Below are 72,089 nucleotides of genomic sequence, written 5' to 3'. Positions count from 1 at the left end.
CCTTTTTGCATTCTGGGGAAAGGTTTCCAACTTATATTATTGTTGGAATACATGTTCATGTATTCTATGCAACAACTACAGCCAAACAGTAGATGGCAGTGTTGATAAATTTGCATCTGTAGCTGCTACAGGAAATAAGTGCAAGATACAGTAACAGAAAGAAGATTGCAACAGAATGAAACAAATGGCCAGTAACACAGCTGCAACAAAGATTTCATTTGCATATCTAACAAACCAGAACTACCAGTCTTGGAAATTCAAGATGAAAATGCTGCTAATAAGGGAAGGTATGTGGAAATGTATAAATGAAGTTTATATGCCAAGACTGTAGGCTGGGACATTAGCTCTCCAAGATCTTCAAGCAATTGACATAACCACACAGCATCTTGACTGGCATAGGAGCAGCAATGTATCCTGCCTCTGTAGAAAGCAAACTACTGTGGTTTGCTTCTTGCTGGACCAAGATATAGAACTGTTTCCTAATTTGAACAAGTAACCACTTGTAGATTTGCAAGTACATGGATCACCTGCCCAATCAGAGTCCACATATCCTACAAGATTCATATCTCCATCTGCAGAAATCTCTTTACAGACTCAAGCAATTGGCTCAAGGATGGAATTTAAAAATAAACAAAGTCTTTCTGGACAAAGAATTCATGCAAAGGAGAAATGGCCCATGTCTATACTTAAAATGTGTAGATTCTGAATATATGTATATTTTACTCTATGTGGATGACTTGATTGTTGCTCACAAAAGGGATGAGGAAATTGCAAAGTTGACTGCAGTGCTTAACCAGGATTTTGAGACTAAAGATCTTATAGATGTAACATATCGTGGTTTTGGGGTGGGGTATCACCAGTATGCTGATGATACCCAACTTTTTCTTTCCACCCCGAACCAACCCAGTGATGCCCTCTCCGTGATGTCCCGGTGCCTGGAGGCGGTTCAGGTCTGGATGGGGAGAAACAGGCTTCGTCTCAATCCCGCCAAGACTGAGTGGCTGTGCATATTGGCGTCTCGGGTTAACCATGTTATTAAACCTCTAATGATGGGGGGTGAGGTGTTACCCCCCGTTGATAGGGCTCGCAACTTGGGCGTCCTCCTGGATTCACGGCTCAATTTTGAAGATCACATAGGAGCCGTGACCAGGGGGGCTTTTGCACAGGTTCGCCTGGTGCGCCAGTTGCGTCCCTATCTGGACCGAGACGCCCTACGCACAGTCACTCATGCGCTTGTGACCTCCCGTTTGGACTACTGTAACACTCTCTACATGGGGCTGCCCTTGAAGACCACTCGGAGGCTTCAACTGGTGCAGAATGCGGCCGTGCGAGTTGTAATGGGGGTTTCCCGATACTCCCATGTAACACCTCTACTCCGCGAGCTGCATTGGCTTCCGGTTGCCCTCCGGGTGAAATTCAAGGTGCTGGTTATCACCTATAAAGCCCTACATGGCCTGGGTCCGGGATATTTGAGGGAACACCTGCTGCCGGCATCAAACGCCCTTCGCCCAGTGCGCTCCCACAGGGAGGGTCTGCTCAGGGTTCCGCCGGTGAGAGATTGCCGGCGGGTGACACCCAGGGATAGGGCCTTCTCAGTGGGAGCGCCTGCCCTCTGGAACCAGCTGCCGGTGGAGCTGAGGACTGCCCCCGACCTCCGATCATTCCGCCGGGGCCTGAAGACCTGGCTCTTCGAGCTCTCGGGCCCAGGCTGAGGAGAAAATTTTAACTGGGGTTTTTAAATGTACAGGGTGAATTTAATATTTTTTAACTGGTTTTTAACTTTTGTATGTTTTGATTTTTAATTCCCTGTAAACCGCCCTGAGTCCTCAGGGAAAGGGCGGTATATAAATATAATAAAATAAAAATAAATAAATAAATATTACCTAGGAATAACATACAGTGTAAAAAAGATGGCAGCTTTCTGCTAAATCAGAAATCTAAATTTGAGGCAATGCTTTAGTGGTTTTAGCATGACTGAAGCCAAAGAAGCCAGCACGCCAATGGACACAACATGTTTAAAAACGGAATGGGATAAGGATCTTCTTCCTACTAATGAACAGTACAGACAAGCAGTGAATGCATTGCTATATATTGCAACCACTACACATCCAAACATTGCAGCTGCCATGTTGTTTCTTTGTACATGTGTGGACTCTGATTGGGTGGGTGACCTAAGTACTCGCAAATCCACAAGTGGTACTTGTTCAAATTAGGAAGCAGTCCTATATTTTGGTCCAGCAAGAAGCAGACCTCAGTAGCTTTTCTTCTACAAAGGAAAAATACATTGCAGTTGCCTATGCCAGTCAAGAAGCTGTGTGGTTATATCAATTGCTTAAAGATCTTGGAGAGACAATGTCCCAGCCTACAGTCATATTTGAGGACAATCAAGGATGTATCAAGCTTGCCACCAATGAGAAGATCAATGCAAGAACAAAGCATTATTACATTCGTGATCTGGCTGAACAAAATCTAATTTTGCTTACATTTTGTGAAACTAATAACATGATGGCAGATTCTTTGACAAAACAGCTTACAAGAAACTGATTTATAGAACTGAGATCTGAAATGGGACTAATATAAGGAGTAGTTGTTGAGTGGGGGTGTTGCAATACAGTATATGTTTATGTATTTTATGCAACAATTACAGCAGCCAGTAGATGGCAGTGTTTATAAATTTACATCTATGATTATCTTCTATGCCCTTGTTCTGAGTAGAGTTTCCTGTTTCCTGCCACAGTTAAGCAGAAAGTCCCATGTGGACTATACACTTTGTTTTGTAGGGCTATATAAACAGAATTTCTAACAATTATGAATAAAGTTGAACAGAGTGCTAATTTTTTTAGTAAACATCCTGAGGTCATTGATGCAAATAAAAAATAATTAACTTAGCTAAGAACCTTAATAGATATCAATGAAACTCATTGGGATGGGAAATATGTAAGACCCTTGATGACATTTGCAAATAAATGAAGCATTCTATAAAATCCAATGGCCTAAAATTAAAATAATCTTCACAACATATATGCAACAATTATAAGAGTAGAAAAATGAGTAGGAATCCTTTGATAGAAACACTTCTCCTTTTTCCACATTTTAAAAAAGAACTCAATGCAAAAAGTTCCAGAATCATACTACTGATTTCATGGCTGTTATTTTGTGTGTTTTGAGGCAGATTGAAATAGGAGACTGCAATCCTCCAAGCAGTTCCCACTCCCAACCTAATTTTGACACAAAACAAAAAACAGTATCCAAATCTGGCCTTTCTGTCACTATGCAGCCACTGAAATCTTTTTTCAAAAGTTGCCACTGAATAATAGGTTAAGTGCAAATTGAATGGATGGGTAATTATTTAATTTATTTTAATTTATTTTATTTTATTTATTTTAAGGCCATTCAGTTTTTGTCCTGGCCCCAACATTTTAGGGAGCACATCAAAAGATCATTATCTTCAGAATTGTCAGTCCCCCAAAAGATAACATTCCTCTGCTCTACATTTTTACCTACTACCCAGTCTATTTTTTTTTACCTCCAAAATTTGGCACCTAGTCTTATTTTTAGGGGGTGTCTTTTCCACTCACCTCTGGCACTGACAGCCCTGCCCAGCTGGCCCACTTCTTCTGCGACGTCTCCAGGCCTGCATTTCTCTTCAGAGGGCTTCCAGAAAGTTCTCTGACTGCGAAATGCAGACCTGGGGATGCTGCAGAAGAAGTGGGCAGGCGAGAAGAGGCCTGGCTGCAATGGTAAGCAGGTGCTGGGTTGTGGGGAAGCTCCACCCTCACCCCCATCCTAGCTTGATTTTTAGGTAGGCACCTCATCCGAAAACTAGGGCTTATTTTGTGGGGTAGGGCTTATATTAGACCCACCCCCCAAAAAACCAAGTTAGGGCTTATTTTCAGGGTAGGCTTTGGGAAAACATGGTACCAAGCTGGCTTTGCTAACTCCTGACATGATATAGACATGGCCCATGGTGTCTTCTTTAGTGCTGAAAAGGACACTGCAGAGCAGATCCACATAACAGTTTCTTAAGGAGAGAGTTTGCTTGTTTACAATGGCCACTACTCCTAGAAGCTTCATATTTTACTATAGCATTTATGGCAGAGTTGGGAGACATCAGTTCTTTTGCTTTCTATTGTGTCAGTAGTACAAATTGCTCACCCCCATGGGCATCTCAAGAAAACGGAGCACAAGCGATTAACTGAAATTCTGTCTTTTTTGTACTAGTGTGTGAAGTAGCCTTGCAAAGGAAATACCCTTGTAATGTACCTTTTCTAACTTAAGAAGGAAGCAATCAATAAAGTCTCTCGGAGTCTCTGGATCCACGGTCTTCTTGTGAGCATCCACTTCATTCCTAATGAACTTACAGACCTTGTTACAGTCAGAGAAGACTTTATTATGAGGTCCAGGAAGGAATTTCATTATATTTGGCAAAGTATTGTACATCTGAAACATGATAATAGTAAAAGTTAACCATTGCCAGTTCATGTCTTATGGTCTGCTTTAAGAGCTACATAGGAAAACTCATTTGCTCTTTTATTTCTATTTGTTAAAAATAAACAATATACAAGACCAATTATGGACATTTCCACAGTTTTCTGTAGTGCCTCCTGACCAAATGAATATAAAATATGTATGCTCATTGTTTGGTTCGAATTGACGAGGACTCAGAGTGGTTAACACTGAACGAGTTTATTGAATACACAAAATCAACTGTCAACTGTCAAATGTTGCAACCCTTTTATAGAGGAAGTGTTTGAACTGTAACCAATACAAGCAGTCTATTTTCCCGCTCCTTGGTTGTGGCGTCCAATGATTGCACCTTATTTTCCCGCTTTAAACCTTGCAAAGCTGCACTGTGTTTGCAATCTCTTCCATGGCTTATTGCTAACTATTTACATACACAACACCCCTTACCCCCCAGTTGGTGTCATTTCTTTACAAAATCCATTAGGTATTTTGGTGGCCTATGTATTCTGGACGGGTATCTGTTACTTTGGCTATTAGGGACCCTTCTTCCTGGTTGACTGCTTGGCTGCTGGTTACTATGCTGGTTGCTACTAGACCTGGGCTCAGGGTTACTGGCTTCAGATGTACTGCCTTGTGTATTAGGTTGTGTTTGGGATTCAGTGGTCACTGGCCTACTTCGCAGGGGTATTTCCCAATCGATTGGACTGAATTGTTGTTGTTGGGCCTCAGGGAAAGTGTCATCTTGCCCAACCTCTACACCACTTTCTGGCCTAATGTTGTCTGTACTGTTTCCCCTTACTGAGCTTTGGTCCCCCTCAGCCGGCACACACCCCCTAGATCTTTTCCTCAGCTGGTCTATGTGTCTTTTACAGCTCCTATTCCCTTCCCCCTCAATGATGTATGATAGGGGACCTAAGATTTCAGTTACCACCCCTGGAATCCATTTGTCCCCTTGGGCGTAGTTCCTGGCCCAAATCAAGTCCCCCACTTCAAATGTTCTGTTAGGAATGTCCAATTCAATGTTTGGTTGGAGTCTGTCGGGGTGTAGTCTGTCCAACTTGGTCAAAATTTTCCTGCCCCACCTCATTTCAGCTGGACTTTTCCCTGTAGCCGAACAAGGGGTTGTGTGCTGGGCCAACAAGAACTCAGCTAGTCTCTGATGCCAGTCACCTCGAATGATTCTTTTAAGCGCGTCCTTCGTGGTCCTCACGTTCCTTTCAGCCAATCCGTTGGTGGAGGGATGGAAGGGTGCAGAAGTCTTATGCTTAATCGAGTTGGCCTTGAGGAAATCCTGAAATTCAATAGATGTGAATTGTGGCCCGTTATCAGACACTATTAAATCCGGCAACCCATGAGTGGCAAAGAGGCCCCTTAATGCCTGTATTGTTCTGCCTGCCGTTACTGAACTGACTGGTACTACTTCTAGCCATCTAGAGTAGCTGTCGACCACTACAAGGAACGTTAACCCCTGGAAAGGTCCAGCGAAGTCAATATGAATCCTGGACCAAGGATTCCTAGCTAGCTCCCATTTATGTGTGCGGATGTGTTGTTGTTCAGGCCTTGAACGTTGGCACAGATGGCAATTGGCAACGCATTCCTCAATGTCGTGGTCCAATCCAGGCCACCACAAGTGACTCCTAGCCAGGGCCTTCATCCTTACTATTCCGGGGTGTCCCTCATGTAATTCAAATAAAATAGCTGATTTGTGAATTTCTGGAATTACTACGCGAGTTCCCCAGAGTAAGCAACCCATATGAACTGATAATTCATCTTTCCTTCTGAAAAATGGACTGTATTTTACGTCCGGGTTGGCGTTGGGCCAACCGCTCATGACCCAGGCCATTATTCTCCTTAAGATGAGGTCCTTATTGGTTGCCTCAGCTATGTCTTTAGCAGTTAGGGGCAGATCAGGAATATCTTGTAGGGACATTACTTGTCCCACTGGGGCAGGGTCCTCCTCTGTTGTGCTAAGGGGCAATCTGCTTAGAGCGTCAGCATGACCCATGTCCTTACCTGGTCGGTATTGGAGGGAGAATGAATATGCTGAGAGGAAAATGGACCATCTCAGCATCCTGGGAGACATAATTTGGGGAGTCTGTTTATCTGTGGTAAACAGTCCAAGCAGGGGTTTGTGGTCTGTCAGTATTGTAAAGTTCCTGCCATACAGGTAGTCGTGGAACTTTTTGACTCCTGCCACTATGGCTAGAGCTTCCCGGTCTATTTGAGCATAGTTCCGCTCTGCCTTGGTTAGTGTGCGGGAGTAGTAAGCAATGGGTCTTTGCATTCCCTGGGCGTCTAAATGGCTGATTACTGCCCCAACGCCATAAGGCGAAGCATCGCACGCCAGGTAGATTGGTCTGTTTTCTATGAAGTGGGTTACAGTTGAGCTACTGGAAAGGATGTCTTTTAAGGTCTGGAAACTCGCTTTGTGCTTGTCTTGCCAATGCCAAGGGGTCTTCTTATCTAAAAGCCTGTGCAGTGGTTCTGCAATGGCAGCCTTATGTGGCACAAAAGTGTGATAAAAATTTACCAAGCCAAGGAAGGCCTGTAGCTCAGCCTTGTTCCTTGGTTCAGGAGCCCCTTTTATTGCTTTAATTTTTTCAGGGGTAGGGTGGACTCCGCTTTTGTCAATCCTGAACCCCAAAAAATCAGTGGACTTAACCCCTATGCTACATTTTTCCTTTTTTAGTTTTAATCCAGCCTTTCTAAATCTACCCAGTACCTGTTCCAGCCGCTCTACTAACATTCCTTCATCTTTTCCAGCTATTAGGACATCATCAAAGTAAGGGCATACTCCGGGTATGCCCTTTAAGGTCCTCTCCATCACTTCTTGGAAGATGCCTGGAGCAGCTGCAATTCCAAATTGCAGTCTGTGGACTCGGAACGCCCCCTTGTGGGTAACAATTGTCTGTGCCTCTGCAGCCTCTTTGGAAACAGTCAACTGTAAGTACGCATGCGCCAAGTCGAGCTTGGCGAAGATGGCGGCGTCCTGGATCGTGGCGAGGACCTGCTTCACCGTCGGGACCGGGTAAGCATGCTTTTTCATTCCAATGTTGAGGGTCGCTTTATAGTCGGCGCAGATCCTCACATCCCCATTGGGTTTGAGGGGTGTGACGATCGGCGTCTCCCACAAACCGCCCTCAACGGGTTCTAAAACTCCGAGGCCTACAAGCCGGTCGAGCTCGGCCTCGATTTTTTCTTTTAAGGCAAAAGGTACCCTCCGGGCCTTTAGCCTGATTGGGTTTACTGAGGGGTCTAGGTTAAAATTAATGGGGGGCCCTTTGTACTTGCCTAGAGATCCATCGAATACGTCTGCAAATTCTTTGCAGACGGATTCGAGGGTCTTATTTCTGATCACTGAATTTATTCCCCCTATCCAAATTCCCAGGGCAGGAAACCAATTAAGCCCTATTAAGCTGGTCCTATTCCCCTCCGTAACTATCAAATCTAAGACCCCCTTAAACCCCTTAAAGTTTACTCTAAGGCTGGTCTTTCCTTTTACGATTATTGGACTTTTTTGGAAGTCCATTAATTGAATATTTGTTGGACTAAGTGGAATTCTTTTTCCACTTAGTTGTTCGATTTTCTCAAGGGTTTCAGTGGAAATTATCGACACTGAAGCCCCTGAGTCGATTTCCATTCTGCAAGGGACCCCTTGCAGAAGGACTGTAATTTTTAATTTTCCGTCCGGAAAATTGTGTCCCCTTCCCCGCCTTCTCCGATTGACTCGGGCCACCTCCCTTAGGGTTGGAAATTTCACCCGGGATCTAGGGGTCTCCTTGCCACTAGCATTGGGGGTTACCTTACCCTCTGGCCACACATCGACTTCGTTCAGACGGGAGTCCCTGACGCGGTTTCTGCAGATGGCCTGGATGTGGCTGGTCTTGCCACAAGCCCTGCACTTGGCGGTGCGGAATCGGCAGGAAGCGCGGGGATGGTTGCCGCCACAGCTGCCACATCGGTTCTGGGTGTCGTTGTCGCGCGGTCTGGTTGCGGTGTCCCGCCACGGTCGTTGTGCCCCGGTCAGTGGTCTTTGCGGTGTTGCGGTTTGTTGCCGGCGGCCCGGTTCCGGCCCCTCGCTTCTGAGTTGTCTTGGTGCCATCTTCCCGAATCGCCTGGAGACTTCGGCGATCTCTTCCTCCCACTGCTGGTCCACCTCCCCGCAGTCCACATAGCCCTCTTGGTTAATCTCAGGTGCTGCCGCCATGCTACTGCGGGGGGGGTCGCGATACCCGGTTGACTCATACGTTAGGAGTTCGTCGAGCACTTCCTGTAAATCGCCGGTAGGTTTGGCGATTATTCTATTTTGTAATTGTTCATCACGTAAGCCCAGCACGACTCTGTCCCGAATTCTAATTTCTAAATTATCGTATTTGCAACGTACTGCGGCTTCCCTGACGGCAGCGACGAATTTTTGTATGGACTCCCCCGGTCTCTGATTTCTCTTCTCGAAGATGCGCCGCCAAAAGAGTTCGGACCTTCGGGGAGTAAAGTGAACCTTTAGTTTTGCGAGGAGGTCGGCGTAGGGCACGCTGGAGACTGGTTGTGGCTGGCACAGCCCGACAGCAACTCTGTAGACCGGTGTGCCGCAAATTGTCAAAAGTGCCGCCGCTTTTTTCCGGTCGTCAGTGATTCCGTTCACTAACAGGAATCCTTCAACTTGACCGATGTATTCTTCCCAATCTTCGGGGAAGTTAGGGTCAAATTCCTTCAGTGACCCGATTTGCGCCATTCGGAGAATTTTTTTCCTATTCTGCCGCGGCCGCTCGGTTGACTGTGACTCGCTCGGAATTTGCCGCCTTCACGACAATTCTTCCTAATCTCTGGTCTTCTGTCAATCCCACCTTCGTCGCCAGTTGTTTGGTTCGAATTGACGAGGACTCAGAGTGGTTAACACTGAACGAGTTTATTGAATACACAAAATCAACTGTCAACTGTCAAATGTTGCAACCCTTTTATAGAGGAAGTGTTTGAACTGTAACCAATACAAGCAGTCTATTTTCCCGCTCCTTGGTTGTGGCGTCCAATGATTGCACCTTATTTTCCCGCTTTAAACCTTGCAAAGCTGCACTGTGTTTGCAATCTCTTCCATGGCTTATTGCTAACTATTTACATACACAACACTCATGGACACTAAGCTTATTTAGTTATGTTTTTCCTGTTTGTTTATATCTCCTCAGTTGCTAGTATGAGAAATAGTGAAATGAAAGTAGAATAGTTATGGAAGATTTAAAAAGCAATTGTGTATGAATGCCACTCTGAAATGGTAGTAGTTAGAATAGTTAGCTCAGAAGAAGCAGGGCTGAAGCATTATATCTTCAATAACTGGAAAGAATCACTGGTAAGCAGAAAACCCTGCTTGCAAAAGCACATAAAATCAACATACCAGTCCAGGAACACTCAGAAACAATTCTGAAAATGCCTCCAAGGTTTCCAATAGTTCAGAGAAGGGTTTGCCTTCATAAGACAATTGATTCCCAAAGATAACAGAGCACAAAACATTAGAAACAGCAGCTTTGAGATGTGGGACTATATAAAACTGTTGACTTGTAACATCAAATAGAAAGAATAGATTGTGTGACCACATTTTGCATTTCCAAATCTTTTTCTTAATGAGTAACCTTTCAAAGTTACTAGCTATCTGGAAAAAGGGAATTATAACCTGATTCTGAAGTTCTGACAATCTGCCCCCCCCCCCATCATCACATGACTGTACTTAAGGTGTTTGGCAAGATGAATGTATTTACAGCCATTTGCAAGGTCATTTTTTGATGGTTGGTAAAACCATGCCATAGTGAACAATTATGCAGCAGCATTTTCTAGATTTATGAACCAATATTTTCTGGACATAATTGACAAATTTATGGTGATTTATTTGGCCAACTTCTTGATTTACTCTTAGAATGCAGAGCCAAGTTGTTGCAAACGCTAAGGGAGAATAAGTTGTTTGTCATGCTTGAAAAGTGTGCTTTTGACCTCCAGCAATTGGACTATTTGATCTATAGGATTTTAACCAATGGTCTCCAGATATTCCACATAATATGAAAGACATTCAGCATTTCCTGAGCTTTGCAAATTTTTACAGGAAGTTAATTCCTAACTTTGCACACAAAGTTAAGCCTCTCACTCAAGTGTTGGTAAAGAAAGCGAAGTTTGCTTGGATGGAGAGGGAGCAGTCTGCATTTCAAGAGTTAAAACAGCTGTTTGCTGCTCAGCCACTTATCCACCACCAAGATGCTTTGAAGCATCTTTGACCCATCAATGACCTTAGGAGCAGTTCTTAAAGTGGTCATGACTTTAGGAGCAGTATTCTTACAAAAGAAGGAGGGTGATTACATCCTTCTGCCTTTTACTCCAAAGCATTAACAGCTCCAAAAAGAAATTATGACAAGGAACTGCTACATGTAAAGGTGGCTTTTGAGCAACAATGGTACTGGCTGGGAGGTTCTTCTTTCCCAATGGAAGTTTGTAAATACCACAAGAATTTGCAGATGTTGCAGAAAACTCAATTGCTTTCCCCAAGGCATGTGAATTAGAGCTAGTTTTTCTCTTGCTTTGACTTTTATATTACCTATGGATTGCATAATTTGTTGCTAGATGCTGTGATGTCTTCCTTGGGTGGCTCCCCAGATTCCTCCTCAGATGTCAGCTCAGGGAAAGTTGAGCCCATTTCTGGCACATTAGCAACTGAGTTGACTGATGGCTCTGAACTGTCTGAAAGTTTGCAGTGGCAGAGGGCCAGCAAAGAGGAGGAGGAACTGCCTTCTGCACTTGATCCAAGAACATGCAGGGCAGAGAAAAGGCAGGACCAGTGGAGGTTAGCCAGATTACTCAAGAAGAGAAAACCCCGCCTGTCTTGTTGGGCTGCACCAGAAGGTTGGCTATTTATCCTTTTTTAATATTCATTTTTATTTTTCCATTTCTTCCACAAACAAATCAACAAATATACCGCAATACATAGATACATACACATAGGTTTGGGTGCTGCTCATCCATTTCCCCTTTCACTGTATCCACACTCCTCTCTCTTTCCTCTTCTCTACTTTCTTTCTCCCTTTCTCCTTTCTTTCCTACTTCCCTTTTCTTCCTCTCCTCTCCTCTTTCCCTCACCACTCCCCTCCCGTTTCTCCCCACTTCTCCCCCTCTTTTCCTCCAACCTTCCTACTTCCTTCCCCCTCCTCTACTCTCTTCCCTCTCTCCTCTCCTTTCTTCCCTCCCATTTCTCTTCTGATACAATTCAGGTATAATGTCCGAGCAGCTCCTCTCCTTAGATTTTCAATATCTATATTAGGTATGATAACATTAATTTTCTATTACTTCAATATTTCTATAAATCTGACCTTCTCGGTATATACCTCTATAAATTTTATACTACCTCCGATTATGCAATACTGTGTCGCCTGGGTCTCCCTCCTTATCTCCTCATTTTTCTTCCATCTAAATTAGTGTTAGCCGTCTTTTACACATATTCTCTTTTTCACCCACTCGTAATTTTTCCCCCAAATTTCATAATACTCTGACTCTGTCTTATCTTTAATTATCATTGTTAATCTATTCATTTCCACACATTCCATTATTTTCCCGACCACCTCTTCTTCTGGAGGAGCTTTCAGTGCCTACCAGTTTTGTGCAAACACAATCCTAGCTGCAGTGGTTATATGTATAATCAAATATGTGTTCTCTTTACTATATTCAGAGCGAGCCTTGGTGGAGCAGTGGGCTAATGCCTCGTTAAGTAACACCAGCTGCCTGCAATTAGTGCAGGTTCGCATCCCACCAGGCTCAAGGTTGACTCAGCCTTCCATCCTTCCGAGGTAGGTAAAATGAGGACCCAGATTGTTGGGGGCAATTAAGCTGACTTTGTAATAATGCCGCTGGGGGGGGGGGCGAAAGCCCTAATAAGCAGGCATATACATAGAATGAAGGCTATTGCTAAGCACACTGATTTGTGCTTAAAATTGTAAGCCACCCTGAGTCTTCGGAGAAGGGCGGGATATAAATGGGATTAAAATAAAAAAAATAAAAAAATAAAATAAAATATTTCTCTGGTAAAATACCCAACAGGAATATTTCTGGTCTTAGTTCTATACGTTGTTGTATCATCTTTTCTATCCATGATCTGATTATATTCCAATAGCTTTTAGCTTCTGCACACGTCCACATATGACAGAAAGAGCCTGGTATTTGATGACATTTCCAACATTTCATAGATCTGTCCTTAAACATTTTAGCTAGTCTTTCTGGAGACATATGCCATCTGTAGAACATTTTGTACATATTTTCTTTATACGCTGTCGCCATTGTCAGTTTATAGTTTCTTTCCCATAATTGCTGCCATCTATCTAATTCAATCATATATCCAAAATTTCTTGACCATTTTATCATTGACTCCTTAACTTGATCCTCCTCTAATTCCCTATATAGTAAGTAGCTATACAATTTTTAATCCATTTTTCTTCAGTTTCCGTAAGTATTTCATCTAACTCTTTTCTCCCCAAATGAAAACCATCTATTTTAGCATCTTTTTCATATCTAGATTGTATTTGCGTTTTCATGTACCAATCCATCTTTATTCCTTGTTCCTCTAAGTTGCTTATCAATCTCCTCTAGTCTCTTATCTGTTAATTCAATTCTTTCTTCAGCTTGTTGCAGTCTTTGTTCATTTTTCTCCATCAGTTCTTTGACCTCTTTTAGGTCCTTTTCTAGTTTGCCAATCCCTTCTTTGAAATCTGTGTGTAGAGCCAGTATCATATTTTTCAATTCCATGTTAGATCTCTCTTGCTGCGTTGTATTGTCCAGTGATTTCTGTGCCACCGGACTCTGTGATATTAGGACAGCTGTTGCTGGGTGTGTTGTAGTCTTCTTCATTTTCTCCAGTAGTTTGTAATCCAACTGTCGATGGGGTATTATAATCTGAATGTGCTCCAAAAAAAAAAGTACGAAAAATTTCAGTGACAAGAAAAGGTGAGAACACAGGGAAAAGAAAAGAAAAAGGGAAGGAAAAAGCCAAATATCCTTATATCTACAAAAAAAGAGAAGAAAAAAAGAAAAGAAAAAAGAAATTAATCCATACAGGTTACGCTCTTTGTTCGTTTCAGAATCTCCGTGCCTTAGTCCAAAAGAAGAGAAAATCAAAAATATGGTCTCCAAAGTGAAAAATAATCCACCATTCCGCAAACTAATAAACAGACTCTGTAAACTTCTTATCAGTGAGTCCAGCAGATGTCATTCAAGATCACTTACTCTCCCTTATTTTTTTCATAAACTTCAAGAGAATTCTCAGCTGAAATACTTGATTCATTGCCTTCTTTTGCCTTCCATTGTTGTCCGCCACTGCAGTTCCGGAAGAGGAGCAGTTTAAAAGTCCGCTCCCCCCCCCACTTCTACACGGCTTCAAATTCTTCTTATTTCCACACGCACACAATTTCCAGCATTCCACCCAGGCAGTCCTCCAAACTTACTTTCCAAATCTTCCAAGTGGCCGCCCCAGCTTGTGACGGCTCGCAATGGCCGTCTGACAGCTGCTGGTCTGGGAAGCTTCCGTCAGCTCTCCAGGAGGTTGCGATCCCTCCTGTGCTGCCAAACTATGCTTCCTTTCTTCACCGTCCCTACAGGATGGCTCTGATCTGTCTGAAACTCAGACAGACCCCCCCCCCAAACAGCTGAAAAGCGACAATCCTTCGGGAGCTCGCAAAGGATGTTTCGTCCCACCGCGGTGCTGGCCCCGCCCCCCTAAGTTGGCTATTTATCACATCAGACAGATGGAGGTATTGCTGGGAACAATGTGTTGGTTTTCTAGCTATTTATTTGATCGTTGTGATTCCTGCTTCACTCTGGATTGCCACCATGTTTGGAATTGTGCCTTGGAGACTCTGAACTTTTCTTGCCATGTGAGCTCTCTTGTGTATGGATTTAAGTTTTGCTTGGTGGAGTTATTTTGTTTGAGCAACTTTCAGTTGCTTTGTGGACTTTGAGGTTCCAGGCAGCGCTGGGGTCCCCACCTGCCTCCTTTCCTCACAGCTCGGCTGATGCCTTAGTGGAAGCCTGGGAAAGGACAGCCACGGAGGCACTTGACCGAGTTGTACCCTTGCGGCCCCTGACCCGGTGCAGATCCCAGCGGGCTCCATGGTTTTCCGTGGAGCTCCGGGAGACGGGGCCTAGAGAGCTGTTGGAGATCCAGCCGGTCTGAATCCGACCGATTGCGACTAAGAACCTATATTAGGTCTTATCTCGCGGCGATAAGGGTGGCGAGGTCTAATCACTTCGCTACCCTCATCGCGTCTGCCGATAACCACCCGGCCGCCCTGTTTAGGGTGACCCGCTCCTTCCTTAATCAGGAGGTGAGGGACGAACCCTTGCAGGGTAGTGCCGAGGAATTTAGCCAACATCTGTCGGACAAAATCGCTCAGATTCGGACCTGTTTGGACTCCGACTGGGCAGAGTCTGACAATCAGGACATGGGTGGTCTTGTCAATGTTATCTAGGAGGAGTTCGATCCTGTGACTCCGGAGGAAGTGGACAGGATTATGGGGAGGCTGAGCTCCACCACGTGTTATTGGACCCGTGCCCTTCCAGGCTGGTTTATGCAGCTCAGGAGGGGACACGAGGCTGGTTCCAGGCGGTTATATCTGCATCTTTGAGTGAGGGTAGTTTCCCCGCCGTCTTGAAGGAGGCGGTGGTGAGACCTCTCCTCAAGAAGCCTGCCTTGGACCCAGCTGTGTTAAACAAATTTTGTCCTGTCTCCAACCTTCGCTTTCTTGCGAAGGTTGTTGAGAGCATGGTGGTGCATCAGCTCCCTCTGGTTCTGGATGAAGCGGATTATCTAGACCCGTACCAATCGGGTTTCAGGCCCGGGTACAGCACGGAGACGGCATTGGTTGCTCTGGTGAATGATCTCTGGAGTGCTCGGGACAGGGGATATTCCTCTGTCCTAGTCCTATTAGACCTCTCAGCAACTTTCGATACCATCGACCATGGTATCCTGCTGCGGCGTCTCAGGGGACTGGGAGTTGGAGGCATGGTTCTTCAGTGGTTCTCCTCCTATCTCCTGGGACACTCACAGTCAGTGTTGGCAGGGGGGCAGAGGTCGATCTCGAGGCCTCTCATTTGTGGAGTTCCTCAGGGGTCAGTCCTCTCGCCTCTCCTGTTCAACATCTATATGAAGCCGCTGAGTGAGATCATTCGTGGTTTTGGAGTTGGGTATCATCAGTATGCTGATGATACCCAGCTTTTTATTTCAACCCCAAACCACCCCAGTGATGCCCTCGATGTGATGTCCCATTGCCTGGAGACGGTTTGGGTCTGGATGGGGAGGAACAGGCTTCGGCTCAACCCTGACAAGACTGAGTGGCTGTGCATACCGGCATCTCGGGAAATTCAGAATATTCCATCTCTTTCTATGGATGGTGAGTTATTACCCCCCCGTAGATAGGGCTCGCAACTTGGGAGTCCTCCTAGATTCACAGCTTTCTTTAGAAGATCATATATTAACTGTGACTAGGGGGGCCTTCGCCCAGGTTCGCCTGGTGCGCCAGTTGCAGCCCTATCTAGACCAGGATGCCTTGCGTACGGTCACTCATGCGCTCATCACCTCTCGATTAGACTACTGCAACGCTCTCTACATGGAGCTGCCCTTGAGGACCACCCGGAGGCTCCAACTGGTGCAGAATGCAGCCACGAGAGTCGTGCTGGGAGTTTCCCGATACTCCCATGTTACACCTTTGCTCCGTGAGCTGCATTGGCTTCCAGTTGTCTTCCAGGTGAGATTCAAGATGCTGGTAATGACCTTTAAAGCCCTACATGGCATGGGTCCAGAGTACCTTAGGGAGCACCTGCGGCCGGTATCAACTTCCCTCTGCCCAGTGCGCTCCCACAGAGAGGGCCTCCTCAGGGTGCCACCGGTCAGAGAATGCCATCTAGTGGCCCCCAGGGGGAGGTCCTTCTCTGTGGGTGCACCGGATTTGTGGAACCGTTTACCGGTTGAGCTCCGGACGGCGCCCGACCTTCGCTCCTTCCGACGGGATCTTAAGACCTACTTGTTTGAACAAGCCAGCCTGGCCTGATGGGTTTTGGGTTTTATTATTGCTTTTAATGTATTTTAACTTATTGTTTTAAGGGATTGGGCACTTGTTTAATCTTCTCTTAATTTTTGTATTCTTGTATTAGTATTTATTGCCCTGTTCACCGCCCTGAGTCCTTCGGGAGAAGGGCGGTACACAAATAAAATTATTATTATTATTATTATTATTATTATTATTATTATTATTATTATTATTATTATTATTATTATTATTATTATTATTATTATTATTATTTATTATTATTATTATTATTATTATTATTATTATTATTATTATTATTATTATTATTATTATTATTATTATTATGACATTGCTCTCTGAACTAAACTTGGCCTGCTTGTGGCTGGACTTAATTGGGATAGTTCTGAGTTTTGCTGAAGGGAAATGCTGGGGAATATTAATATACTCACTAAACCACAGTTACAGGTGTGTGTGAGTGAGTGGGGCAGTACAGATGCTCTATCTCACAAGTCTGAATATCTTCAGGCAAAAATAGGCACCAACCCCCATGAGAATTTGATAGCCTTATAACTTTGGTTGACAACACAGAAGTACTATCAAAGAAACTTTGGGAAAGGGCAACAGATCCAGGATTTGTTCACCAGAATCAAGACTCACAAGCAGAAAGATCCATATGTGTGGGCCCAAATGGGTAACCTCTGGATCTGCATTTTCAGTGGAAGAAGTGTGACATAAGGGCAGGATCTTTGTGCCTGTATCTTTAAGAGAAGAAATGCTATAGCTTTTCCATGAGATGGCTGGAAGAATCTTCAAGTCCCTGCACAGAGTGCTAAGAGACTTTTTGAAGTCTTGGTGGCAGCAGACATCAAAGGCAGCATGCCAAATATGCAGAAGGGCTAAGCCCATAACATCATTCCTCTGCCTTAGTCAGCCTTTCAGGTGACCACAAGAGGTCAGATACAGAGTGTATCTGATGAACCTGATAGCCCACAGGTGTCAAACTCAATCACATCATGTGACATATCGTGACATATCGCAATGTTTTTTGCCTTTTCAGAGCTGGGGTGGCCTGCATGTGATGCATCCGGCCCACCGACTGCCAGTTTGACATCCCTGTGATAGCCCATTGACATGAAAGCGGCTAGGGTGGCTGGTCCCCCCCCTGCTATTGATCCATATAATTGACTAAAGGAGATTGGTTGTTTTAGCCTCCTCACTGGGATGCTCAGTCCCTCCACCAGTGTTGGGCTGATGAGGCAGCGGATGCAGCCAGAGTCTATCAGAGCCTTTATTTTGATGGCTTTAGGTATAGAGGAAGCTAATATAGTCACTGTCTTAAGTATGGGTGGAAGGGGTCCACTTACCAATGGTTCTCCCTCTGAGCTGTCTTCCGAGGTGTCCACCGCCCCTGTGGTGTAAGCTGGAGTCCAATCCCAGTTCTTGGCCGGAGTTGTGGACTCTACAACCTTTGTCCCCTTCATGGAGGATTCTTTTTGGTTGCCTTGGGGCTTCCCCAGCTTTTTGGAAGATGATGCCTCTGTTTTGCATGGAGGGGCTTTCAAACAACATTCTGCAGCACTGTGGCCCTCTCTCCCGCAATTGAAACATCCCGTTGATTTTTTAGCTGTGGCCGGTGGTTTTTTCCCCTCGCGTGTTTGCTCGAGTGGCAGGCGGCCCCATGGTTTACCTCTGAGGTGTCTCTTTAATACGTCTATTTCCACTTCCTCCGCAAGGACATACCAGTCATCGAGATGTTGTGGGTCTCCTCGAGGCAGGCAAGCGTCATGCAGGTCGTAGTTTAATCCGTCTTTGAAATGGCTAAGGAGGATGTCTTCTGGCCAGTTCAGCTTGCTGGTGATGGCTCAGAATTCTTGAGTATATTCGGCCACCACCCACCTGCCCTGCCTCACTGTTTTGATTCTCTCCCGGGCCTTACGGTCAGCCAAAGGATCCTCGAACCACCGTCTCAGGGATGACATGAATCAGTTGAAATCGTTGAGTTCAGGGGCATTGGAGTCATGCAGGTTCACCACCCAGTCTGCAGCCAATCTGTCTAAGGCGGATTGCACAATTCGAATGCGGGTTTTGTGACTGGAGATATCCCATCCGTATTCTTCCATATAGCTGAGAACTTGGGTTAGGAAAAATCCCAGTCGTGATGGTTTCCCCTTGAACTTTGCTTCCAGGGGCGGAAATCTTTGACTGGAGTGTTGTCTGCGCCGCGGAGGGTATCGCTCCTCATCTTGATCCCTGTCTGTGGTTCTGGGGGTGGGTGGGTACCGCTGAGCCAGTGACTTCTGTTCCATTGGAAGGCCCCAGGGTTTCAGGTGCTGGATCCCCTCTATTACCCCTCCAGTTGCGGCCCCAGGCATTGCGTCGGTTGCAGTTTTCAGCTCTCTCCTCCCTTAGTAAGCTCAGGGTTGCTTTCATCAGGTCAATAGCTTTTTCCAGGATCTACTCCTCCTCGCTGGCATGCAGGGAGCTCTCCATCTCTTGTCTCCATTCTGGTTGGTGGTCGCTCCGTCTCAGGGTCACTTCTCCTGAAGCCTTTTCCCACTCACTTTTCCTTCCAACGCCCATCGACCACCGGGGTTTTCAGTCATGCTGCTCCACCTCTTCTTCCCAGGGGGAATATGATGCTTCAGCCTCCTACCATTTCTGGGATTTTGGTTGGGAGGAAGACTCCCTTTCCATTGACTTTCAGTGCAGGTCCCCTCTACTGTCAGGACCCACCCCAATCCACGTCTTAGGAAAACAAAAACTCTTGGAGTCAGTTCTAGTCCAAAAGGAATTTTTACTAGGACATGTTTAGTTGTGGAAATACAAGACGGGACCTGTTTTACAGATTGAGACTTTATAAGGAGTTCCCGGTTCAACCCCCCCTTCCCTCAACCCCATTTGGTCAGCCCCCCATCATTTACTTCGTGTCATCCCTTTCGTGGGATAAAGGGATCTTCAGATCTTTTATGGTTATTGCCTTCTTCCTTTACAGATTCAAATGGAGACACAGGCCAGATGCCTCCTTCCCTAACCCTCTCCTTTGTTCCCCCAGTTCAAAAGGTTTCCCTTGGTCTTTGAAATAACCTAAGGCAGGCTGAATCCACATTCGCTCCTCCTTCCTCGGGAGATGGCAGAATCCAGGAGGGGGGATAATGTTTTGAACATACATTTATGAATGTGATATAAATGGATTCTGACAGTTATGGACAAAGGGGCTTCCTGGAACATGGCAAGGTTTTAGGCGGTCCGGAAAGTTTATTGGATGATTAGGGAAGGGGCATTGATTGTAATAGGGGAAGGGGAATCTGCGTCGGGGATAGGATATAAAAATGTGTCAAACAGCTCTGTAAGGTGTGGCTGAACTCCTGTGTGTGTTTCAGTCCACCAAGCCTTTGCAAATGCTTCTTTCAAATAAAAACTTTGTTACTGGAATTCCAAGTGAGTTTGTTTGTTTTGGATCTTGAGCCATGTTCCAAACATATTGGATATGTAAAAGTAAGAAGGGACTTTTTATCTTGTTTGGTGGATATTCAAAAAGTTAGAAAATTCTAATTCAAATACAGGAATGCAGGTAGTCCTTGATGTATAACCATAATTGAGCCCAAAATTTCTGTTGTTAAGTGAGACATTTGTTAAATGAATTTTGCCCCATTTTACAACCATTGTTAAATCAATCACCACAGTTGATAAGTTAGTGACACAGTTGTTAAGTGCATCTGACTTCCCCAATGACTTTTCTTGTCAGAAGGTTACAAGGTGATCACATGACCTTGGGACAAGCAACGGTCATAAGTATGAGTCAGTTTCCAAACATCTGAATTTTGATCACTTGATCATGGGGCTATTACAAAGGTTGTAACTGTGAAAAATCATCATAAGTTATTTTTTCAGTGCTGTTGTAACTTTGTACAGTCCCTAAATGAACTGTTGTAAATCAAGAAAGTCTAGTTGCTTCCGAAAAAAAGCACCTTTGGGACAACCATACCTGGGTGACTGAGAATCTCCATAGACATTTAGCTCTGCCCTTTGGGATGAACACCTGTCGAATAGTGGGAGAGTATGAATGGATTTCCAGAAAATATTGCAGACTATAGAAATCATTTATGCTTCAATTTGAGATTCACACAACACAGACTCATCCCCAATAGCCTGTGCCTGTTTTCAACAGTGAAGGGACAAAGGGCAGAAAACATCCTGCAACCAAGAAGGCTCCACACACAAATCTTACCCGGTAAGATTCTGGAAAAGATAAGCAACTAATCAATGAACACTTAGATGCAAATAAAGTCAATACCAAAAGCCAACATGGGTTTGTCAAAAACAGATCATGCCAGACAAATCTTATTGCATTTTTGACCAGGTAACAAAATTAATAGACTAGAGGAATGCTGTAGATATAATTTACTTGGACTTAGTAAGGCATTTGATAAAGTAGACCACAACCTACTATTTGATAAGATAGAAAAATGTGGGTTAGACAGCGTCACCACCAGATGGATTCATAGCTGGCTGACTGGCTGTACTCAGTGTGTGGTCCTCAATGGAAATGCATCTACATGGAGGAAAGTGTGTAGTGGGGTGCCCCAGGGCTCTGTTCTGGGCCCAGTGCTCTTCAACATCTTCATCAATGATTTGGATGAGGGATTAGATGGGGAACTCATCAAATTTGCAGACGACACCAAGCTGGCAGGTATAGCCAACACTCCAGAAGATAGGCTTAAGATACAGAAGGATCTTGACAGACTTGAACATTGGGCGCTATCTAACAAAATGAAATTCAATGGTGAAAAGAAGTAAGGTTCTACATTTAGGCAAGAAAAACCAAATGCACAAATATAGTATAGATGGTACTTGCTCAGTAGTAGTAACTGTGAGAGGGATCTTGGAGCCCTAGTGGACAATCATTTAAATATGAGCTAGCAATGTGCTTCCACTGCCAAAAAAGCCAACACAGTGCTAGGCTGCATTAACAGAGGGACAGAACCAAGATCATGTGAAGTGTTAATACCACTTTACAATGCCTTGATAAAGCTAGAACTTGGAATACTGCATCTAGTTTTGATCACCATGATGTAAGAAAGATGTTGAGACTCTGGAAAGAGTACAGAGAAGAGCAACAAAGATGATTAGGGGACTGGAAGCTAAAACGTATAAGGAACAGTTGCTGGAATTGGGTATGTCTAGTTTAACGAGGAGAAGGATGAAGAATGACATGATAGCAGTATTCCAATATCTCAGAGGTTGCCACAAAGAGGCAGTCAAGCTATTCTCCAAAGCACCTGAAGGCAGGACAAGAAGCAATGGATGGAAACTAACCAAAGAGAGAAGCAACCTAGAACTAAGGAGAAATTTCCTGACAGAACAGTTAATCAGTGGAGCAACCTGCCTCCGTAAATTGTGAATGCTCCAACACTGGAAGTTTTTAAGAAGTGACTAGACAGCCATTTGTCTGAAATGGTATAGGGTTTCCTGCCTGAGCAGGGGGTTGAACTAGATGATCTCCAAGGTCCCTTCCAACTCTATTATTATTATTATTATTATTATTATTATTATTATTATTATTATTATTATTATTATTATTATTCATTGCACAGTCAGCCAGATGTTCCAACTGGATCTGGCATTTTTGTCTACCTATTGTCAAGGACCTGGGATAGGCAGATGTGGATGTTTGAACTGATTGTATTACAGATATTGTTGAAGGATGGAAGCTTTTGGTAGTAAGGCCGCATTTTGCAACTGACTGATGGCAAATTTGTTAATGCCAATGGTGTCCAAATGCTGCTCCAGTTGTTTTGGGATTGCACCCAAGGCACCTATTACTATTGGTACTACCCTTGCTTGCCTTTTCCACAGTCTTTCTATTTCTATTTGTAGGTCTTTGTATTTTGTTATCTTCTCCAGTTCTTTCACATCTACTCTGCTGTCTCCAGGCGCTGTCACATCCACTATCCAGATTTTTTTGTCTTTCTTATTGGCAATTGTTAAGTCCAGAGTGTTATGTTGCAGGTGCTTGTTTGTTTGTTTGAATTCTGAAGTCCCAGAGCAATTTAACTTTATCATTTTCTATGACTTTCTCTATTTTATGATCCCACCAGTTCTTGCTTATATGCAAATGATATTTCCTGCATATCTTCCAATGCACCATTGTTGCTACTTTGTCATGCTGCTGTGTTGTAATCAGTCTGTGCGATCTTCTTGCAGCAGTTTACCAGATGGTCCACTGTTTCTTCAGCTTCTTTGCACAGGCAGCACTTACTGTATGTTGCTGTCTTCTCAATTTTGACTTTGTATGCATTTGTCCTTAAGGCTTGCTCTTGTGCAGCCAGAACTGGTCTCTTTCTTCAACTTTCCTGCTCTTAGCCATTGCCTGGCCTTTTTTTTTTACAAAGTTTATTGATATTCTAATATTGCATTTACATATTTGAAAAGCAGTGTGGTGGCTGGGTAGTAGTAATTCAATTACATACAAATATCATTAGTACAGATTTCAGATTGCTACGATAAACATTTCCTCTCTTTTCCCCTTCATATGTAGTCTATTTGTGAATTTAAAGACAAGTTTTATCCTATCAATCACATAAAAAATAATTTTCTTACATATATCCATAGTTTTTAGTTTATACATATTCTAGTTGTTTTAACATATAAACTTTTAGACAATCAATAACCTAATAATTTTTTTCAATTTTAATTTCATTTAGATTTAACATTTGATATTTATGATTCCCAAAATTTTTAATATATTCCCAATTTATCTATCACCATTCCTCACAAAATCTAATATTCAAAATACACATCCCATTTACTTAATTTCTCACCCTCTATGTCAACAAATTAAGGATACAATATGATATCCTTCCTTTTTGCTAATTTTCAGTTTTGTGTTTTTAAGTAGTAATCAAAATTTCTTTTTTATTTCAGTATTTAATACTTCCTCTCTCCCTCTTTGTATCTGCTATCTCTTGCTTAAACTGATAATTTTCATTTTTAATGGTCCATATAGACCATATAGACCCAAGTAGAAAAATAGAGACCACTACGGTGGGAATGTAACAGCGTTCTGTGCGCCTTTGGCGTCTAGTCATGCCGGCCACATGACCACGGAGACGTCCTCGGACAAGCGCTGGCTCTTCGGCTTTGAAAAGGAGATGAGCACCGGCCCCTAGAGTCAGAACGACTAGCACGCATGTGCGGGGGAACCTTTACCTTTACCTATAGACCTATTTATTACTTTCAACAATAAGTTTTTAGCTTATCTACATTATTCAACTTTACATGACCTTATGCACAATTCAATATTCAAATTAGCTATTAGTATTTATACTGCTAAATTTTAATCACCATTTTTTTTTCTTTATCTCAGTTCATAACAATGTCTTGTGTTCAACATGCACATCTTATCTATTTAAGTACATTCTGTTTTAGATTTCAATAAGATGATCAAAATTCCATTCATCTTGAGTCTTATTCTGGTTTTTTTCCTTTGCCAAATCATCATGCGCTCATGACCTCTCGGTTAGACTACTGCAATGGGGCTGCCCTTGAGGACCACTCGGAGGCTTCAACTGGTGCAGAATGCAGCCGCACGAGTTGTGTTGGGGGTCTCCCAATACTCCCATGTTACACCTCTGCTCCGTGAGCTGCAGTGGCTTCCAGTTGCCCTCCGGGTGAGATTCAAGGTGCTGGTGATGACCTATAAAGCCCTACATGGCATGGGTCCGGAGTACCTAAGGGAGCACCTGCGGCCGGCGTCAACTTCCCTCCGCCCAGTGCACTCCCATAGAGAGGGCCTCCTCAGGGTGCCACCGGTCAGAGAATGCCAACTGATGGCCCCCAGGGGGAGGCCGTTCTCTGTAGGCACGCCAGACCTTTGGAACCGTTTACTGGTTGAGCTCCGGATGGCTCCCGACCTTCACTCCTTCCGACGTGATCTAAAAACTTATTTATTTGAACAAGCAGGCCTGGTCTGATGGGTTTGGGGTTTTAATTACTGTTTTTAATTAATTTATTGTATTCGGGCACAATTGTTTAATTTGTTTTTAATTTTTGTATTTTGTACTTTTGGTATTTATTGCCCTGTACACCGCCCTGAGTCCTTCGGGAGAAAGGCGGTATATAAATTAAATTAAATAAATAAAATAAATAAATTTTCCATGTCCTTGTTTTTGGGTCATCGAACCAATCTCCTTGTAATATCATGTATATTAATTGATGTTGGCAAAACCATCCGGTCACCATATTTTTGAGAGGACTTGTAGGCCTAATGGGTTGTCTCTTTATTCTTCCATATCGACATGGTTGTTGTGAATTGTTTGTCTTCTCATCCAACTGTTCTTTTTCTAGATCCTCTAGTTCCTTCGGTGTTGTATAAGAAACCTTTTTTCTTTTTCAAATTGTTGATATCTTTTCTGGATTTTCAAATATCAATATTTGTTGAATTGTATATTCTTCTGTCATAGTATTTGAAAGTTTAATTTTTTCTATTGTATTTTGTATAGATGGTTCTTTAGCTGTGGTCAAAGTTTGGGCTTTCATATCTGGGCTGTCTTCTTGTTCCTTCACATAGCCTCTTAGTATTTCATTGGTAGTGGTAAGAGTTTGAATTAGTGTTTGCAATAGAGCGAAAGTTTGTTGATCTTCATCTATAAAGAAATTTTGTTCCTGGCTTTCTTCCATATTGATATTTTAAACTAAAGGCTTTACACTTAGAAAATCCAAGAGAGAGATTTTTTTTCTAGTTAGGGAACACAGAGCCTTTCACAGCTGTTGTTTCAGAGCTCACAAGGTTATGTATCTTATCTATTTCCCTGGGCAGTCAGCCAAGTCCCTTTTAAAGTTTCCCTTTGAGTCCCAAAGTTATCTTAATCTTTTCAGTTTTTCTTTCTTTTTTTCATAAGAAGAAACCCAGATTACCAACAGAAGTAAATAATGAAAAATAAGAAATAATTTTTTTTCAGTCCACGTGCTTTAAGAAATAAAGTTCTAATTGGGATTTAGTTACTTTTTCAATGTTTAAAATGCCCCTGGGTATTTAGTCGCTGCTCTTTCTGGAGGGAGGACTAAAGTTCCCCTTCCCTCACCGCAGGGGGTAGAATGCTTAGCAGCTTAAGGAGGTACAGAAAGTAATTAGGTTGTAAAAGATCTAAATCTCACCCAGATTCTTCTGCGCTGCTTTAAGAGTTGCCTGCTGGAAAATGTGACTTCAGCTGTTCCCAGCCTAGGGACGAGCCATAATGGCCAGTCTTTTCGTCCGCCAGATTGGAGGGATCACCAGATCTAACGGGAGAGTTGCGGCTCTCCCGTGATCCAGCGAGCACCCCTCCTTGCTGGTCACTTCTTTGGGGTGACTTTCATCCCTTTTCAGGGCCCCCAGCAATGCAAAACTGGACAGGGGAGAGAGAGCAAGTCTCCCAGCCATCCATAGTGGCTGCAGGACAAACCAGAAGTCTGCCAGGTCTTGTTATTGTCTGCTTTCTTGCTATTTTTTTTAATGTACTGGTCATGTAGTGCTTTGTCTTCCCATGCCTCTATTCTGTTCTTCATTTGGTCTTTCTTGTAGGCCAGTTTGGTCTCTCCAGTAGTCAGTAAGCCTTCCTGAATTGTTAATCTCAGTGCATCTTCATCATTGTTCTTCCTCCTAAGCCATTTTTACTTCTTCAATCATCTGATGTACTTGCAACATTCCATGCCCACCTATTTGCCTTGGTAGATAGAGTCTGTCAATGTCACTGCATGGATGAAGGACATGATTCATTGTCATTATTTTTCTGGTCTTCCTATCCATTGCTTGTAGTTCTGCTTGAGTCCAGTCCACTATTCCAGCTGTGTATCTAATGACTGGAATTGCCCAGATGTGGATTGCCTTGATGGTATTTCCTCCATTGAGTTTGGACTTTAAGATCTTCTTCACTCTCTTGATGTATTCACCTCTAATCTTTTTCTTGACTTCAGTGAGCTTGGTGTTGTCAGCTTGCAGGATACCCAAGTATTGTAGTAATCTTCCTCATCCAGACTCTTAATGTTATTTTTGTGGGGCATCTTGATTCCTTTGGTTTTCACTATTTTTCCTTGTTTGATAGTAAATGTGGCACATTTGTCCAAGCCAAACTCCATTGCAATATCTTGGCTATATATACAGACAGTGTGGAGCTGTAATTCTATTTCTACTAATCCACTAATCCACTGTCGGTTCTTGATTGTTTACACAAGGTGCGTGTTTGTGGTTTCCTATCCCCCGTGGTGTTTCCTTTGGCTAAATGGTTTTTGGCTGTCTGTTCAGAATTACACAGGGCGGGGCTTGACTTATCTTTTCTTAGGCAAAGGGGAAGTGGCTGTTTCCTTGAGGCATTTTCCTTCCCCCAAACTGCCTGGATGAATCTGCATTTGTAAAAGCTAGTTTCTGGGTCTGGGTTTCTTTTGAGATTTTTTATTGCTCCTTCAGGGAAAATCTGATTATGTAATATTTCTAAAGAAAATGTTTTCTGTCTCTGGGGTTTAGGTGGGTTCTGATTTCTAATATATTTTTTGTTGGTTACTATTATTAATTGGTTAATAATCTATCAATCCATCTGTTCTAGCTTGCTTGCATCTGATCTTAACTTGCTGATCTTATTTTCCAGTCTAACCTTCCATTTTTGTGATGTACTGTTTGATTTTTTCTTCTTTATTGATTTTGCATCCCAGCTGTGCTGTACATTAGTTTGTTTTATTATTATTTGTATTTATTATTATTACTATCATCATCATAATCATCATTGTCAGTTTCTTTACTAGTGGAAATGTTATTCATGTTCCATGGTTCAAATAACAATCAAAATATGTACAAAATATGTCCACAGATGACTGTTAGATTTGCATTTGATTAAAGATTTCTACTATTGAGCATGTTTCATAGATGAATTCTAGTGGAAAAACTATAATCGCTTATATGTAAGAAATTTATTTTTGAACCATAGAAGAAACCTCTGTTGCACAATCATATATACACATGAGAAGCATGAAACACTTTCCTACAGTGCTACTAGTGATTAAGGCAAAGAAGGAAACTAGGGAATAATCTATTTATTATTTCATTATTTTGTCCTTGGCTATTCTGACTCTGACTGTTGTTTAATGATTTATCCCCTTGTTGAGACCCCTGTGCCTGGCCTGTATAAGTGGATACTATCACTGTTAACAGCCTTTGCCAGATAGCAGAACTCATGATATTACCTTTTAATCATCCAGAAGGACCTTTATTTGCATGCAGAGAAGATTACAGCAGACAAGGTGTGGTAGATGATGAAATGGATGGTATTTCAAGGTCAAAAGACAGTAATGATCCTGCCTGGTGTAGAGCGGCCGCATGAAATGGTGGGAAGTGATAGAACAGAGTTAAGAAGAAGGAGGAAGTACATCACAAATGGGAGGGGTTGGTTGAACAAATTAACATAAATGTTGTAGTTTCCAAAACAACCACATGGTGGCAGCACAATATGCACTGCATAATACTTTATGGCTGATGTAACAGCACACTCCCCATCTGGTATTGGAAAATACCACTATATAATCCGATACGGTAGTAATGCAAATGCAAATAAATGTTTGTGATTTGCTTGCTGTCTTTAAGACCTGAAAGACGTAAAAGAGGAATATGCATATATTGCAACAATAAAAACTGCAATTTCAGGCCTCAAATAGTCCAGATTAAAGTTTAAGTCACTTTTCTTCTTGAAGTCAGGATCCAACAAGGAAAGGCGATGGATTCAGTCTCCATGAGGCAAATGCAATACAAGTTATGTGATGGGTATGATGAAGGTCTTCATGGTGCCTTTCAATTCTTTGAGCTTGTTGGTCCTTGAGCAGAACAAGGTCTCCAACTTGGAGATTGGGGTTCTGATGTTGCCATTTTCTGCATCCTTGCAAAAGAGAAAGATACTTCATCTTCCATCGATTCCAGAAGCAGTTGGCGAGGTGTTGTACTCTCCTCCACTGATCATGGTATAGATTTCCTTCTTTAAAATCTCCAGGTGGAACAGGAACAGATCTGAGCTTCTGAGTGAGAAGAGTAGCTGGAGTGAGGATGGTTGGGGATTCTGGATCTGTAGACACTGGAACAAGAGGCCTTGAATTGATTATAGCAGACACTGTGCTGCCTACGTTATCATCACAGGTGATGGGAATAACATCAGATACCTGGATGATGTTAAGAGGCTTCTCCTTTTCTTCATGGTGGTGACGATATTGTCTGAAGTGAGATACACTCCCTTTCCTTAACACGTGAGTTTTGAAGGAGTTGATTTCTGATGGTGTGCGCGTTCTATTTACGCATATATCTCCCACTATTTCCCAGCCTAGGTCAAGTCTTTGTGCATATGGGGCATCATCAGGTCCATTGCAATGCTGGCGTACTTTATGAACTCTGAGAATGTCTCTTCCCAGCAAGACTAAGATGTCAGTGTCCAGGTCCATTGGAGGAATGTCAGTAGCCAGGTGCCTTAAGTGGGGATGATGATATGCAGCTTCTGCAGTGGGAATCTCTTCCCTGTTGTCTGGTATTTGGTCACACTCAACCAATGATGGCAATGGTATGCCCTTCTTTGCTTTGATATGAGAGATCATGAATCCATTAGCTCTTCTGCCAGAGGTCTCTACACGACCAGAACAGGTGTTGAGCATATATGGTGTTGCATGTCCCTGTATGCCAAAGATATCAAAGAACTTGGGTTTGACCAGGGATCTGTTGCTCTGCTCATCTATTATGGCATACATCCTGGTAGCTTTTTCAGGCTGATCCTCTGGATATATCTTGACTAGACATATCTTGGCACAGCATTTGTGACTGAAACCTTTCCCACACACTTCAGTACATGAAGATGAGACATTTGTTGTGACTGAAGCATGACTTTGTTGCTCCCTGCCATGATTTGAAGTAGGGTTGGATGCAGGTGGTTGCTGTGGATTGCCTGGAAGTGGAGCAGGATGCATAGCTGTAACGTGTTTGTTGCTACTGAATTCTGTGCACTTGATAAAGGCTTTAAAGTCTTTAACAAAATGATCATAAGAAGCACAGCACCTGTAGCATATTCCAAATTTTTGGAGAACCTCTTTCAGCTCTTGTATAGTCTTTGCTCTAAGCTCACGACATTTCTTAAGAGGATGAGGTTTTTTGTGGATAGGGCACTGACGATTAGGATCTTTATCTCCATCACCTGAACCACTCTGTTGGGCAGGAGATGGTACATGAGGTGAGATGTCCATCTTTTTTGTAAACACAGCTCCACGTAAATCTGTGTGTCTAACTGCTGTGTTGTCATACCTTGATGATGATGGTGGAGCAGGCACACTGGATTCACTGAAGTTGAAGCTGGGAATCATTTCTTGTCCAGGCTTGTTCGCTGATGAACCTGCAAAAATGGGGGGGGGGAAATACATCATAGCATCTTTTGTATTTTGAGCCTTGTTGTGTCCATTTCTCCTGCAGGTTGTATGGCAGTTTTAACACCACTGGATTGACACCATGGGAGGTGTCCAGGTAGCTTAGACCAGGTAGACGTGGGTCTGTTTTTGCCAACTCTATCTCCATGAGGAGATCACTTAGTTCTTGAAGCTTGTGATTATCTTTGTTGCCTATCTTCAGAAAGTTTTGCAGTCTTTTGAATAGAGCATTCTCTATTGCTTCCGAGCTTCCGTAGGTTTGTTCAAGTCTTGCCCATGCAGCAGCAAGACCTGCATATGGAGAGTCAACACGTACTGTTCTCAGTCTTTTAACACGATCTGCAGATTCTGGCCCCAGCCACTTTATGAGTAGATCAAGTTCCTCCTTGGTGGTAAGGTTGAGATCAGCAATAGCAGCTTTGAAGGTTGATCTCCAGGATCTGTAGTTTTCTGGACAGTCATCAAACCTTGAGAGGCTAGTGTTGATGAGGTCTCAGCAAATCATGTATCTGGTGAAGTCAGAGAGGTCTGATCTCTCACTCCTTGGTGCCAAAGAAACTTGTGGCTTCACAAATAATTGGGGAGCCCCCACCAAGGTCATCTAACCACAGACCAGATAGGAAAACTAGGTCAAGGGTGTGGCCTCCCTCATGAGTCGGTCCTGAAATTACTTGCGTCAGGTCCATGGCCGTCATGGAAGCCATGAACTCCCGAGCCAACTCAGATGATCCTCACAGAGATGGTAGATTGAAGTCCCCCAAAACTATAAGTTTTGGGAACTCAACCACCAACCCAGAGAGGACATTGAGAAGCTCAGGCAGGGCTGCTGCTGTGTGACTAGGCGAAAGGTACACCAGCAGCAAGCCCAACTGCGCACCAGGGCCACATCTCAAAAAGAGAGACTCACACCCGACTATCTGCGGAACGGTGGCCTCCCGCGGACCTAAGGTCTCCCTCATAACAACGGCCACTCCCCCACCCCTACCCTGAGCCCGAGGCCGGTGTAGCACCCGGAAACCTGGTGGGCAAAGATCAGCCAGAGGAATACCGCCCTCTGGGCCCAACCAAGTCTCCGTGATGCAAGCCAGGTCCGCCTGCTCACACTCGACCAAGTCACAGATGAGAGGAGCTTTATTGACGACAGACCTGGCATTCAAGTACACCAGCCGGAGCTCAGGAGGCTGCGCATCCTCACTCCCGGGACCTCGGGGCAGAACAAGAGGGTCGGAACGCCTCACTGCTTGCAAGTAGCGGAGAGGCCTTCCCTGAGATCGATACGGCCCTCTGTTCCTGTACCTGCTGCCATTCCCTAACGTCGTGGGAATGGGCAATCCCACGACTTGCCCTGGAGCCCCGGGGGCAACCGACCCCCGCTCCTCCCCTCCGCGATCAATCCCGGCCCTGGCCTGAACAACGGTTGCTGGACTGCCCCCCATATCCGAACAACCAAAAGAAGTTCCCACCCCCCTCCTTAGCCTCCTAAAAAATTTAACCAAAAAACTAACCAGGGGCCTCTTATTTGGCTTATATCGGAGGCCCCTACCCGTGCCCAACCATCTCTCAGGGTCCCAACAATCGGGCCCTTCATCAAGAGGAGGTGTAAAGAGTAAGGCGGGTCGCTCCCAGGATGGGGGGCCCCCCTGAGGGCGTGTAAGACCGTGCTAGAATAAGTCAGACGCATGATCATTAAACAAGTCCGACAAAAAAGACAGCAAGGCAGACCAGATCGATACGGGAGGATCTCAAAATAAATAAGTCGAAGGCAAATGACCAGAGAGCCAGCCCAGCTCCACTGCCACTAGAGCTGGGAAACCCTGGAACAGATCGAATCCCGCCCTCTCACGGCGGTCAAGGCCGGGGAGCAGCCTGGTACATAAAACCGGGGGAGCAGTACCACCCAGAGCTCTCACCTCTGGGCGGCAGCAGATGTAAAATCTTAACCACTCTCCCACAGTGGTTATAACCCGGACCTTCCATTATAGGGGAGGGGGGAGAAGAGGAGGGAGTTAGAGCAAAAGAATCTATAAAATACATCAGGATTAATAAGCCGGTATAGTCACAAAATGGTAGGAGAGATTCCGATTGTATAAGTCAATTCCATGTTGCAAAAAAACCGGATGATAGTCAGTCAAGAAGGAAACCACAACATGGTCTAATCATTTTCTGGCGGCGCAGAGATTAAATTTTGCCTCACAAACATCCGAGGCAACAGCATCCGCGTTCCACCACCAGGCCAGGTCACCATGTCAGAGAGGCCAACTCCCTTCACCGTCAGCCATCTCGGACACCAGCCAGACAACGTCTCCACCACTCCAGCATTTTCACCCCCCTGCTGCTCCAAGACGCGATTCATAGTCAGTCCAACAACACGCAGCTCCCCAAGCAGCAGGAAGGCGTTCCGGAGCACCACCGAGCTGTAAAGAATTAATCCGGGCGTCACAGGTCTCAGAAACGCCACCAGGCTCCGTAGAGACCCCCGCTGCACAGACGGTCAGCCGGTCGGCGCCACGTTGAGCAGAGCTCCAGCGAAAAATCAGGATCTTTTCGGGCACCTCAGCAGCCTCAGCAGCCTCCATCGGGGCTCCGCCCAGCTCCTCCGCGTCCAACAGCCTCCATCGGAGTTCGCCGGGCCCCTGATTCTATTCTCTAGTATGGGTGTTTCCTTCCTCCAATTAACAATGGAAATTGTGACTGCCAGGGTGGTTTTACCAGTAGTCACAGTGAAGCAACTGGCTCGGGCAACAACCAGCTCGCTCTCCTCTAATTTTATTAATAACTTAATTAAATTTATGTGCTGCCCATCTTGTCCAGAGATGACTCTGGGTGGCTTACAAACATTAAAACTACAACACTGTCATGGTTCCAATAGATGAGACCAGTAAAAGCAGAACTCTAAGGCAAGAGATTTCCTTAAAGAACCTATTTATTGGCTACAGAGTATAAGCACTGTCAGAAGTGAAACCAAGTCTGGAGTTCCCTCTCAAGGGTTACAATGTTACAAAGTTGAACTTCCCACCCCAGCACCTTGTAATTAACTACATTCCCCAATAGAATACTTTAGTGGGCTTTCTAACGGCTCAGCCCGCCAAAAGTCAAGCAGCGATGACCTTGGTTCCCATGGGACAAATTATAACATTAAAACTACCCCTCCCAGTACTGTGGCAACCAAAAACAAAGCAAAAATGGCTTCAGCTAAGATTGTTGCAATGTTGGCAAACACATTAAAATAATAAAGAAAAAATAGCAATAGCACTTCAACTTATATGCCACTTTATAGTGCTTTACAGCCCTCTCTAAGCAGTTTACAGAGTTAGCATATTGCTCCCAGTTATCTGGGTCCTTGTTTTACCGATCTCGGAAGAATAGAAGGTTGAATCAACCTTGAGACAGTCAGAACCGAACTGCAGGCAGTTGGCAGTATTAGCCTGCAATATTGCATTCTAACCACTGCACCAACATGACTCATAAAAAAGAGTAATAAACCTTGTTAAAAGATGGGGAAGAGGGAAAACACAAAATACATGGAGAGAGGTGGGGGTTTTCCTAATCCAATAACCACCTCCCAATTGGAGCTCTGGGCCAGTTGGCAGAGCCAAGTGTTCAGGCCCTTACAGAAGCTCAAAAGTGAGGGTATGGATCTTACATCAGAGGGCATGATGTTACAAAGAGCAAGAGCCAAGGAACAAAAGGTTCTCTTACTATCAGTATGCTCCCTTCAAGTGCGGCAGAAGGTTCTGTTTTAGTGCCAGTCATCTGCCATTATTTCAACTGAATATGCCCATCTCTCTTAACAGTAAATGCGATGTGGAAAACTTAATGAGGCCACAATTGCATCTTACTTGTCAACTGCTTGTTTTCTTGCTCTGAATTAGATGGATTGTTTCAAAACAATGTCAGTGCCAAAATCTCCCTGCACTATTAAATACTGTAGATGGAACAAAGCCATCTCTAAATCTGATTTTAACTTTCCACAAACAGATGTGTACTGTATTTTTCTAGTGTTTTGGACTTACTTTTTCAGGGACATCTTTATTTAAGAAACTGTATCCTGTGCGGTATTATGAATTTGCAATTTTGCTATCTGTTGCAGGCCTTATGTCCTAAAGGAGCAATTTCCACCTTTGCCAGAATAGTAAAGGTTGCTATTCCTCGCATAACATCAAATGGTGATATAATCCTAACCAAAACTAAGAAGCAATTCAAGGTAGATTGGGAATGTTTTTCCTTCTTGGAATTCCATGGACTGGTTGATGGGGAATTCCAGGACTTTACATAGTTAATATGTATGGGTGGGAGAGCCTAGTTGACTGTGCCTGGGCTTGGGCTTGGGAGTTAAGCATAGATTAATTTAATTTTTACTTGCATGATAAACCACCAAGGAATTCTAGGGCTGCAGATTAGATCAGAAAACCAAAAGATATCCTGGAAGATTTTAGTGGCAAATTACTTCTCCAGAAATCATGAATGAGTACAGCAATGTTACTCTCAAAGGATTTTGATGATAATTTCTCACTGCTATGTGGCAGATAGAAACTATTGAACATAGAAAGGTGGAGCTTTGCTGTCTTCAACTGTACTGTTTCTAAAAGGAGAAATGTCAGTGTATAATTATGGGAATATGTGTATATGTGTGTGTGTGTGTGTGTGTGTGTTTGTATTTGTTAGGTTGCTAAGGAGAAGATTTGCAGTTAGGGTACTTCTGCTAGCTTAAGTAGGAAGTCACATACTTCCTTGTATGCTATTTGCTTTCCCTTTCTCATTATCACTGTCACTGTTTGCTTTGCTTGAAGGATTATGACCAGCAACAAACTACAAGTCAAAGTGAAGTCATTGAATGCATGCAGAAAGCATACCACGGCCAGGAGATAGACACTGTCAAATTGGAGGAAAGGAATGTTTTCTGTAGTGCCTACAATGTTCGTATTCTAATAAACAGGTATGTGTCTATGACAGAATATATTTATCCTCATCCAATTCTCATTCATCTTGTCACAGCACAGGTTCTGGACAAGTAAATGGGAGAACAGAACAGAGGAACTCTATTAGGTGACTTGCCAAGGGAGTAAACATTCTAATTATTGACATCTGCCTGCCGCCTACATAAGAGACTTGCTTTGCCTCTGTTCTCCCTGCTGGAAACAACATATGGCTCCTCTATAACTCCCATGTAGGAATTCTACTCTTGGACTTTAAATTCTTGGACTAGCTGCCAACCTTGGCCTGGCTCTTGAAAAGGTGAGGGTAAAAGGTTTTCCCTGTCCAGTTGTGTCTGACTCTAGGGAGTGTTGCTTATCTCTGTTTCTTAGCCAAGAGAGCCAGCATTGTCTGAAGACATTTCCCTGGTTATGTGGCCAACATGACTGTACACCAAGCCACACAGAACGCTGTTACCTTCCCACTGAAGTGGTATCTATTTATCTACTCACATTTGCACTTTTGAACTGCTAGGTTTGCAGTTGTTGGGGCAAGTAATGGGAGCTCGCCCTGTTGCCTAGTGCTCGAGTCTCGAACCCAGCCTGTCAGCTTGCTAGCTGACAAACTCAGCATCGAACCATTGAGCCATCATGCCCTTTGAAACCTGAACTAACTTGCACATTCCTCTTTGAAAACAAAATTGCTTTGCTTAATATTGCTTGCTACATTGTTAACTCTGCTGCCTGAAAGTAAAACTGATAAATGCCCAAGAAACCAGGTGTGCGTGTGTGGCTGAAACCTGAAGTAGGATACATCTCACCAACTAACCCATAAGAATTGTTCAAAAATATAACTCCACAGCACATGAAACCTTTTGCACTCGAACTATCCTTCCAAGCTCTTGGAAGCATCTTTGTCTGGGAACAGTAAGTTTTGGTTATTTTGGAATCCACCGCCGGAAACAAGGAAAGGGGAATGTAGAGATTATGTCTGTTAAAACAAATCAGGTTCCTAATTTAATTTTTCTTCTTCAGTCTGGATTCCAACAGAGTGATTCACAGCACTTCTGGAAGGCTATTGGCCTTTGGTTCTTTAGATCGAAAAATCCACTTTCTAGATATAGAGAAGATTAAAACTATCCCTCCTGTCTTATTTGGGCATGCTGGTAGTATCAAAGCCTTGTATCTCAATGAAGACAGAGGATTCCTCCTGAGCGGCAGCTATGATCTCAGTATCAGGTGAGTGCTTTGGTTTTAATGCCCTTTCTTTACCCAAGACAGTTTAATCTGCCTTTTTCAGGAGTTAAGTTTCCATTTTGGGGGGTGGGTGGGGGTTGAATGGTGATGCAGCAACAATGAGGGCCAGCTTGTTTTATTCTAGTTTTATTCTAGCTTTTTTCTGTTCTTGCTTGTATGGTATGGTGTTTGTTTATCATTCTCTTGAACTCTTTTTTAGACTGTGGAACATCAGAAAAGGGATCTGTGTGAAGATTTTTCTGGGCCATAAAGGGAATATCACTTGCTTGGATGTGTGCAAGACCAGATTTGTGTCTGGATCCAAAGACTGCACAGTAAAATGTGAACATCAGTTTTAATCCCTCTTAGATAAGTAGGGGAAAAAAAGTCAATGACTGCAGATAAAATGTTAAAAGTTGGTAAAGTAAGAAAATTAGTAAGCTGTATGATGAAATAAGACTCACCTGATAGCGGGCCAATCATGATTTTTTCCCAACATAAAACAGAAGCGTGTTCTCAATCCAAGGGCTACATTAGGCTTGACGTACCACGCTGAGAACCTATGAAGATTCTCAGTCATTCAGGTCATAGTTATCCCAAAGCTGCTTTTCCACGAGGCAACTGGACTATGTCAAAAGCGAAATGTCTTCAAAGAAAAACAAGAAAGTCCAGTTGCCCCATGAAAAAACATCTTTGGGCATGCTGAGAACCAGACTCAGAAAAATATGTCTTACCCAACATTTAAAAAGAAAACTCTACAGCTCCTCTTCTTTTCTCTTCTCTCCTCTTTTTTTTGTATCCTGCCTTTATTATTTTTACAAGTAACTTAAGGCGGGGAAGATATCCAACTACCTTCCTCTGTTTTCCATCTTTTTTTCCTTTACTTAAAAAAAAAGCTGAACAAAGTGGAAGGGAAATAAGACATGAGAATAGGTGGGACCAAAGTCTTGCTTTCCCTTCTGTTTTTGAGGAGTGGGTGGGCAGTTAAGGGGTACTTATACCTTAAGCTGTAGAAATATAAACTACCTGGATGGGAGCTGGGTGGATAATGTTTTATGGATGCCTTCTGCTGAAAGAAATGATTTCACTCCTTAGCACTTCTCCAAGTCCCCAAGTATGAAAGTGTTTGAAAGGCCTGTCCTTTTTAAGTGATTGCAAATGGTTTGCTGGCCAGAGGGGGTGTTGGAAATCAAGATTATACTTGAAACTAGCATTTGGTTTTGCAAATATTTCAGTTTCTCAGCTATTTTTTTTAAATTAACAATTCGGTTAGGGGAGGAAGCCTTGTTGTTCCCCAAGAAAAGATCCAGAATCACAAGGGTACCACTTTAGGATAAGCCAGAGGTAGGTACCACAGGTAAGCCATAAGTCAGAATTTGCAAACTATAATGGCTTAGCACAATGGTTCTCAACCTTTTCTTCACCAAAGACCCCTTTTAAATACCTTTTGTGGCCATGGACCACCAAGAATTAACACAACTTTTAAATCATAACATTCCTTCAAGCATTCACGGACCCCCTGTGATGACGTCATGGCCCACCCAGGGGTCCGCGGACCATAGGATGAGAACCACTGACTTAGGACAAAGGGTGAATCAGTCTCAGTCTATGACTTTCCATGCTTATTTCTTATGTTAAGAATTAGGAAAGTGCCACAATAGTTTGAATAAGATCTTGCTATTTTCCTGCTCCTTTCCACACCCAGCCCTTCATACAGCTGCATCTTGGAATGGCTATTTTTGGCCATATCATCCATTCTACTTCCTATGGCAAAGTATTTGTTATTTTCTGTTAATATTATTTATATGTTCTTGTGTAAACAGGTTTCTCTTGTGTCCAGCTAGATTCCAATCTTGTTAGGATTCAACTCTTTGAGCTTGTTGCTGAAAATAATGGAGTCATTCTGGATTGAAAAATGAGGCATATATTGGTTTACATATTTGGACATCATATTCTGAACCACTCACCGAGTATAAGGAATGTAGCAGTGCATTTTTCAAAAAGACAAAATAAAATTTAAATGACTATAGATAAATCATACCACTCTGCTAAATGTGTTGTTCAGCCTTTTCTGATGTACAGTATACCTCCCAGACAAGTCTCATTGATGTTTTTCTATCTTGGACTGAGCTGCATTAAATGCATTGAAACTGACTTCTGAGTAAACAGGATGAGCAACATGCTAAGAAATTACTACATCTTCTTGTGTTTCTTACAGTATGGGACATGAAAACCGGGCGATGTGTTAAAACTTTTACACACAAAGGTTATATTTGGGCTGCTAAAATGAATGAGATTCATATTGTGAGTTCCTGTGAAAAGGGCCTCGTGAAAATTTGGCATGCTGAGTCATATGTACTAATCAAGGTATGAGTCTTCCAAAAGAGTCTGGCCCAATTTCTTTCACATTTAAATTCAGGTAATCAACCAGCAGTGCAATTGTACCCTCAAGCTGGCAGGAGTACCAGAAGAAACGGATCTTGAAATATATTTCAGTGCAAATTCCCCTTAGGCATCATGCCATAAATTAGAACTGCCAAGAAGAGATTGGTCTCAGCCCTGAGTCAATTCTCCACTAGTAATTTAAATCATGTTCAGTCCCCTTTAAAGTGGTATAAAGTCTGTCTTCATTACTGTTATTTATCACAAAGCTGGCTGGATAGATCTATAACATGCTATAAATCAGTAATTTGGAAATAATCTTGGGATCCTATTCGTAGAGTTTTTGATAATCTAGGAATTCTTCTTAGGTAAAAAAACGTTTTCAAAGAGAAAACAAAAGTTTTCTCAAAGAGAAATCAAAAGTATTAATTTACTTTCTCTATTTTTTCTTTCGCAAAGTCAGTAGTTAATATGCCTACCCATAGGGCTCATTGTTCTTTAGCAATGCTTGTTCTTCTCAAACCTAATACATGTTATGTGGAACATCCACTCCTGTGGAAATAAGCATGTATAACTCACTTCGTGAGACATCTGCTGGGGATATTTTTTATTAACTCTGTAACTGAAATACTATTATGATGGGAAGGAGATACCTATGGCCATTGTTATACAACATTAGTATTTATACAAGTGTACACTGGTATTTATACCAGTTATACACTGATTGATACTCTCTTATTCCAGTTTAAGGGTTTGTTAGTGGACCTTACATCTAACATCTTTTTATTTTATACAAGGAATATCTGATAAACATTTTACACACAATAATTAGTAATCATTCAAAGCCTTAGAAATGCTTCTTATACAGTATACTTCTGTGCAGGAAAAAACCTCAATACTACTTTGGTTATTTTATAATCCAATAATGAGGCTAGCCTTAGTGATATTTGGGAGTGGGGAGGTTACCAAAAGAAATCTATGGAAGCCTTTCATGCTTTTAGCTTTACAGTATTATTTATTGGAAAAGTAAACAGCTACAATCAAAGAATGCCTGAAAGTATATTAAAAACGCACAAAGAGAAGCCTCATCCTTCCCCCTTTCCTCCTCCTCCTTTTACAGGTTTTAGAAGGTCACCGAGGTCCTGTAAAATGTTTGTCATTTGATGAGCATCTTGTAACAGGAAGCAATGATGGATATATTTTGGCCTGGAGCATGCTGGGAAAACACAAGCGATGTCTAATGGCTTTCAAACACCCCAAGTAAGTATTTTTTTTAATATAAAATACATTTTGCATTTTAAGCCTTACCAATCACTCAATTAAAGAACCATTTTGTTCTTTGAAACCACTGGGGGAAATATTTTGAAACCATAAAAGAGGCAGATAAATCTTGAAATCACTGAGCAAGATAGTCTTCTGTCAAGAAGGAAATTATCTTCATTCTGGCTGAATGAGAGATGCAGTCAGATGAAAAAAAACAGGAACAGGCTCAGATGTTAATTCAGAAGCCATGTGATTCAAGGATTAGGCCAATTCGGACTCTGAATATGATTCTGATGGAAGAAGAGGCCTGCAATCCAGGAGTATTAAATGGAGGTCATCGCCAGTAAATCTGTATTACAATATAAATATATTGTACCTAAGAGACCATTGACTAGAATCTTCCTGCCTTTCACTTTCACACTTGAACAGTTCATATAACATTGATAACTAATTGGTCTCTAAACAGGAGGGAGATAATTCTTTTATCATCACTTTGCTTCAGCAAAATGGTGTAATAATTTCTTCTCTGCATCCCACTTCTTTGCTACTCTGATTTATTGCTCTTTTATTGCCAGCACAAGCCTTAGAGACTAAACCACAGCTGAATCCTCCTGGAACTTCATGCTATCCTGGTATACCTCATCCTTATTCACCAGAATTTTATGGAACCTAAATATTATTATTATTATTATTATTATTATTATTATTATTATTATTATTATTATTATTATTATTATTATTATTATTATTGTTATTATTATTGTTGTTGTTGTTGTTGTTGTTGTTGTTGTTACTGGGGTAATTTAAGGGGCATAGCCATTGTGCATTCCAAGCTGCAACTAAGGCCTCAGCCAGATGGCCCACTAATTCCTAAATGAAAAACCCAAGCTGCTCTGAACCCAGCAAGATCTATCAGGAATCTTGGGTGGCTTGGTCTAACAGGCCTTGCCTCCCCATGAAGTCAGGTGACACCAGCAAACCAGAAAACATCCAGAGAATGATTTCATCATGGCAATGGACTAATAATGATGTTCTCCAAAACTAGGTATGTTGCTACTGACACAAAACAAAAACTAAAGTGTGGTCCCTGATATGCATTGGGTGTAAGCGATTTGGGAGATGTCCATGGTTGCCATAAACTCCTCTACTACCTTAGACTCAAGGCTACCAGAAGTGAAGTTGAAATCTCAAAGTAACAACAGCCTCAGGTCTCTATTGTCAGCACAACAACATATTCAGCTCCTCAAGCAGGTATGATGCTGGACAGTGCTTTTTTTCTAAAAAAAAAAAGTGCTGGAACTCAGAGGTGCTGTCACTGGGAGTGATGCCGGTGTCTTGCTATGGTGTCACCGCCCGTCCTTTGCACCCCCACCCCTGCAGCTCGGAGCCACATGCCGTGGGGATTCCCCTCCCCACAGCCGCCGTGGGGATTCCCCGCAGTTGCCATGCCATGGCCCGTGCTGAGCCCCCACTCAGAGCTGCTCCAAACCCTGACCCAGAGCTCTGTTCCTCATGGCAGTGGTCTCTGGCACCAAACAATTGATGGCCTCCGGCACCGGCACTTGTTCACTTACTGCCCTGTCGCTTCCAAATGCAGTAAGTGAGTGAGTGAGCAAGTGGCATTTGGAAGCGTTTGGAAGTGATGGGGCAGTAAGCGAATGAGTGAATGAGCAAATGGCATTTGGAAGTGTCAGGGGAGTAAGTGAGTGTGTGAACAAGCAAATGGCATTTGGAAGCGATGGGGCAGTAAGTGAGCGAGCAAGCAAGAGGCCTTTGAAAGAGACGGAGTGAGTGGGGGAGAGACTGAACGAGGTGCCTTTGAAAGAGACGGAGGAGTGAGTGAGAGTGACTGGAGGCTTTTGTGAGCAAAGTGTGAGTAAGTAGGGGGGCTTTTGCGAGCAAAGGGTGAGAGAAAAAGGGAAAAGTGAGGGGGAGAAGGGAAAAAGAAAAGGCACTGACTTCTGACTTCCTCTGTTACAGCAGTAGAAGGAAGCATTAACATTGAACCTCAACTTTTTGCTTTTCTATAATATTATAAACTAGCCATTTCTATAACAATAAATGAATCTAACCAATGAAACCCAAAATACCCCCCCCTTTTTTAGTCATCAAGTTTTTGACACCTTGTTAAGCACTGGTGGTGCTTGAATATTGTCATGTCCTAAAAGTGGTACAATTTCTGAAAAGGTTGAAAAGCCCTAATGTAAATGCAGCCTAAATTGTTTATTGCCATCCTATTTGCAAATAACATCTTACTTACTTGTGACTAAACAACATTTTAATGTACAGATAATACCACAGATAATACCACCAGAAATTATTTTAGCTTTTTAATAAATGTTGTTATTGATGTTAAGCTCACCATGGAAAACATCATATATTGTTATGTATATACTAGGTTAATTATTTAAAGACTGAAGTGCAACTTAAGTAGATTCTAAATAATCTTTCAAAACACACAACAGTCCAAACAGTAAAAGTAAAGTTCAAATTAAGAATATTTCATTCTTAAGAATTGTTTAATTTAAAGTGGTTTAGTTGTAATAGATGGTTATAGATTCAAAATAGTTTTCAAGAGTGTACAAAAGATACTATTTGTTTTCTAGCATCAGCTAAATTAGACATATTTCATTGAGAAAAATGTTTCTCATTTCTTTCCTTTTACCTTTATTGATTTCATTGCAGAGATGTTAACATAAAAAATAGATTATTTTGTTATCTAATTTTACCTTCCAAAAGACAGAAGCAGATGAAAAATGTGAGGGTCTTTCCTGTTGGCTTTTTTGAATTAACTGTTTTAGATTCTAAAAGTTTAGTTCCTAAAGAAGTAACCTTGTAAATGATTTTAATGTCCTCCTCTAGTGCAGGGTAGGCAACCTTGGCTCTTTTATGATTCAAGGACTTCAACTCCCAGAATTCCTGAGCCAGCATGGCTCAGCTTGGAAACCTCTCTGTTTCCCCTCAGCATGGCTGGCTCAGAATTTCTAGGAGCTGAAGTCCACGAGTCATACAGTAAAAAAGAGCCAAGATTTACCCCTCCAATAGGCTTTTGAAAGCCAATAATAAAGGGAGGGTTTTGGGGGGGTTGCAAAAAAAAAAAACGGTTCCGGAACGCCGTTCTGAGCGTTCTATGAGAAAAAAAGCCCTGATGCTGGACAACAGAAAATATACAAGCAGCAATCACAATTGTTCCCTACAGCCCAAATTTAACCAAGTGTTCTGTACCAGCCTGCTACCGGCCCTGCAGCAAAAGCAGGAACAACCCCTTTACAAACGGCAAGAGGCTGGAATAAAGCCTGCCAAATTTATTAACATAAAACAGAGCAAGACAAGACACCAACCATGAAACAGGAGCTATGAAACAGGAACTATCCAAGCGGTTGCCTTCAGCAAACCAGCCCTCCCACACATTTCCCTTAAATACAGTTCAGGGCGTGGCCTGTCTCTGCCTCCTTCCGAGGTGCCCCATTGCCTTCCTCTGTTTACTCCTGATTGACTGCCTCCTGCGTCGGGCGTCCTTGAACAGGGCCAGCTGTGGGTCATCTTCATCCACGCTGTCAGGCTCACACAGCTGGGTCTCTGTCATGACCAGGTGGGAGGGGCCTGGCTGAGGGCTCTGCGGAGCCTCAAAGCCATCATCAGCAAGCTCTTCAACACCCCTCTCCTCCTCCTCTGAGTCATCCGACCCAACTGCCGAACCCACAGCCTGACCCTCAATCACAACACCAAGAACCTCACATCCAGTTTGCACCATAGGCCTCCAAACCCTCAACAATTTACACATGATACCGGCCAGCCTTTTTTCCCCTCCCCTAAGGCCAGCCAACTCTGTTGCCACATCCACACTCAAATTTTGGACGAAGACAGATATATTGCAGACTGACATGGCAATCAGCAGCAATAGCTGGAGTCCAGGGTTTCATAAGCTTTATTTATTTATTAATATAGATCAGCAAATCTAATCTGTAGGAACAATTTATAGGATACAATAAGTGCCAGGAAAGAAGGGGAGGGGGAAGATGAAAATGGGGGGGGGGAAGAAAGAGAGAGAGAGAAAGAAAGAAAGAAAGAAAGAAAGGAAGGAAGGAAGGAAGGAAGGAAGGAAGGAAAGAAAGAAAGAAAGAAAGAAAGAAAGAAAGAAAGAAAGAAAGAAAGAAAGAAAGAAAAAGAAAAAGAAAAAGAAAGAAAAAGAGACAGAAAGGAGTTGTCACTCATTGTGATCTTGGCTTCTTTCCTCGTCTTAATTATTGAACACAAGTGTCCACTGAACGTTTAACAGCTCGTATGAGGGGGTATTGATTCTTATTTTGGAAGTCCTTAAAAGAAGACATTACATCTGTGTCTTTGGAGTCCTCAACCAAATAGAAGGTGAACTTCTGGAGCAAAGTGGTGAAGAACAGGAAGAACTCCGCCCTAGCCAGAGCCTCTCCTGGACAAGCCCTCATCCCTGAAATAGCAAACAAGAAAACAAAGCTTATTCAAAGCTGATCAAAGGATAACATGGATCATGCAAGCATATGAATTGGTAATACTATCTGTCCCAGAGGACTATACCTGCTGAGAATGGCATGAAAGCATCTCTTTTCCTGAACTGGCCCTTTTCATTCAAAAAATGATCTGGGTTGAACTTCTCTGGAGTCTCCCAATGGAGAAGATCACAGTGTACTGAGCAGAGGACTGGCACAACAGCCATGTTCTAGAATAAGGCGTTAAACAAAAAAAATGACATTAATTGGTGCTACTTCATCCAGAGAATAAAGAGCCTCACTTGTGTCAAATAAAATAGCCCAGCAGGGAACAATCTGAAAACATTCTGAAATGGAATAAAGGGAGAGAGATTTGGTTTCATTAATTAATTTATTAAATTTGTATACTTCCCATGTCAGTATCCAAGGTGACTCTAGGCTATTCACAATGCCATAAATAATGCATATTAATACATACTTATTCAAACTATCTTGAATATGAAGGATCTTTGACTATATACAGCCACCTATTTTTTCTTCTTCTGCAGAATATCTTTACCAGTAATTATTATTGCCACACCTTGGGAATGTTGTAACCATGGAATTTTACATCACAAGTTGTTGCCCGTGGAAGGCTCTCAAAGCTCCCAGTCTGAATACGTTGAACCTCATAGATCACAGCATTTGTGAAAGGCATCTTCAACCGGTCTTCCATGCTTGGAGTGTGATTTGTACCCACTACCTCATCAATCTCTTGTTGCACCTTAGCTGTGAGAAAAAACATATTGAGATGAGATTGACAACCTTTTATTGTATTGTGATAAACTGGTGATCACAGTTTACACAAAATACTAGCAAAACTATACTTGAGATGCCTCAGAAAAGAAAAAATAACCGATGCATGGAAAAATGCTGAAGTGATTCTTATACATAGGAAAAGGGCCCAAGATGATTTAAAGAACTTGCCCAATAAGCCTTCTTTCACTCATTGACAAGGTTTTCACCAAGATAATAGCAAAAAGAATATTGAGCACATTAAGTGATGCACAGCATGCAGGATTCAGAAGTGGTTACAGCACAATGGATCACATCCAAGTTGATCATCAAGTCAATGAAAGGTACAACAAATACACCATGCCTCTGTGCATGGCTTTCATTGACTACAATTTCATTGACTGCAACTCAGAATTCCAGCAGTCAGTAATTAGGGCATTGCTCAACCAAGGCATAGATACCTCTTACATAAATTACTACAATCAATATATGAAAAACAATGGCAACAATTTGTCTTAACGATCTTAAAGTGGAAATCAACATAGAACAAGGTGTAGGACAAGGCAATACAAAATCCCTATTCTTGTCTCAGCCTGCCTTTAAGAAGTATTTCGCAAACTAGACTGGACAAAAAATGGAATAAAAATCAGTGGTGCTTATTTAAATCACTTAAGATTTGCAAATGATATTGTTCTCTTCTCACAAGATCCAGAAGAGCTACAAAGAGACATATGAGAGCTGCACAAAGCAGGAGAAGCATTTGGATACACACACACACACACACACACACACACACATCTGATGAAGAACTAGATATAGTAGACCATTGCATATACCTTGGCCAATGGATGTCAATGGAAAGTGATACAATAAAGGAAATTGATCGACATGTTAAATGTGGTTGGTAGGCATTCAGCAAGCTAAGTATAATTTTCAAGAACAACCTCCACCTATGCCTGAAGAGAACAGTTTTTGATCAGTACGTACTACCTGCTCTAACATACGCTAGTGAAACATGAACACTAACCTCACAATTGATACAAAAGCTACAAGTGGTGCAAGGAGCCATGGAAAGATACATGCTCAGCATTATAAGACAAGATAGAAAGACCTGCATGTGGATTAGAGAACAAACAAAAGTATATGATATCATCAAGAAGAGTAAAAGAACTGAAATGGAAATAGGCCAGTCACATAGCAAAAAGAACTGATGGCAGGTGGACCAAGGCAGTCATAGAATGGATCCCGCTTGATAAAAAGTGTCCATGAAAGAGACCTAAAACAAGACGGATCAACAACATCAGCAAGTTTTGTGGGCCCAATTGGCAGGACTTTATGGGTGTTTGACTGTAATAAACTTGAACTTCATCCTGCAGTGGATAGAGAATGGTAAAAATGATGATGAGAATGAATATTATGTGCCAGCAGAGTACAAACAATTTATTCCTTCAAAAACCTCAAGGTTCATTTCCAAAGAAGGAATGCTTCAGGATATAGCTGTCAATCAATTTTACGGGGGTATTGTAGATTAAGATTAATATATTGTCACTGCTTATAGCAGTATGGTTCAAATGTTAAGGATGCTATCTTGAGTTAAAAGGATGTGGATTTATACTGATACAAAGATGATCCTTAAGAAAAACTATATGATATTAAATTAATCATTCATACTAGGACTCTATAAAGCAAGTACCGGTACTCAGTTAATTAATTGATCCTCCTTAAGGCTGTATGAGGGAAAAGACTGCTGTTGTTAAAGCATTCAGTCACATCTTGCCTCTTCATGATCTAATGGAGTGGTCCCCAACCTCTCTGGCTCCATGGACCAATAGCAGTAGGGACAGCAGGAGGGAGGGTTTGGTTCTGCATGTGTAGCTTAACTCCCACACTTGCTCAAGTGAAGCCTCAAGCACTCACACCCTGCTTGCATGGCCTGGTTACCAACAATACTAGTCCAAGGAGTCAGCATTGGGAACCCTTGATCTAGTGGATATTATTTTACTAGAATTCTCTTCATGTAATCTCAAGATTTGATGGAAGCCCAAGTGTTCCAAGGGCTTGTTAGTTTAGCTGGGAAATAAAAAAAACCAAAACATTCTGTAAGAAGATCTTGGCAAACACTTCCCAAAACTTCCCAGGAAAACTGCAGAAATGCAGCTGCAATGAGTTTACTTTACTCAACAGCATCCTTACTTTATTTTTTCCAGGATTAATACTGGAAGCCCTAAAGCAGGGGTCTTCAAACATGGCCCTTATATGACTTGTGGACTTCAATTCCATTCCTCAGCCAGCATGCCTGGCTGAGGAATTCTGGGAGTTGAAGTCCACAAGTCATAAATGGGCCAAGTTTGAAGACCCCTGCCCTAAAGAGTTGACACCTTTATATATTTGTGGTTATTTCTGTACCTTGAATGTGTGGCAACTTAGCCATTGCTAGGAGGCTGGAGAGCAAAGCGTGGCTTGTGCTTATTGTCCCAGCAGTAAAGAGACCAAGCACAGTAATCACAAGATCTTCAAGAGTGTAGATTCTCTCAGATGAGTTCTGCTCCTGAAAAGAAAATAGAAAGGAAAACAGAAGGATGAAAATGGGGTTGATTTAAAGTAATTCATGAAACTCTTCATACTGTAGTGTCTCTCAGTTAAAGGAAACTTAATTAGACCTGACTGACTTTAGAATACATAGGAGAATTTTTCAATTGTAAAGCATTTATGCAATCACCATTTGATGCAAAGAGGAAACAACTTGTCTGTCTGATGTACCTATCAAATATTTACCACAAGAAATTACCAGAATTAAAGTGTCAACCTTTGACTAAGGTTGTTATTTAGAGCTGGACAAAAGCAACTCTTAAGCTGTATGGTGGGAAAACAGGATTAGATCTGAGCATAGAAGCTTGAATGTTATATCTGAGAGACTAATTCTAATAGAAATTGCTTCTGGAAGATGAATGATTATCTTTATATCACCTATTAAGAGCGTATAAGATATGTAAATTAGCATTTAAAGCAAATGTCTATACTTATTTATTTTAATTATGTCGGGCATAGGAGTACATGTTAACAAATGGCAAATTAAAGTAAGAAATTAAAGAAGGGGGAATAATTATTTTCATATTTATTTTTCATATTTCATATAAATATTTTCAAAGAGCCTTGGTGGAGCAGTGGGCTAATGCCTCCTTAAGTAACACCAGCTGCCTGCAATTAGTGCAGGTTCGCATCCCACCAGGCTCAAGGTTGACTCAGCCTTCCATCCTTCCGTGGTAGGTAAAATGAGGACCCAGATTGTTGGGGGTAATTAAGCTGACTTTGTAATAATGCTGCTTGGGGTGTGTGTGAAAGCCCTAATAAGCAGGCATATACATAGAATGAAGGCTACTGCTAAGCTTGTAAGCCGCCCTGAGTCTTCGGAGAAGGGCGGGATATAAATGGAATTAAAATAAAATAAATAAAAATAAAAATATTCTTTCATACGAGGTGAACTAGTTTCATCTTAGATACATATTGGAGATATTCAGACAGTTATGCAGAAATGGTATCTATGCCTACTTTCTCCATTCTATGAAGGAAGCAATCAATATAGTCACGTGGGTTCTGGGGATCCAGTGTCTCCTTGTGCAATTCCACCTTCTCACGGATATAATCACAGACTTTTTCAGTCTCACCAAAAGACTTGAGATGTCGTCCCAAAAAGTATCCCATTGTTTTTGGAAAAGAATTGTACACCTGCGCAGAGTTAACATTAATCAATATATGTTTTTGGACCATAATGGTGAAGGCTTAATGCCCCAAATATTCAGAGAGTAGCTTTTACTTGGACATTGCTAATTATCAAAGCTCAGCTAGGTGCCAAAACCAAGAAGACAAGTTCCACAAGAATTTCAGTAAGCTATCTTTAATTTTAGTGTTGAGTAAATACAGTGTCTTGGGAACTACTGCATGGTAGGAATTTTTATTTATAATAAATTTATTAAAAAGGAGTATTTTTGAAAAGTCTTTTCCTCAGATCTTTCCTCACCTAGGCTGATTTCCACACAGGATATATTCTGGTCGCGGCACTCCAACTCCCTCACCGCCAACCGTCTCAGACGCCAACCAGGGCCGTCTCCACCACTCCAGCTTAAAACGCTGACGCTGCTCCAAACCATAGTTCATAATAGCAGTTGTAACTCAACCAGCATCTGGCTCCTGAGCAACTGGAAGGTTCTCCTCAAGGTCACCGGCTCCGTCAAGTTGTTCCGGGCTCCGACAAACAGCTGATCGGCACCGCGGAGCACAGACAGCTGGTCGGCGCCAAAAAAGCACAGCACAAGGCTCTGCCAGTTCTTCCGGGCCTGCACGGCTCTCCCAAAGTCCTCCAAACAGCCGGGGCCCTCCGGAAAGCCGACAGACAGCTGGTCGGCGCCGCGGAGCACAGTCAGCTGGTCGGCGCCGAAAAGCACAGCACGGGGCTCAGCCAGGTCTTCCGGGCCTTCCCGGCTCTCCCAAACTTCCTCCGAGCAGCCGGGGCCCTCCGGAAAGCCGACAAACAGCTGGTCGGCGCCGCGGAGCACAATCAGCTGGTCGGCGCCGAAAAGCATGGCACGGGGCTCAGCCAGGTCTTCCGGGCCTGCACGGCTCTCCCAAAGTCCTCAGAGCAGTCGGGGCCCTCCGAAAAGCCGACAAACAGCCGGTCGGCGCCGCGGGGCACAGTCAGCTGGTCGGCGCCGAGAAATACAGCACGGGGCTCAGTCAGTTCTTCCGGGCCCACACGGCTCCCCAAACTTCCTCCGAGCAGCCGGGGCCCTCCAAAAAGCCGACAAACAGCTGGTCGGCGCCGCGGAGCACAGTCAGCTGCTCGGCACCGAGAAATACAGCACGGGGCTCAGTCAGGTCTTCCGGGCCCACACGGCTCTCCCAAACTTCCTCCGAGCAGCCGGGGCCCTCCGAAAAGCCAACAAACAGCTGGTCGGCGCCGCGGAGCACAGTCAGCTGGTCGGCGCCGAGAAATACAGCACGGGGCTCAGTCAGGTCTTCCGGGCCCACACGGCTCTCCCAAACTTCCTCCAAGCAGCCGGGGCCCTCCGAAAAGCCGACAAACAGCTGGTCGGCGCCGCGGAGCACAGTCAGCTGGTCGGCGCTGAAAAACACAGCGCGGGGCTCAGTCAGTTCTTCCGGGCCCACATGGCTCTCTCAAACTCCTCCGAACAGCCGGGGCCATCCGACAAGCCAAACAAGCAGCACAGCAGCTCCAGGAGTAACCATCAGAAGCTTTCCTCGACCCTGTCCAACTCTAATTTCCATTGATTAATCACTTCCTGTTATGATGCGTAACTGAATCAATCTTCATCTGCCAAACCAGCCTCTTTCTGGATGCTTCCAAGTTGTGGCTCTTTATTCAGCCTCTTCTTCATAAGGACAGTGGCTGCACAGTTCCCAGACAGCCCACTAGTACACCTGCTGCCGGCATCAAGTTCCCTTCGTCCAGTGCGCTCCCACAGGGAGGGCCTTCTCAGGGTACCGCCGGTTAAAGATTTCCGGCGGGTAACACCCAGGGGAGGGCCTTCTCTGTGGGTGCGCCTGCCCTCTGGAACCAGCTGCCCGCGGAGCTTAGAACTGCCCCCGACCTTCGTTCATTTCGCCGGGACCTGAAGACCTGGCTCTTCGAGCTCTCCGGCCCAGGCTGAGAGTTTTTAATTGGGGTTTTTATATTTTTTCAGGGATTAAATTTAATTCTTTTTCATTCTTTTTAATTTTTGTATCAATGTTTTAAGTACCCTGTAAACTGCCCTGAGTCCTTCAGGAAAGGGCAGTATATAAATCCAATAAAATAAATAAAATAAAAATAAATAAAAATGAGTGTTTATGGTAGGAAGAGCATCAGAGAGGAAAAACATACCAGTCCTAGGAAACCAGTCGGAATTCTTTGTTGAGACTCCACAATCTGTTGATTCTCTATGAAGATTTGATCTTTGTAATCAAATCGATTGCCAAAGACAACTGCACAGATCACATTAGAAACAGCACTTGCAAAATTTCTTCTTGGGTCAAAAGGCTGCCCTGCAACAAAAGCCACAGACATTTATGGGAGGGATCAAAGAATGGGATCTTCCCTTCCACAGTTCTCACCACAGAACTGCAACAAAAAATGATTTGTGTCAAAAAAGATATTCAAAGATTTTATTGGTATTTTTTAAATAAATAATATTAAATAGAAGAGCCTATACATAATTAAATGAAAACATAAACCTTATTACCACTAGAGTTTCTTCAAAGTCTTGCTGTCTTCTGTCAATAATTGTTCTCTCACTCCTTTCTCTGCCATTTTCTGTTCATGGTGGGGGGTTTTCCTCCCTGTCCCTTCCCTTAGAAGTTTCTACTTCCAGTTTTAACTCTCCCGACTGTCTCTTCTAATTTCTTTTTTCTCTATATATTCTTTCTTTATTAAAAATAATCCTATTCTTTTCTTTCCATTTCTTTTCCCTTCTGATTCCAGAGATTTGTCCATTAATGATTATATTCAAAAGAGGCACAAATCTTAGAGGAATGCTATTTATGACGATTCAGTCCAGATCCACAGTGGCTTTCAGATCTCCACCCTCATGCAAACTGCCTATTCTCTCGTCATACCTATAAAAGCAAGATGTTATCCATGTTTCCTTTCTAGCCTTAGATTATCTATGTCATTCATCCATAACTTCTTTTGCTGGCTGTTGAATTTGCCTGATATATAATCATGTTCAAATGATCCAGGCATTTCAAATGGGTATAAAGATTTATTGAAAGCTTAAGCTTTCTACAAGAATCCGAACTACTAATGGTCAAAGGAAATTATCAGGAGATAAGAGTAGAAGGATTCAAGGTAGGCTGGGCATAGATCTCTTATGGGCACGAAGGGACTCATGACTGATTATTTGTTTGATCCCTCCCTTGGGGTCAGCCTGGTCATCTCCTACAATAGCCATAATTCAAATCCATGTCACCTCACAGATCTCCATCACTCATGCAGTTGATTCTTATTCATATTTTCCTTACCTCATTTAGTTTACACACACACACACACACACACACACACACATGTGTGTGTGTGTGTGTGTGTGTGTATGTGTGTGTGTAAGTTTTTCTTTATTTTATGTAAAGCAGAGAGGACTTGAGTTTCAGTTTAGAATTTTCCTGTAACTTCACATAATACAACAAACAGTTTCATGTTTTAAAAGATAATAGTCATCCTGACATGATTCTTGTGTTGGAGAACAGGTCTCAGTTTCTTTAGAGGACCTTTTTTGGCAGCTATTTCCTCCACCAGACAAAGGGCTTCCTCCTGCACCCTCTCAGACATTCTTTTCTTCCCCATCCCAAAATTTCGCAAGGTGGACAGTGTGAACCGTCGCAGCTCCCTCAATTTCTTCATAGCATTTGTACCAAATCCTGAAACAAAAGACACCAAAAGGATCATAATGTTGGTCAATTCTCAGCTTTTGTGGAAGAGCATGTTTAGATACAATATATCAGGCACTTTCCTTTTTCAAATCTTTGTTTCAATTATAGTTGAAAGAGGCTAAAAAGGTAAAGGTAAAGGTTCCCCCGCACATGCGTGCTAGTCGTTTCCAACTCTAGGGGCCGGTGCTCATATCTGTTTCAAAGCTGAAGAGCCAGCGCTTGTCCGAGGACATCTTCGTGGTCATGTGGTCACCATTTTCAGTAAGCAGAAGAAAATTGGAGTCATTTTGAGTTGTGGATTTTATTTTATTATTATTATTTGCCGTAGAGCTTTACTGATAAAAATAAGTCACTTCCAATTACTTATGTACTAGCTTGCTTGATTGTGTGCTAACAAGTTACTCTCAACTCTTAGCTATCTTTAGATTTCCTCCAACACAATCTATCCCTAACCTAATTCTTCAGGACTTGTAAGGGTACATTTATCATCATTTTAACCAAGTTCATTGATGTTGCAGATGGCCATCCTCTTCCTTTTATCTTTCCCACCATTATAGCCTTCTCTAGAGAGCTAGACTTTTGAACCACGACCCAAGAATGATAATTTTAGTCTGGTCAGTTATGCTTTGAGTGGAAACACTGAGCTCATTTGCTCAATGAGGTATTTGTTTCTTATTCTTGGCTGTCCACAATATTCTCAGAGATCTTGTCCAATATCAAAACTATATTCTTTCAATATTCTTTCTATCCTGTTTATTCAAAGTCCAAATTCCCAAAGTATCCTCTTTGAAAAGCATTTTTTCTGCCTTCCCAAAGTTTAGAGGTGAGATTACTTTTTTTTTTTGCATGTAAGGAACAACCAAAGCAGATTTCAGAAGTGATCAGTGGTAGCGAAATGGTGAAAAAAAGATGTTTGTTCCTCTTCAAAAAGCATGACAGATCAACCTCTTTACAAAACTTCATTTCAAGTGAAACTTTCATAACTATCAATAATATTAAGAGCATTAAAATAATTTAAAATTACTTACAGTAAATTAAAAAGAGCAATAACAAATAAGGAAATAAAATAAAATCAACCTTTATTTTGGATCATTCGTCTGTGAAAGGTCATATGAGTTCGCCCACCAAATTCTTCTGCTTGATTTATCAAAGCATCTTTTACCACCTCATATCCACAAAGAACAATCATTGGTTTTGATCCAATCCAGACAGTAAATATAGGTCCATACTTCTTCATAAGCTAAAGGTAAAATTAGATGAAAAGCAAGTTAATTAAACGATAAAGCATTTTTTGGTGAAATTATTCTAAAGCATGTTTGAAATAGTTCTTAAATTCACCATTATTAAATCTAAGCTTTAATAATTCTTAATATCTACAGGGTACATCAATATGATTGGATAAATTGCATGTATCTCCTGGCTGGTGAGATGATGGGAATGAGATAATCACAATTTCGACTGTATAATAGATTTCTGCAAGTAATTTGGTACTGGAAAACATATGATAGCAAGTTTTTCTTGTAACCACATATTTTAATGAACTTTTTAACCTCCACTGTGTGTTTATCAGACTGTAACTGTGACTTTAAATTAAAATTCCTACTGAAGATGCACAAGAGCCCCTAACAAAATTGGACTCTTATAGAGGAAAATCATACTCCTTAAACTAGGGAAATGTGGATATATCTTTCAGAATAATCACCTGAAAAAGCAAAGAAGTACAATAGGTACCTAATCTTACCTCTTTATAGGTTTTATACAGAGGTAGTACATCTTGCTGCAAGAGGTTCCCCAAAATCGGCCATGGAGTAGGGCCAGGGGGCAGCTGCCCTTTTTTCTTGTACATTTGGAAAGATGATAAAAGGGTGAAAAGTATACAGAGAAGAAGCAGAACTCCTGCCCATGTCAGTTCCATCCTCTCCTGAGTTGTTTTCCTCTTCAAAAATCCAATAAGCTGTTTAAAGGAGAGAAGATTGAAAGAAGGAGACCAACTGAATCCTCAATCACATCTAAAATCTTCACTTTCTCTAACCTTTACATACCTTCTTGTCTATATTCAGCTCAAATTATTCTTTCCCCTCTATTAGTATAGAAGAGATATTTATCAACACTCTTATATTTGGATTGTGCACAACGAAGGCTAAATAACTCATTTTAAGCATGTGAAACAGTAATTAATTAACTTTTGCTCATTGAACCCTGTTTCTTTTTCTTTCACTGGGTTGTCACAGTCCTGAATTCAAGTTTCAAGTTTAAGTTTCAAGTTTTATTTAATTTGTATACCGCCCTTCTCCTTGGTAGGGACTCAGGCCGGTTCACAGGGCATATATAAAAAAAGACAATACAAAAATTAAAAAAGATTAAACCAATGCCCAGTTAAAAACAGTAATACAATTCTAAAACAACAATTTAAAACCCATAATCCCCCGTCAGGCCAGACCAGCTAATTCAAATAGGTGGGTCTTCAGGCCACGACGGAAAGTTCGGAGATCTGATGCCATCCGGAGCTCCACCGGCAGTTGGTTCCATAATGCCGGAGCGCCCACAGAGAAGGCTCTCCCCCTGGGGGCCACCAGTCGGCATTCCCTGACTGGCGGCACCCTGAGGAGGCCCTCATTGTGGGAACGCACAGGGCGGAGGGGAGTTGATGCCGGCAGCAGGTGGTCCCCGAGGTAACCCGGACCCATGCCATGTAAGGACTTAAAGATCATAACCAAAACCTTGAACCTCACCCGGAAGACAACTGGTAACCAATGCAGCTCGCGGAACAAAGGTGTAACATGGGAGTACCGGGAAACTCCCAAGACAACTCTCGCGGCCGCATTCTGTACCAGTTGGAGCCTCCGAGTGGTCTTCAAGGGAAGCCCCATGTAGAGAGCATTACAGTAGTCAAGGCGAGAGGTCACGAGCGCATGAGTGACCGTACACAGGGCATCCCGGTCCAGATAGGGCCGCAACTGGCGCACCAGGCGGACCTGGGCGAAAGCCCCCCTAGTCACGGCCACTATATGATCTTCCAGGGTAAGCCGTGAATCTAGGAGGACTCCCAAGTTGCGAGCCCTATCCACGGGGGGTAAGAGCTCACCCCCCATAGAAAGAGATGGAACATTTTGAATGTCCCGGGATGCTGGAATGTACAGCCACTCAGTCTTGTCAGGGTTGAGTTGAAGTCTGTTCCTCCCCATCCAGACCCGAACCGCCTCCAGGCAACGGGACATCACAGCGAGGGCATCACTGGGGTGGTTTGGGGTCGAAAAGAAAAGTTGGGTATCATCGGCATATTGATGATACCCAACTCCAAAACCACGAATGATCTCACCCAGCGGTTTCATGTAGATGTTGAACAGGAGAGGCGAGAGAACCGACCCCTGAGGAACTCCACAAACGAGAGACCTAGGGGCCGATCTCTGCCCCCCTGCCAACACTGACTGCGAGCGTCCCAGGAGATAGGAGGAGAACCACTGAAGAACTGTGCCTCCCACTCCCAATCCCCTGAGACGCCGCAGCAAGATACCATGGTCGATGGTATCGAAAGCCGCCGAGAGGTCTAATAGGACTAGGACAGAGGAATATCCCCTATCCTGAGCCCTCCAGAGATCATTCACCAGAGCGACCAATGCCGTCTCTGTGCTGTACCCAGGCCTGAAACCCGATTGGTAGGGGTCCAGATAATCCGCTTCATCCAGGACCAGAGGGAGCTAATGCGCCACCACACTCTCGACAACCTTTACAAGACTTTATTCTCAAATAATTGTAATAATGTTTGTACATTCTAGGAGGCAGGGGTGTAATGTATTGGGCCTTTTACTTGAACTGTTTTCACATGTCTTTGAATGCTGCTTGAGATTGCTTAATTAGGGTGTCTGTGAAAAGGTCACTGGCTGCTCAGACATACACTCTCCAGGACCATCATTGGTTGGCTCTGGGATGGAAATAGGTTCCTTTAAACCTATTGGCCGCTGCCTAGTGGTCAACCATAGAAGTAGCTGCGTAGAAGCCTCTGTTCTCAGTTCTGTTCCTGTTACTACAATAAAGCAATGTTCCTGTTTGAACCCTCTCATCTCGCCTCCTGCTTCCAAGAAACCCACTACACATTAGTGGCCAAATAAATTACAGGTGAAAAAGTCCTTTTGGCCATCATTACAATGTGGGCTCATCTAAACATTGAATGTGACTGTAGGAGATACAGATGATGTTATCTTGGGACAAGATAACAAAAAATATTCACAAAAATATTGCCCCATGATGGACCATTTCGCTCAGTTAAAGGTCATGACAACATTGTACTTGTTCATGATCTTTATACTGAAGGAGGCGGTGGTGAGACCTCTCCTCAAGAAGCCTGCCTTGGACCCAGCTGTATTGAACAACTTGTAAATATGGTGGTGGTCTGCGCAACCTTGCAGATCGCCTGGGGGATCCAGGCAACTCCCAGTCTACCAGCTTACCCACTGGGCTGGGTAGACCAGGACTCAAGAGTTCACGAGAGTCAGATTGACTTGAGTCCCTTTGGCTGGCCATTCCAGGTCATCCCAGACCAAAGTCCAATGAAGAAGCAAAGATAGCACAGCACATGTCTTGATCGGGTTGACTTTCCCCGTCAGGTGACCCATGTTGCACTCCCAGGCTTCGCCCATCTACAACCACCTCCCCATTCTAGTGACTGGTGGAGTCCTCAGAGCATGTGAACTGCCCTGCTTCACTGCCAGTTTCTGGCTCAAGGAGTGGACCCATTGTGAGGTCCTCGCTTTGTGGCCATTCTGAGAACCGCTTCCGCAGCTGATCAATATGGTGGCGAATGACTCGCCTCCTCATCCAGAGCCCCCTCATATGAGAGAGATCCCAAGATTTTGACAATTTTACACAGCACCCACAAGTTCCCATGCCCATAGTTCCAGGCCCACACCCCATCACCCACTTGCAACCCCCTTGGAGGCTTTGGGTGAGAGGTGTCTGCTGCCACCCAGTCTGGATGCAATCTGTCCAGCTTTGTGATGAGCCTTCTTCCCCAGCGAAGCTCTGTTGGGCTCTTGCCTGTTGCTGTGCAAGGTGAAGTGTGCTGGCAAAGCAAGAAATCAGCCAGCCTATGGTGCCAATCTCCAGTCACTATGCGCTTGAGTGACTCTTTTGTAGTGCACACACCATATGTTCGGCCTGCCTATTAGTTGAGGGGTGAAAGGGGGCCGATGTTGCATGCCTTATGAGGTTAGTCCTCAAGAAGGCTTGAAACTCTGCTGCTGTGAACTGGGCCCCATTGTCTGCTACTACAACGTCCGGTAGCCCATATGTGGCAAACAGCTTTCTAAGCACCTGGATGGTCCTAGCAGTAGTCATGGTTGAAATTGGAATTACTTCCAGCAATTTAGAGTGGCTGTTGACCACTATCAAGAATAGTTGTCCCTAAAAGGGCCCAGTGAAGTCAATGTGAATCCTTGAACACGGTGTGTGCGTTTCCTCCCATTTGTGGACAGGAGCATCTGGCATTTCTGGTCTGGACTGTTGACACGTGTAACACCCATGTACTTGGGCCTCGATAGCCTTATCTAACCCTGGCCACCATTGGTAGCTTTGTGCCAATGCCTTCATCCAGACTATCCCCAGATGTCCCTCATGCAGAGATTGAAGTACATGGTTTCTTAATGAACTGGGGACAATAACCCTGCTCCCCCATAAAATGCAACCCTTGTGAGCTGGAAGTTCATGACTAGGTGTGAAGTAGCTCTGGAACTCAGGTCCAGGATTATTTTCAAGCCACCCTGTGTGAATCCAAGACAATACTCTACTTAAAACCTTGTCTGCAGCAATTTGTGCAGCCACATCCGCAGCATGGAGGGGAAACTCAGTCAAATCCTGAATTGACAAAATGTGAGCTACTGGAGCTGCATCTGGCTCTATCTGTGACAATGGCAACCTGCTAAGGCCATGTCTTTGTCTTTGCCAGGTTTGTGAATCAGCCTGTAGCTGTAGGCTGACATAAAAATTGACCATCTTAACATCCTTGTGGGCAGAATTTGAGGTGTCTGCCTATCAGTAGTAAATAACCCCAACAGTGGCTTGTGGTCAGTGAAGACCGTGAATTTCCTGCCATGCAAGTAATCATGGAATTTCTTCACCCTGGCCACAATGGCCAAGGCCTCCTTGTCAATCTGAGCATAATTGCGCTCAGCTGAGGACAATGTCCTTGAATAATAGGAAATGGGGATTTGAGTCCCATCACTTGACAAATGGCTTAGGACAGCCCCCACCCCATAAGGGGATGTGTCACACGCAATGCATACAGGCAATGACTCTTTAAAGTCAGTGAGCACTGAATTGGAGGACAGTAGTGATTTTACTACCTTAAAGATGTTTTCATGAACCTTGGTCCACGTCCATGGGGTGTTTTTGTCTAAGAGCTGGTGTAACAGCTCTGCCACTGCGGCCTTGTTAGGAAGGAATGCATGGTAAAAATTAAGGAGACCCAGGAATGCCTGAAGCTCTCCTTTTGACCTGGGGCTAGGTGCCAGCTGAATGGCTTTCAGCTTTGACTTGGAAGGGTGGATGCCTTCAGCATCAATATGGAATCCCAGGAACTCAGTAGAAGGAACCCCAATATTACATTTATTTCTTTTGAGTTTAAGGCCTGCTTCATGGAACTGTTGAAGGACGGTTTTGAGCTTCCTTGCAAGCACCTCAGTGGACTCACTGGCGATGAGCACATCATTGAAATAGGGGCAAACCCCCAGAATACCCTTGAGTGTATACTCCATGACTCCTTGAAAAATCCCAGGGGCTACACTAACCCCGAATTGGAGGTGTTTGACTTTAAAAGCTCCCCTATGTGTAACAATGGTTTGTGCAGCCACTGTGGCCTCGTCCACAAGTAACTGCTGATAGGCCTATGCCAAATCTAATTTTGCAAATACTGTACCCCCTTGCAGTGATGCCAAGATGTGGTTAATGACTGGCACCGGGTATACATGCTGCTTAAGTGCCCTATTTATGATGCACAAATCAGTTTAATCAGCACAAATTCTGACCTCCCCATTGGCCTTAAGTGGCGTGACAATTGGGGTTTCCCATTCACCCCCATCTACAGGCTGTAGTACACCCTGGTTAACCAGCTTGTCCAGCTCTGCATAAATTTTATGTTTAAGTGCAAATGGCACTATGTGGGGTTTGATCCTAGTAGGCATTATGGCAGGATCAAGTTTAAAGGCTATCAGAGGCCCTTGTACTCTCCCAGGCTAGTGTCAAAAACGTCCGCGAACTCCTCACATACTGATACCAAGTTTGCCGTTATTAAACTCGTTCTCTGGCCCTCCACCACAATCACATCCAGGGCCCCCGAAAACCCCTTGAACTTGATGGCCAAGGTGGCCTCGCCTTTGATGGCAACTTGGGAGTTTTGGAAGTCAGTCAGGATGATATCAGATGGCCTAAGCTTGGCCTGCCTCTTGCTGTGGTTGCAGATGAAATGGAAGGTTTTGAGGGAAATGATGGAAACAGTTGAACCAGTGTCCAGTTCCATCCTGCAAGAAACACCTTGCAGCTCGACTTGAAGTCACAGTTGGGCTTAAGGGGGCAGTGAGCTCCCATGTGGCAAACGCTCCAACAGCTGGAGCAAAACCCTACACTAAGCTGCCCCGGGGCCCCAGTACCTCTCCTGATTGGAATGTCTGAATGGCGGTCCTTCTGGTGACCGCTGCAGACTGATGCGATGTGGCTAGTCTTTCCATAGGCCTGACACGTGGCTGTCCGGAACCTGCAGTCCATGCATTGGCGGCTGCCACAGCCCGGACACTGAAGGAAAGGAACTGCTTTGTAAGGAGTCTTCGGTTCCTTGTCATGGTGCCGTTGGACCTTGTCAACTTCATGGTCGAAGTCAATGTCTTCTACAAGTTCGGTGTCCTCATGGTGGACGGCTTCCTCATGCTGAGTGCTTTTGGCGGGCCGCATGGCCTTCACAGCTCTGCCGGTGGCTTCATCCACCATGGTTTCTTTCAAAGCTTCCTGGAGCGAGAGAGTCTCTTTTGCAAAGAGTTTCTGTTGTAGCTCTCTGCTCTAAAGTCCACAGATGAGTCAGTCTTTCTTCTAAGTCCGAAAATTGGCACAGGCGTTAAGCTTGTCTCAATGCCATGATGAATTCCATTGCCATCTCTCTGGGTAGTTGAACTTGTTGTTCAAAGGCATGCCTCCATGTTATCACTGATAATTTGGGCTGGAAATGGTTGCCAAGCTGCTTCTTCAGGTCCGCATAAGTAACGGACTCTAGCTGCGCTGGTGCGACCAAGTTCTCCATGATATCTTAGGTTGCAGTCCTGCAGACACAAACAAGTGTTGTGGGCTTCAGGCCATCTTTGGCAACTTGGTTGGCTTGGAGGTAGTTTTCGACCCTCGAGATGTAGGATGCCCCTCTCTCTGGGTGAGTAACATCAAACTCCTCAAGCTTTCCGACTTTCACCATCTTCGGGAAGTATTTGCGGCTTGGGCCTCTCGTTGCCTCATCCTGCTTCTTTGTAGGCCCTGGGACTGATACACAGGGCTGGTGGTCACTAGTGTTGCGTGCTAGGCCGACTCAGGGGTGGGAACGCATTTCCCGCTAGGTGCTTGCTAGCCTCACCCCTAGTGACTTTCAGCTCTTTCGAAGAAGCAGGATCTCACCTTCATCGCCAGTGTTGTGTATTGGGTTTCTTGCAGGCGAGACAAGAGAGTTCAAACAGGCACATTGCTTTATTGGATAACAGGAACTGAACTAGTAGCCAAGGCTTCTATGCAGTTATTTATAAAGTTGGCCACTAGGTGGTGGCCAATAGGTTTGAAGGAACCTATTCTCACATCAGAACCAACCAATGGTTGTCCTGGAGACTGCATGTCTGGGCAGTCTGTGACCGTTACACAGATTCCCTGATTAAACAATCTCAGACAGCATTCAAAGACACGTGGCAACAGTTCAAGTAAAAAGCCCAATACATTACACTTATCCTTTTCTTTCTCTCAGAAACTATTACACAAATTTGAAAACCTTTCTTTTATTCTGTTGTGACTCAGGGCCAGCCTGTGGGTCCGACAGCTGGGTCCGATGTATCGGATGACTCAGATGTGGGGGAGGAGGGAAACGAACCGGCTGATGATGGTTTGGAGGCTTTGCAAAGCCCTCAGCCGGGGACCTCTTCTCAGCTGCGTGAGCCCGAGAGTGCGGAGGAAGATGACCCACAGCTGGCCCTGTTCAAGGACGCCCGACGCAGGAAGCAGTCGAGCAGGAACAAACAAAGAAAGGCTGTGGGACTCCTCGGGAGGAGGCACAGGGAGACCACGCCCTGAGCTCTCTATAAAAGGAGTGTTTGGGGAGGGGCTGGTTGCTGAAAGCAACTTTTCCGCTTGAGAAGACAAGCTCTAGTGTTTTTGTTAAACTGCGTAATAAATCTTGGCAGATGCCTTTTAGCCTTGGACGCTCTCCAGTCTCTTCTTTCTGAATAGGGGTTTGCCTTACTACAAGGCCAGAAGAGGGCTGGTTCAGAACATATTCATCCAAAATAAAAAAGCTGCTCAAATCACACTTCTGCTTTATTATTTGTATGTCTCCTTTAATTATTGTTGTTGTTATTAGCTGCGAAGTCGTGTCCAACACATCGCGACCCTATGGACAAAGTTCCTCCAGGCCTTCCTGTCCTCTACCATCTTCTGGAGTCCATTTAAGCTCATGCCTACTGCTTCAGTGGCTCCATCCAGCCACCTCATTCTCTGTCATCCCCTTCTTCTATTGCCCTCAATCTTTCCCAGCATTAGGCTCTTCTCCAGTGAGCACTTCGTTCTCATTAGGTGGCCAAAGTATTTGAATTTTAGCTTCAGGATCTGGCCTTCTAAAGAGCAGTCAGGGTTGATCTCCTCTAGGACTGACCGGTTTGATCTCCTTGCAGTCCAAGGGACTCACAGGAGTCTTCTCCAGCACCACAGTTCAAAGGCCTCAATTCTTTGGCACTCAGCCTTTTTTATGGTCCAACTTTCACTGCCATACATTGCAACTGGGAAGACCATAGCCTTGACTATACACACTTTTGCTGATAGGGTGATATCTCTGCTTTTTAGTGTGCTGTCTAGATTTGCCATGGCTTTCCTCCCCAGGAGCAAGCGTCTTTTAATTTCTTGGCTACAGTCCCCATCTGCAGTGATCTTGGAGCCCAGGAAAATAAAATCTGTCACTACCTCCATTTCTTCCCCATCTATTTGCCAGGAATTGAGAGGGCTGGATGCCATTATCTTGGTTTTCTTAGTGTTAACTTTCAAGCCAACTTTTGCACTCTCCTTCTTTACCAGCAACAAGAGGCTCTTTAGTTCCTCTTCACTTTCTGCCATTAGAGTTGTATCACCTGCATATCTTAGATTGTTGATATTTCTTCCGGCAATCTTAATTGCAACTTTTGATTCATCTAGCCCTGCTTTCTCATGATGTCCTCTGCATATAGGTTAAATAGGCAGGGTGACAGTATATAGCCTTGCCAGACTCCTTTCCCAATTTTGAACCAATCAGTGGTTCCGTGTCAAGTTCTCACTGTTGCTTCTTGGCCCACATATAGGTTTCTCAAGAGACAAATAAGATGGTCTTGGTACGCCCATCTCTTTAAGAACTGAGGACCCAGATTGTTGGGGGCAATTAAGCTGACTTTGTAATAATGCCGCTTGGGGGTGTGTGTGAAAGACCTAATAAGCAGGCATATACATAGAATGAAGGCTACTGCTAAGCTTGTAAGCCGCCCTGAGTCTTCGGAGAAGGGCGGGATATAAATGGGATTAAAATAAATAAATAAATAAATAAACTTGCCACAGTTTGTTATGATCCACACAATCAAAGGCTTTAGCATAGTCAATGAAGCAGATGTTTTTCTGGAACTCTCTAGCTTTCTCCATGATCCAGCGTATGTTGGCAATTTGATCTCTAGTTCCTCTGCCTCTTTGAAATCCTGCCTGTACTTCTGGTAGTTCTCGATTCACATACTGCTGAAGTCTAGCTTGTAGGATTTTAAGCATAACTTTACTAGCATGAGAAATGAGTTCAATGGTGTGATACTTTGAAGATTCTATGGCACTGCCTTTCTTTGGAATTGGAATGTAAACTGATTTTCCAATCCTGTGGCCACTGTTGAGTTTTCCAAATTTGCTGGCAAATTGAGTGTAGTGCTTTTACTGCATCGTCTTTTAAGATTTTGAATAGCTCAGCTGGAATACTGTCACCTCCACTAGCTTTGTTGTTGCTCAGCTTTTCTAATGCCCACTTCACTTCACATTCTAGGATGTCTGGCTTGAGGTCAATGACCACCTCATTGTGATTATCAGGGACGTTAAGCTCATTCTTGTATAGTTCTTCTGTGTAGTTTTGCTACCTCATCTTAATCGCTTCTGCCTCTGTTAGGTCCCTGCCATTTTGGTCCTTTATGATGCCCATTTTTGCATGAAACGTTCCCTTCATCTGTCCAATTTTCTTGAAAAGATCTCTGGTCCTCCCTATTCTATTGTTTTGTTCTATTTCTTTGCACTGTTCATTTAAGAAGGCATTCTTATCTCTTCTAGCTATTCTCTGGAATTCTGCATTTAATTGGGCGTATCTTTCTTTTTCTCCCTTGCCTTTCACTTCCCTCCTTTCCTCAGCTATTTGCAAAGCTTCCTCATACAGCCATTTTTCTTTCTTGCATTTCTTTTTCTTTGGGATGATTTTGGTTGCTACCTGTTGTACAATGTTGCGAACCTCTGTCCATAGTTCTTCAGGCACTCTGTCTGTCAGATCTAATTCCTTAAATCTATTTGTCACCTCTACTGTATATTCAACAGGGATGTGATTTAATTCATACCTGAGTCGCCTAGTGCTTTTCCCTACTTTCTTTAGTTTAAGCCTAAACTTTGCAATGAGAAACTCATGATCTGAGCCACAGTCAGCTCCTGGTCTTGTTTTTACTGACTGTATAGAGCTTCTTCATCTTTGGTTGCAGAGCATATAGTCAATCTGATTTCTGTGTTGAACATCTGGTGATGTCCACGTGTAGAGCCATCTCTTGGGTTGTTGGAAAAGAGTGTTTGCTATGACCATCGTATTCTCTTGACAAAATTCTATCAGCCTGTGCCCTGCTTCATTTTGTACTCCAAGGCCAAACTTGTCTGTTATTCCGGTTATCTTTTGGCTTCCTTTAGCATTCCAATCCCCCATGATGATAAGGATATCATTTTTGGTGTTAGTTCTATAAGGTGCTGTAGGGCTTCATAGAACCAGTCAATTTCATCCTCTTCAGCACTGGTGGTTGGGGTTGACTTGGACTACTGTGATATTGAATGGTTTGCCTTGGATTCAAACTGAGATCATTCTGTCATTTTGAGGATTGTATCCCAGTATTGCTTTTCCTACTCTTTTATTGACTATGAAGGCTACTCCATTTCTTCTGACGGATTCTTGCCCGCAGTAGTATACCTGATGGTCATCTGAATTAAATTCACCCATTCCTGTCCATTTTAGTTTGCTGATACCTAAGATATCGATGTTCAGTCTTGTCATCTCTTGTTTGACCACGTCCAGCTTTCCTTGATACATGGATCTTACATTCCAGGTTCCTATGGAGAAAAAATCTTCACAGCATCGGACTTTCCTTTTACCACCAGACACATCCACAGCTGAGCGTCCTTTGGCTTTGGTCCAGTCACTTCATTCTTTCTTGCGCTACTAGTACTAGCCCTCTGCTCTTCCCCAGTAGCATATTGGACGCCTTCCGACCTGAGGGGCTCATCTTCCAGCGTCATATCGTTTTGCCTTTTGGTACTGTCCATGGGGTTTTCATGGCAAAGATACTGGAGTGGGTTGACATTTCTTTCTCCAGTGGATCACATTTTGTCAGAACTATCTGCTATGACCTGTCCGTCTTCGGTGGCCCTGCACGGCATAGCTCATAGCTTCATTGAATTACGCAAGCTCCTTCGCCACGACAAGGCAGTAACCTGACATTTTAAAATCCATTTGCAGATCCACATCCAAATCTTTAACTAATAACTGATTTTAAGCACACTCTCTTTTTTGGCTGTGAAAGGTTTAGCATGTGAAAGAGTAGTTAATTAACTTTTGCTCATTGAACCGTGTTTCTTTTTCTTTCACTGGATTGTCACAGCCCTGAATTCAGTATAAAGATCATAAATAAGTACAATGTTGTCATGACCTTTAACTGGGAGAAATGATCCATCATGGGGTAATATTTTTTGTAAATGAAGGCGAATATATATGTCCCAGGATAACATCACCTATATCTCCTATAGCCACATTCAATGTTTGGATGAGCCCACATTGTAATTATGACCAAAAAGACTTTTTCACCTGTAATTGATTTGGCCACAGTGGCACATACCTTGATTAAAGGTTGACTCAGCCTTTCCTCCTTCTGAGGTCGGTAAAATGAAGACCCAGGCAGTTGGGGGTAATATGCTGACTCTGTAAGCTGCTTAGAGAGGGCTGTAAAGCACTGTGAAGCAGTATATAAGTCTAAGTGCTATTTTTTTTAATAAGAAATACATTTAATAGTGCTTAGAAGCTTCATACAGTCCAAAATACTGGAAGAATGTTCTGAGAGGCCTCAGACAGCTTTCACATTTACTAGTATTGTATTTAATAGCAGAGAAACTCTGCAGAAAATTTGCTATTCAATCCCACAAGAAAATCTGAATCAATGAGGTAAAGCTCTCTTCATTAATTGCTCTCATTTGTTAGCTGTTGTCTGTTATGTAATCCAATTTTTTCCAGATAGAACAAAGTAGAAATCAGCTTCTACTCCCCCACTTCCTGGATGTAGGGTTCCATACTTCCAAAGTCCAGGCCAGATTTTTCACATGTTCATAACTAGATAGGTTTTGGAAATGATCCATTCAAATTTAACAAGCAGTAGTGTTGTGAAAAATAAGAGTGTATAAAAGAAGACAGGGTTGTGGGATTGGGGGTGTTGTGTACTAGATTCTGTGCTTGATTGAAGAGATGAGGCGAGTGAGTTCAGCAAGAATCATTCTTTATTTACTTGTAGGAACTGAACTGGGAAACAGGGCTGCAAGAGCAGCTTTTTATACCCTGGCCTCTAGGTGGTGGCCAATAGGTGTAAAGCAACCTATTGCCATCCTAGAAGCAGCCACTGGCGGCACTGGAGATGGGTTGTCTGAGGAGTTGGGAGCCGTTAGCCAGCTTGCCTGCTTAAGCAACCTTCCAGCAATTAACCCCACGTGATACACTTAGTAAGACAAAGCCCAATACATTACACCCCTCCCCCCTACAATGTACACACATTATAGCAACAAAAGGAATGATTACAGCAATTACAGAGTTTACAGGAATACAAATAGTAGTATGCATAAGTACACATTGTTCCGTATTTTGCTAATACGGAGGCTCTCCTGGCTAGCAGCAATTCAGTGATGAACACAACATTACAACTCAATTATTTTGGAACAAAATCCTGTAAGTATGCAGGAGGTTTGCGAACCCTTGTAGAATGCCTGGGAGAGCCAGGCATCCCCCTATCTACCAGCTTGCCCGCAGGGCTGGGTAGACCAGAGTCCTTGAGTTCAAGCGAGTCTGGCTGACTCGGGTTTCTCTGGCTGGCCATTCCAGGTTGGCCCACCCCAGAGTCCATTTATTCCGCAGAGTTAGCACAGTGGCTGTAGTGTTCTGGTTGACTTTTTCCATCAGGGGACCCATGTTGCTTTCCCGGGCTTTGCCCCTCTACAACCACCTCCCTGTTGCTCTGACTGCTAGGGATCTCAGAGCATGTGGATTGTTCAGCCTGGCTGTCAGATGGGACCTGAGAAAAAGTCCTTGCTTTGTGGCCATTCTGGAAAATGCTTCCTCAGCTGATCGATATGGCAATGAACAACTCACCTGCCATCTAGGCCTACTTCATATGAGAGAGAGCCTGAAGTTTTGGTGATTTTCCCTGGCACCCACAAGTTTCCATGCCCATAGTTCTGGGCCCACACCCCATCACCCACTTGCAACCTTCTTTGAGGGTCCTAGGTGAAATGCATCTGCTACCTCTCGATCTGGGTGTAACCTGTACAGTTTTGTGATTAGTCGCCTTCCCCAGCACAGCTCTGCTGGGCTTTTGCCCATTGCTGTGCATGGTGTGGTATGCTGGCAGAGTAAAAAGTCAGCCAGTCTGTGATGCCAGTCCTCAGACACTATGCACTTCAGTGATTCTTGTGTGGTATGCACCATTCGTTCAGCTTACCCATTACTAGATGGATGAAATGGAGCCAATGTCACGTGCCTAATGAGGTTTGCCCTCAGGAAGGCCTGAAATTCTGCCGCAGTGAATTGGGCCCTGTTATTGGACACGACAACATCTGGTAGCCCATGCTTTGCAAAGAGTTTCCTAACACCTGGATGGTCCTAGCAGTAGTCATATTTGCAATTGGTATAACTTCCAGCCATTTAGAGTGGCTGTTGACCACTATAAGAAATAGCTGCCCCTGAAAGGGCCCAGCGAAGCCGATATGAATCCTCGACCAAGGGGTATATGTCTCCTCCCATCTATGGACAGGAGTGTGTGGCATTTCAGGCCTAGACTGCTGTCACATGTAACACCCGTGTACTTGAGCTTCAATGGCTTTATCTAATCCTGACCACCATAAATAGCTTTGTGCCAATGCTTTCATGAGAACAATACCCAGATGACCTTCATGAAGCAATACCCTGTCCCTTAATGAGGTGGGAACAATGACCCTACTCCCCCATAGAATACAACCCTTATGAGCTGAGAGCTCGTGTCTACATGTGAAGTAGCTCTGGAACTCAGGTCCAGGGCTTTTTTCCAGCCACCCCATGTGGACCCAAGATAGCACTCCAGTTAGAGTCTTGTCTGCCGCCGTTTCTGCAGCTATGTCACACACATGGAGGGGAAACTCTGGCAAGTTCTGAATGGACAAAACATGGGCTGCTGGGGCTGGATCTGGCTCAATTTGAGGCAGTGGAAGCCTGCTTAGGCCATCTGCATGGCCCATATCCTTGCCGGGTTTGTGAATTAGCTAAAAACTGTAAGCTGATAAAAATGGACCATCTTAACATTCTAGGAGATAAGATGTGGGGTGTCTGTCTGTCTGTAGTGAATACCTGCAATAGCAGTTTATGGTCTGTGAAGACTGTCAAGTCCCTGCCATACAAGTAGTTGTGGAATTTTTTTACTTCAGCTACTATGGCCAATGCCTCCTTATAATTTGTGCATAATTACGCTCTGTGGAGGACAGTGTCCTGTAATAGAAAGTAATCGGGACTTGAGTCCCATTGCTCTCTAAGTGACTTAGGACAGCCCCCACCACATATGGAGATGCATCACATGCAAGGCACACTGGCATCAATTCCTTAAAATGAGTGATCGTCGAACTGATGGACAGTAGGGCCTTTAATGCCTTAAAGCTGCTTTCGTGAACATTAGTCCACTTCCACACAGTATTTTTATCTAAGAGCTGGTGTAAAAGCTCTGCCGCTGCAGCCTTGTTAGGAAGAAATGGGTGGTAAAAATTGAGGAGGTCTAGGAACGCCTGAAGCTCTCCCTTCGTTTTGGGGCTGGGTGCCATCTGGATGGCTTTCACATTTGACTCAGCAGGGTGGATGCCATCGACATCGATACGGAAACCCAAGAACTCAGTTGAAGGGACTCCAATGCTACACTTATTCTTCTTGAGCTTAAGGCCTGCTTCACGAAGCCTTTGGAGGATGGCTCTGAGCCTCCTTGCCAGCTCACCAGCAATGAGCATGTCATTGAAATAGGGACAAACCCCCGGAATGCCCTTGAGCGTTTGCTCCATAATGCCTTGAAAAATGTCAGGGGCTATGCTGACACCAAATTGCAGGTGTTTTACTTTAAACGCTCCCCTATGGGTTACAATCATCTGTGCTGCAGCTGTGGCCTTGTCCACAGGAAGCTGTTGGTAGGCCTGAGCCAAGTCTAATTTTACAAAGATTGTAACCCCTTGCAAGGACACCAGGATGTGGCTTACTACTGGTACCGGGTACGCATGCTGTTTGAGTGCACGATTAATTGTGCACTTGTAATCAGCACAGATTCTGACCTCTCCATTGGCTTTTAGTGGCATGACGATTGGGGTCTCCTATTCACCCACATCTAAAAGGGGATGAAGTACCCCTTTTTCTACAAGTTTATGTAACTCAGCATCTATCTTGTGTTTAAGAGCAAATGGTACTCTATGAGATTTAATCCTGACTGGCACTACAGTAGGATCTATTTTAAATGTTATTGGCGGGCCCATGTATATCCCAAGACCTGAGTTAAACACATCTACGAATTCCTTGCATACTGTCGCTGGACACGCGACTTGCGTCCAGTTGATCTCGGTTACTTGGATGCCAAGTGCATCAAACCAATCAAGCCCGATCAGGCTCATTCACTGACCCCCTACTACGACAACATCCAGGTGCCAAAAAAACCCTCTTAAATTTGACGGCCAGTGTGGCCTCACCCTTGACTGCAACTCTGGCATTCTGGAAGTCGGTCAGTATAATGTCAGATGGCCTGGGCTTGGCCCATCTCTTGCTGTGATTGCAGATGAAATTAAATGTCTCAAGTGATATAATGGATATGGCTGAGCCCGTGTCCAGCTCCATCTTGCAAGGGACCCCTTGCAGCTCAATCTGAAGTCTAAACTTCGGCTAATAGGGCAGCGAGCTCCCATGTGGCAAATGCTTCTGAGGCTGGAGCAAAACCCTACTCTATACTGCCCTGGGCCCCCAGTACACCTCCTAATCAGAATGTCTGACTGGCGATTTGATGGCCGATCCCTCTGACGACCTCTGCAGACAGACATGATGTGGCCGGTCTTTCCACAGGCCCGGCATGTGGCTGCCCGGAACCTACAGTCCATGCATTGGTGGTGGCCACCACACCCTGGGAACCTAAGGAAGGGATCTGCCTTGTAAGTCGCCTCTTGTTGCTTGTCACTGTGACGTTGTTGGTCATTGTGCCTTTGTAGCTTGTCAACTTCAGTGTTGTTTTTGGAATCTTCAGCGTGTTCGGCGTCCTCGTGGTGGATGGCTTCCTCGTGGTGTGCTGTTTTGGCAGGCCACATAGCTCATACGGCCCTGCCGGCAGCTTTGTCTTCTATGATCTCTTTCAGTGCATCTGGGAACAACAGAGTCTCTTTGGCGAAGAGGTTTTGCTGTAACTCTCAATTCTGGAGGCTGCAGACGAGCCAGTCCCAGAGCCTCTCCTCTACATCAGAGAACTGGCATAGGCGTGCAGCCAGCCTCAATGCTGTGATCAATTCAGATGCTGTTTCACCTTGTTGCTGAACCCTCTGTTCGAACATGTGGTGCCAAGTGATTACTGACAGCTTGGGCTGGAAATGGTCACTGAGCCATTTCTTCAAGTCCAGGAACGTTACGAACTCCAATGGCGTCAGCGCGAACAAGTTCTTCGCAATGTCAAACGTGGCTGGGCTGCAAACACACAGGAGTGTAGCGGCCTTCAGGCTGTCCTCGGTGACTTGATTGGTGCAGAGATAGTTCTTGACCCTGGATGGATACGAAGACCATCTTTCTGGGTGAGCTATGTCAAATTCTTCCAGCTTTCCGACCTTCGCCATCTCTGTTGGTCTTGGCAGCTGGGGCTCATCGTCTTCTTATCCTGCTCCTCCGTATGGCCAGGGACTGGTCCTCTGGGCGCGTGGTCACTAGTGTGGCTGTGCTAGGCCGACCATAGGGGGAGGAATTGCTTTTCCTGCTAGGCGTGTTCTGGCCTCTCCCCTAGTGACTCTCAGCTCTGTTGGAGAAGCAGTATCCCACCTTTGTCACCAGTGTTGTGTACTGGGTTCTGTGTTTGATTGAAGAGACGAGGCAAGTGAGTTCAGCAAGAATCATTCTTTATTTACTTGTAGGAATTGAAATGGGAAACAGGAGTACGAGTGCAGCTATTTATACCCTGGCCTCTAGGTGGTGGCCAATGGGTTTAAAGCAACCTATTGCCGCCCTAGAAGCAGCCAATGGCGGTACTGGAGACGAGTTGTCTGAGTAGTTGGGAGCCATTAGCCAGCTTCCCTGCTTAAGCAACCTTCCAGCAATTAACCCCATGTGATACACTTAGTAAGACAAAGCCCAATACATTACAAGGGGGAAGACAGCTTAAGGAGCAGCCACCACAACAAAAGTTAAGTTTCTTTGGTTCAATATCTATTTTTCAGGAGCCTTACATCTACAATGCTCATACTAATCATTTGATTTATCCAGAAAAAAGCCAGATACCTTGCCTTTTGATTTTTTGTTATTTGATATTTGTCTGGATTCTACCCTGCCATGTAGAAAAATATGTAGAAAAAATTATTTACTTTACAGGAAAACTTTGTGTGTGTGTGTGTGTGTGTGTGTGTGTGTGTGTGTGTGTGTGAAGTTTTATCATAGTTGGAGGACATAAAATACCCCTTGCAAACCTGGCATAAGTTTGAACTGTTGTGTTGTTTGTGTGTGTGTGTGTTGGTAGCTCTCAATGGACTATTTTTTACTGGGATGAAATGATTAGGGTCTAAAGATTTGTGTATAGATAACAAACTATATAGTATATAATATATATATATATACTGCTTCAGTGACTCCATCCAGCCACTTCATTCTCTGTCGTCCCCTTCTTCTCTTGACCTCTCTTTCCCAGCATTAGGCTCTTCTCCAGTGAGTCCTTCCTTCTCATTAGGTGGGCAAAGTATTTGAGTTTTAG

At 43.5% G+C, this 72,089-nt stretch overlaps 2 protein-coding genes across 2 annotated transcripts; one reads left to right on the top strand and one right to left on the bottom strand.

Moving 5' to 3' along the window:
• Nucleotides 1-34,074: 34,074 nt before the first annotated feature.
• LOC310634851 (F-box and WD repeat domain containing protein 10B-like) lies at nt 34,075-39,719 on the top strand (the record flags this gene model as incomplete). The annotated part of the gene is made up of 6 exons (XM_083353388.1): nt 34,075-34,128; nt 34,715-34,860; nt 35,873-36,076; nt 36,294-36,415; nt 38,292-38,440; nt 39,576-39,719. The coding sequence occupies exons 2-6, from the start codon at nt 34,763-34,765 to the stop codon at nt 39,717-39,719; spliced, it is 717 nt and encodes a 238-aa protein (XP_083209514.1). The 5' UTR covers nt 34,075-34,128; nt 34,715-34,762.
• Nucleotides 39,720-43,790: 4,071 nt separating this feature from the next.
• On the bottom strand, nt 43,791-54,292 carry LOC310634202 (cytochrome P450 2C20-like; the record flags this gene model as incomplete). The annotated part of the gene is made up of 9 exons (XM_083352350.1): nt 43,791-44,165; nt 44,273-44,414; nt 44,765-44,952; nt 47,365-47,506; nt 48,508-48,684; nt 50,837-50,997; nt 52,216-52,365; nt 53,455-53,617; nt 54,119-54,292. The coding sequence occupies 9 exons, from the start codon at nt 54,290-54,292 to the stop codon at nt 43,963-43,965; spliced, it is 1,500 nt and encodes a 499-aa protein (XP_083208476.1). The 3' UTR covers nt 43,791-43,962.
• Nucleotides 54,293-72,089: the final 17,797 nt, after the last annotated feature.

The sequence above is a fragment of the Vipera ursinii genome (genome assembly GCF_947247035.1).
Source record: "Vipera ursinii genome assembly, chromosome: 2".
NCBI classification, from domain to species: Eukaryota; Metazoa; Chordata; class Lepidosauria; order Squamata; family Viperidae; genus Vipera; species Vipera ursinii.
This window is presented reverse-complemented; position numbering and strand designations above follow the sequence as displayed.